The 72089-nt window shown below is 42.4% G+C and overlaps 2 protein-coding genes across 11 annotated transcripts in view; both read left to right on the top strand.

Annotated features, from left to right (window-relative positions):
- LOC118658726 (zinc finger protein 709-like) overlaps window positions 1-20604 on the top strand; it is a 21533-nt gene extending 929 nt beyond the window's left edge. Inside the window, exons 1-6 of one of the 10 annotated variants that reach the window (XM_036314329.1) lie at window positions 3943-4066; window positions 15581-15707; window positions 16344-16416; window positions 17282-19167; window positions 19535-19739; window positions 20462-20604. In XM_036314329.1, coding sequence (XP_036170222.1) covers window positions 4064-4066; window positions 15581-15707; window positions 16344-16416; window positions 17282-19167; window positions 19535-19739; window positions 20462-20573 — 2406 coding nt within the window. In that variant the 5' untranslated portion in view covers window positions 3943-4063 and the 3' untranslated portion in view covers window positions 20574-20604. Of the gene's footprint in view, window positions 1-3942; window positions 4067-15571; window positions 15708-16343; window positions 16417-17281 lie in introns of those variants that run through there. The other 9 variants (XM_036314332.1, XM_036314330.1, XM_036314331.1 and 6 more) reach the window with 9 other exon arrangements.
- A 27187-nt stretch (window positions 20605-47791) lies between these two features.
- Window positions 47792-69890, top strand: LOC118658771 (zinc finger protein 14-like). Its single transcript, XM_036314413.1, has 4 exons — window positions 47792-47898; window positions 64495-64621; window positions 65041-65113; window positions 66508-69890. The coding sequence occupies exons 1-4, from the start codon at window positions 47896-47898 to the stop codon at window positions 68612-68614; spliced, it is 2310 nt and encodes a 769-aa protein (XP_036170306.1). The 5' UTR covers window positions 47792-47895; the 3' UTR covers window positions 68615-69890.
- The last annotated feature ends 2199 nt before the right edge of the window (window positions 69891-72089 follow it).

The raw sequence follows: 72089 nt of genomic DNA, 5'->3' as shown, positions 1-72089 counted from the left end.
CAAAGTTTCTGTTGAGAAATCAGCTGAGAGTCGTATGGGTACTCCCTTGTAGGTAACTGAGTTTCTTTCTCTTGCTGTTTTTAAGATTCTCTCTTTGTCTTTTTCTCTTGGCATTTTAATTATGATGTGCCTTGGTGTGGTCCTTTTTGGATTCCTTTTATTTAGTGTTCTCTGCGCTTCCTGGACTTGTAAGTCTATTTCTTTCACCAGGTAGGGGAAGTTTTCTGTCATTAATTCTTCAAATAGGTTTTCAATATCTTGCTCTCTCTCATCTTCTGGCACCCCTATAATTCGGATGTTGGTATGCTTGAGGCTGTCCCAGAGGCTCCTTACACTATCTTCGTATTTTTGGATTCTTTTTTCATTTTGCTTTTCTGGTTGGGTGTTTTTTGCTTCTTCATATTTCAAATCTTTGACTTGATTCTTGCGATCCTCTAGTCTGCTGTTGGAACTCTGCATAATCTCCTTTATTTCAGTCATTGTATGCTTAATTTCTAGTTGGTCCTTTTTCGTAACCTCGAGGGTCTCACTAGATTTCTTGAGGGTCTCACTATATTATCGGTGGTCTCACCTGTCTTTTAGAGGGTCTTACTAAATTTGTCGGCGGTTCTAGAAGGTTCTTGAAAAACCTTAAAAGTGTGGTTTTGAACTCTATATCCAGTAGTTTGCTTTCCTCCATTTCTGTCATTTGTGACCTGTTTCTTTGTCTCCACATTTTTTATGCTTCCCTGTGTTGATAGAGTGGCTTTCTGTGCTAGGTGTCCTATAGGGCCCAGTGGCTCAGCCTCCCCAATTACCTGAGGTGGACTCTCTTGGTACACCCCCTTGTGGGCTTTGTGCACAGTCTTGTTGTAGTTTAGCCTTGATTGTTGTAGGTATCACTGGGAGGAATTTACCTCCAGGTCAATTGACTGTGAGAATCAGCTGTGTCTGCAGTGGGAGAACTGTGCTGGAAACACCCCTCTATGGTATAGCCTAATTTGGACCTTAGCCGCGTTCCTGGAGCTTCATTGGTCCATTCAGGTGGGGGTTGGGTAGGTTAGGACATTCCTGCGGTCTGGTTGGGGACCCAGCTTTACAAGATGAGGATAGTCAGTTCTCCTTTGTTCTTTCACCCTTGACCATAATCGAATTGGGACCCTTCAGTCTGCAGGCCAATGGTCTATGCACTGAGCCAAACCAGTTAGGGCGATGTATTGCCTTCTTAACTAGATAGAAAAATGTCACTGATTCTTCCCCTACTGCTTCGAAAACCATGTGTATATTTCAGTCAGACAATAAGGAAAAATATTTGTAGGTACAAACAAATATCTGTTCTTCTGCCACTTAAATGTATTTCATGCTTTCTACCACAAAAAGGATCCATTGCTTCCTTGTTTTCATTCTGATATAAGAGGCTGGAGTGCAACTTGGGAGTTCTCCAGTGAACACTGAAACTGGCCCAGCACATGAAGGAAAAGGAAAGACCAAAGAAAGAGACAGACCAGTCCAGATTTTTAAGTGGCAGTTCTAATACGAAAAGGAACTTGCATACCAGGGTGGTCTTGGGTGGCTATTAGAGCAGTAGACCTCCACACTGCCCACCAGAATCTTAAGTTTACCTAGAAGCCTTCACTGGGTCACCCGGTCAGATGGGGTCAGCAAGGCATTGTCCTCTCAAACCTCCGTCCTTGAAATGGCTTTAGCTCTCCATCCGTGGGCAGAACATATATCCCAAGGACGGGGATGGGAGGAAGGAATCTCATTGCCCAGCTCATTGGTTGACCAGCTGTGGCATCTTCTCAATGATCCTCCACCAGAGCGGCTACTTGAACCGTGTGTAACTCTGTCCATTAGGGCCATGTGCCAAGGCTACGGGGAAAATCTCTCTATACATACAAGGAACTTCTTGTGCCTTTTCAGTGGGGCTCTTTGGCTGAAAAGAGCACCTTGTCGGGTGAGTCTTGAGACCTCATGGTTTCCAAGGTGCAGGTGGATGCAGCAACACTGAGTCTATTCTGGCTCTTGTGTTTGCCGTGATGGAGACTACAGGAGCCACCACCTCTTACCCCCTAATGTATCACCAATGGATTTCATGTAATCCACTTTGTCTTCTCTTCAGATTGTAATATATAAAATTAGAGGTCCAATGCAGGAAATTCGTGCAAGAGTAGGCCTTACTTCCCCAGGCTTCTGGCACAAGCTTCCCTCTGGCCACCTGTAGGACCTAGGATCTGGGCTTCCCTCTCAGCCCCGGCTTCGCCCCGAAGGACATCTGGTCTAATTAGCATATTATGCTTTTATTATTATAGATAAGGCACAAAACTGCCATTCCCTGGAACAATATCTCAATCCATTGACATTTTGCTTCCTGACAATAAACTCACAAAAATTCTCGTGAGGTTTGAATGATTCTTACATTGACAGATGGAACCCAGTTTTGTGATAAACCTCATTATTGCTGGATTCAACAGTGTAACTGTGGTGGCAACAGGAATGGCACCAGATGTATGACTGGGCTCAGACCAAACATGGGTTCAGCAGCCTGGGTACTTGGGTTCTGGCTAGGACAGTGATGGCGAACCTATGACACGCGTGTCAGAGGTGATACGCGAACTCATTTTTTTGGTTTATTTTTCGTTGTTAAATGGCATTTAAATATATAAAATAAATATAAAAAATATATATCTTTGTTATACTATGGTTGCAAAGATCAAAAAATTTCTATATGTGACAGGGCACCAGAGTTAAGTTAGGGTTTTTCAAAATGCTGACATGCTGAGCTCAAAAGGTTTGCCATCACTGGGCTGGGAAAGAAGTAAGAGCAAGACCGAAACTGTAAGAGAACATTTACTGGGTAAATTACAGAGGTAGGAGAAGTAATTTTTAGAAGAAGTGGGCTTAGGAAAGGAGTTAGGGAGGTAAGGGAAGGGCCCTTGGCGCTTGGGAGCACAAGCTAATGGTAAACTGCCTGGGGCAGGAGGAGATGAAGGGGAACGGAAAGGTGCAGGTGTGCTCCAGGGAGAGCGCACTGGGTTCTCCTTCCTAAAGGTTTTAAGGGTGGAGATTTCAGGGGAGGTCCCAGGGGAAGAGCTGAATGGACTATTCTGTAGCTTTCCAGGTGTGTCCATTCAGGGATGTAGCCTCCACTGATGGATTGGCTGGCACCAGGCCAGGGGTCATTATTCAACGCAGCTGGTCCTGATGTCAGCCCTGGCATTTTGCTGCTTATCTGGGCCTGGAGTTAGAGGGGGAAAGGTCACCCTCTGGACAAGGCTCCCACCCTACAATTGGTTGCCCATAGCTACACACCTGGGCTTCCCACCCTGGTGACCTCTGTACCTGGCCTGTCTCCTTGCTCTGGGTAGGTCTGTGGAATTGCCCACACGATAACCACAAGTAAGGGGTGGCTCATGACCTCAGAGGAGTGTGACTGAATCACCAGTGGGAACACATGTTTTCATGTGAAAAACATTTTCTAAAGTTAACCATTCTAAATGTACAGAAGTCACTTTTCCCGCTGGAAATGATGGCTTGTTTCTGGTTTCAATGCTCTTTATGGGAATCTGACTGTGGTTCTGGAAGGTACCACCCTAAGGCATCCCTGGTCCCTGAGCCTGTGCACCTTTTCTGCAAATGCACACGTCAGACTCCAGGTGTCAACAAAGATGAAAATGAAGCCAGGTTCATTAGGTGCCTTTTCAGTGTGTGTGTTTGCAAGGAAGGACCACTGTTCCCTGGGGACTCTCAGCGCTGCCTCTCAGTGCAAATGTCCTTGGACAGGAGATCTGGCTGCTTTGGGCTCAGGCCTGTGCACCTCAGGCGCTAGGGGGCGATGATGTGCGAAGTGTCTGTCATCTGAGCTGGGCGCCAGGTGGGTGGAGTTGCTCTTGAGGCCGATGGGTGGGGTTTCTGTGGGGGCGGGTGGTTGGGGCTATTGGGGGGCAGGTGGGTGGGGCTACGCTCTGCAACTACGCGGAAGTTCAGTCAATCGCATCTCCCTTGTTCTGTCCTCGTCTGTCCATCTGCGACCTGTAAGGCGTTGGGAGCTGCAGGCGGGACTCGGGGGGCCCAGGAACCAGAAATGGTGAGTGTGCGGCCGGGCGCGGGGACGGGGAGGAGGCGCGGGTGGAGCCGCCGTGGCGGGACCGTCTCTCCACGGTCAGGTCCGGAGCCTGCGGACCCGAGGCGCCGGGGGCTCCGCTGAAACTGCAGGCCCCTCGGGCTCGCAGGGTGGGGCCCAGCCGGGACCCGGGCGTCCAGTGTGTCCCCGCGGCAGGGCCTTGGGCTGCGGAGCGCGTCTGGGCAGCTCTGCACCCTCATCCCCGCGGCTCCGCAGTCGGTGCGGTGACCACGGGGAGGGTCATGGGGACAATGGGGACTCGGTCCCCGCGGTTCGTGCATGGGAGGAGGTGTGGTCTGTGGGGCCCCCTGTCCCTCCTTTCCCCCCAGAAGGACCCCGTTTTCTCCGGAGTTTTGATGTTTGTGGAGCAGGCTCTCAAGTCCACCCCCTGTCCCCCAGGCCTAGCTCTGCAGCAAATGCCTGCACTTCCAGTCTCTCCCCGGAATCCTAACCGCCATCTTCCCTTCTCTGAGTCACAGCATCTTATCAGCTATTTGTTTTGTGCTGCTTTTCAAACAGTTAAAAACAAAATTCAACTGAATAAACTGGAAGGTTAACTGGCTGGATTTCCCATTCCCCATCCCGTCCAGTAAATATAATCTCAGAGCAGCTGTTCACAATGGAAGGCGTTTACAACAGGCAGAAAGGAAGTGGCTTTGAGAGGTTATTAGTGAAAGAAAAGAGGGGATTGCTTCAGGCAGGGTCACCCTTCCTTAGGGGAAGGAACAGCAGGAGTCTTTAGGCAGATTAGTGTGGAACAGCAAGTTGCAGAGTGACTGGGTTAAAACTTGACTCCTGGGAGAGGTGAAACTGCAGTTACCTACAGTCCTGCACCCCTGAACCTGGGGGGGACATCTTGAGGCAGTTTTGTTTTCAGTTCTCTTACAAACCTGCATGGTGTAGCCTGCTACACACCTAGGCCATATGGTGTAGCCTCTGGGTCCTAGGCAACAAACCTGTGCAACATGCTACTGTACTGAATACTGTAGGCAATTGTGATGCAATGGTAGGAAGCATTTATGAAAAGGTGCAGTAAAAATGTGGTGTGCAATGTAGAAAATGGTACATCCGTGTGGTGCACTGACCCTGAGTGGGCTGCAGGATTGGAGGCTGCTCTGCAGGAGTCAGTGATTGGTGAGTGAATATGAAGGCCTAGGCTGTTAGTGTGCACGACTCTAGACTTTGTGACACTGTACACTTAGACCAGGAAATTTACAAAAAACAGCCCAGGGTGCAATGATGCAATCAAAAGGCACAGTCAACACAAGACCTGTGAGGCTACTGCCCGCATGAAACAGCATACTGCTTCACAGCAAAGTTTTCTGTCACTAAGTAGAAAGCACACAAAGATAAAGAGGATAGTATAGCAAATGCATAAACCAGTTTCTCATCATCAAGTATTCTATGTAGTGACCATAACTGTGTGTGCTGGACTTTCATAGGACTGGCTGCACAGGAAGCTTGTTTACACCAGCGTCATCATAAACATCTGAGTAATGCATTTCCCTATGACATTGTGATGGGTGTGACATCACTAGGTGATTACAGTTTTTCAAATCCACTGTAATCTTTTTTTTATAGAAGGGATTTTATTTTCTATTAAGTTACAATTGACATATAACATATTAGTTTAAGGTGTACAGCATAAAGATTTGATATTTGTATGTATTGTGAAGTGATCACAATAAGTCTAGTTAGCATCTGTCATCATACATAGTTACAGAATATTTTTTCTTGTAAAGAGAACTTTTAAGATTTACTGTTAGCAAATTTCAAATCTGAAATATAGTATTAATAACTGCAGATACCATGCTGTAAGCTGCATTTCCATGACTTATTTTATAACTGGAAGTTTGTACCTTTTGACACCCGTCATCCATTTGACCCTCAGCGCACCCTGTACACCACTCCTGGAACCTCTAGCAACCATCAGTCTGTGCGCTGTATCTATGGAGGTGCTTTTTTAAAGGTTCCACAGACAAGTGAGAGCACATGGCATTTCTCTTTTTCTGACTTATTTCACAAAGCATCCTGCCCTCAAGATCCAGGTTGTTACAAGTGGCAGAATTTCTTTTTCTAATGGCTGAATAATACAATAATAATCCTCTGTGTGTGTGTGTGCACCATTTTCTTTCTTTTTTTTATTGTTTAACATACTCCATATATCTTTTTTTTTAATATATATATTTTATTGATTTTTTACAGAGAGGAAGGGAGAGAGATAGAGAGATAGAAATATCGATCAGCTGCCTCCTGCACATCTACTGGGGATGTGCCCGCAACCCAGGTTCATGCCCTTGACCGGAATTGAACCTGGGACCTTTCAGTCCGCAGGCCAAGGCTCTATCCACTGAGCCAAACCAGTTTCGACTCCTATTGACACCCCACCCTGCCCCCAGGACAAGCCCCCACCACCCCAGTGTCACTATGCTTTAATTATGTTCAGTTTGTAACAATGAAAATACATCTTGCATATCAGATACGTATATTATGATTCATAACAGTAGCAAAATTAGTTATGAAGTAGCTTGAAAATAATTTTATGGTTGGGCGTTACCACAACATGAGGAACTGTATTAAAGAGTCTCAGCATTAGGAAGGTTGAGAAGCACTGCTTTAGGGTTTTCTGTGTACAGTATCATGTCTTCTGTGAGTAATGAGAGTTATACTTCCTCCTTTGTAACTTGGATGCTTTTTATTTCTTCTGCTTGTCTGAACGCTATGACTAGGACTTCCAGTACTCTGTTGAATAAGAGTAGTGGAAGCGGACATCCCTGTCTTTTTCCAGGTCAGTTTGAACCAAGCTTTGATCGTAAAACAATTTATTTTTGTTCATTGACTATGATGTTGGCTATAGGTTTGTCATATATGGCCTTTATCATGTTGATATGCTCTCTATATTCCCATTTTGCTGAGACTTTTTATCAAAACTGGATGTTGGATTTTGTCAATTGCCGTTTCTGTGTCTGTTAATATGATCATGTGAGTTTTGTCTTTCAATTTGTTGTGAAGTCAGATGTATCACATTTATTGATTTGGGAATATTGTACCAGCCTGGAATAAATCCCAGTTGGTCATGGTGTATGATCTTTTTAAGATATTGCTGGATGCGATTTGGTAATATTTTCTGGAAGATTTTAGCATCTATGTTCATGAAGGATATTGGCCTGTAATTCTCTTTCTTTGTAGTGTCTCTATCTGCTTTTGGAATTAGAATAATGCTGGCCTCATAAAAAGAGTTCCTTCCTCTTGAATTTTCTGACAGGCTTTGAGGAGTATAGGTGTTAGTTTTTCTTTGAATGTTAGGAGAAACTCCCCTGTGTAGTTGTCCGGACCTGGGCTTTTGTTTGGTGGGAGATTTTTTGGTGTTTTTTTTTAATATGTTTTATTGATTTTTTGCAGAGAGGAAGGGAGAGGGATAGAGAGTTAGAAACATTGATGAGAGAAACATCAATCCACTGCCTTATGCACACCCCCTACTGGGGATCTGCCCGAAATCATGGTACCTGCCCTTGACTGGAATTGAACCTTGAATCCTTCAGTCCGCAGGCCAATGCTCTATCCAAGGAGCCAAACCGGTTAGGGCTGTTGTGAGTTTTTTATTACTGCGTCTATTTCGTCAGTTGTTATTGGCCTCTTCAGGTTTTCCGATTCCTTCTAATTTAGTTTTAGGAGATTGTATTTTTCTAGGAATTTGTCCATTTCATTGTCCAGCTTGTTGGCATATAGTTAGTTGTTCATAGTATTTTCTTACAATCCTTTGTATTTCTGTGGTGTCGTTGGTTACTTCTCCACTTTTCTGGTTTTACTTATTTTGGTCCTCTCTCTTTGTTTCTTTTTTTTTTAAACTTTAAATTTTTATTGTTCATATTATTACAGATGTTCCTCTTTTTTCCCCCCATAGCTCTCCTCCACCTGGTTCCCACCCCACTCCAGGCCTTCCCCCTGACCCCACACTGGCTTCATCTATAGGTCTAAGCTCTTTGTCCAGTCTCTTCCTGCAACCCACACAACTCCTTCCTTCCGAAATTGTCAGTCTGCTCCCTTTCCATGCCCATGATTCTATTATATTCACCAGTTTGTTCTGTTCATCAGGGTTTTTTTATTCATTATATTTTTAGCTTCACTTGTTGATAGATATGTATTTGTTGTCACTTTGTTGTTCATAATTTTTTATCTTTACCTTTTTTTTCTTCTTCCTCTTCTTAGAGAATACCCTCAGTATTTCATATAATGCTGGTTTGGTGGTGATGAACTCTTTTAGCTTTTTCTTATCTGTGAAGCTCTTTATCTGACCTTCAATTCTAAATGATAGCTTTGCTGGGTAGAGTAATCTTGGTTGTAGGTTCTTGGTATTCATCACTTTGAATATTTCTTGCCACTCCCTTTTGGCTTGCTTAGTTTCTCCTGAGAAATCAGCTGACAGTCGTATGGGTACTCCCTTGTAGGTAACTGACTGTCTTTTTCTTGCTATTTTTAAGATTCTCTCTTTGTCTTTTTCTCTTGGCATTTTAATTATGATGTGTCTTGGTGTGGTCCTCTTTGGATTCCTTTTGTTTGGGGTTCTCTGCGCTTCCTGGACTTGTAAGTCTATTTCTTTCACCAGGTAGGGGAAGTTTTCTGTCATTAATTCTTCAAATAGGTTTTCACTATCTTGCTCTCTCTTCTTCTGGAACCCCATAATTCAGATGTTGGTACGCTTGAAGCTGTCCCAGAGGCTCCTTACACTATCTTCATATTTTTGGATTCCTTTTTCTTTTTGCTTTTCCTGTTTGGCATTTTTTGCTTCTTCATATTTCAAATCTTTGACTTGATTCTTGGGATCCTCTAGTCTGCTGTTGAATCTCTGTATATTATTCTTTATCAGTCAGTGTATGCTTAATTTCTGATTGGTCCCTTTGCATATCCTTGAAGGTGTCACTAAATTTCTCAGATGTTTCTAGAAGATTCTTGAGTAACCTTATAACTGTGGTTTTGAACTCTATATCCAGAATTTTTCTTTCATCCAGTTCTTTCGTTTGTGACTTGTTTCTTTTTCTCTGCATTTTGGCTGCTTCCCTGTGTTTGTTTCTATGTACTGGGTAGCTGCTAAGCCCCCTTGATTTGATAGAGTGGCCTTGTATGGTAAGTGTCCTATAGGCCCCAGTGGCTCAACCTCCCCAGTCACCTGAGTTGGACACTCTTGGTGCACCCCTTTGTAGGCTGTATGCACAATCTTATTGTAGTTAACCCTTGATTGCTGTTGGTATCACTGGGATGAATTGACCTCCAGGCCAATTGGCTATGAGGACCAGCTGTGTCTACACCGGAAGATCTGTTGTGCAGGAGACACCCTTATGGGGCAGGACTTGCTTCAGTTGGGGTTTGGTCCTCACTCAGTCTGCCCCTGAGTGTGTCTCTTATGGATGTGAAAAGTTGTAATCTGGCATGTCTCACACTGACCACTGGGTACACTGGCTCTTGAATCTCCAAGGAGGTGCAAGGTCAGCCACTGTCTGGGGCCGCCCAGCAGAAGCTACAGAGACATCTGCAGATTCCTCTTCGTTGTATGGGGTTTGGAAGTGCCCAGATGAGGCCCAGCGGTGAAGCAAGGCAGTCTGCTGCTGCTGCTGGGCCTTGGGCCTTCTTTTGGAAACTCTCGGGCTCTCTGACCCAGCTGCAGTTTGATAGGTTTTAGGAGGAGAAAGGACAGGTCATTCATATGCAAAAGCTGATGCTCACAGCTTGGGTGGGGTTATAAATTGGGTGGGGCAGTGTTTATGGGAATCACCAGGGCAGAGGTAACAGCAATGGCTGCCAGTCAGCCCTGCACCAGAGACGTCCAGGGCCTCCGTGTCCTGTGCCCCCCGTGCAGGAACAATGATTGCTGTGAGGACCTCTGAGAGAAAACTGCCCTCACGTTCCTGTTCCAATGACAGACAGTCCAGTTTCTCTCCATATGTGTCTGGGTCCCCTAGAGTCTCATCCAGAACTGGAGATCAGAGCAAGCAGGAGCTTGTGTCTCTCTCCTGATGAAAAGAGCAGCACATCCAGGTGCCAGCACTTTCTGCGCCTCTGCACCTCTTACCAGTCTCAGTAGGCTTTCTTCACCTCTCTAGTTGTGGAACTTCAACTCAGCCAGCTTTCCCGTGGTTCTGGGTAGTAGTTCTGCCTTTTAGTTGTAATTTTGATGTGGTTGTGAGGGGCAGCAAGTATAGGTGTTTACCTATGCCGCTATTATTTCCTTCCTTCTACTTACTCTGGACTTCTCTTATTATACTCTTTCTAGTTCTTTAACTTGTAGGGTTAAATAATTTATTGTTGATTTTTCTTGTTTTCTTGAGGTATGCCTGTAGTGCTATGGACTTCCCTCTCAGGACTACTTTGCTGTGTTCCAGAGATTTGGGGTTGTTGTGTGTTCATTTTCATTTGTCTCCAGGAAGTTTTTGATTTCTTTCTTTCTTTATCTCATTGATAACACATTCCTTGTTTAATATTATGCTGTTTAGCATCCATGTGTTTGAATGCTTTTGGGTGTTTTTACTGTAGTTCTGGAGAATTCTCTTGTTGTTTCATTTGGGGGTTGTTTCGTTGTCTCCTCCTTTTGGCTATCTGTTTGGGTTTGGGACTATATGCTAGGTAGATCCTCTACACTCCTGCACACCCCCTACTGGGAATGTGCCTGCAACCAAGGTACATGCCCTTGACAGGAATCGAACCTGGGACCCTTGAGTCCGCAGGCCGACGCTCTATCCACTGAGCCAAACCAGTCAGGGCACCCCTATGCCTTTTGATTGGAGCACTTAATCAATTTATATTAGGATTATTATTGATAGGTACTTATTTATTGCCATTTTAATTCTGTATGCCTAGGTTTCTCTCTGGTTCTTGTTCTCATTACAGCAGTCCCTTTTGCATTTCTTTGTGTGTTTTTTTTAATTTAAATTCTTTATTGTTTAAAGTATTATATATATCTCCATTTTCCCCCATTGACCTCTCCCAGCTACTACCACCCCCAGGACATGCCCTCACCCCGCTCTGTCTGTGTCCATTGGTTATGCCTCCATGCATGCATACAAGGCCTTTGGTTGATCTGATGAGAAATCAGGTGTCAGCCTTATGGGAACTCCTTTATAGTTAAAAGTTTGCTTTTCTCTTGCTGCCTTTAAGATTCTCTCCTTGTCTTTGGTTTTTGGCATTTTAATTATGATGTGTCTGGGTCTTGGGTCTGTTTGGGTTCTTCTTGCTTGGGGTTCTCTGTGCCTCCTGAACTTGTATGACTTTTTCCTTTACCAGATTATGGAAGTTTTCTTCCATTATTTCTTCAATAAGTTCACTTCTCCCTTTCTGGCTCTCCTGGCCCACCTGCTATTCTAATATTGCTACATTTCATGTTGTTTCACAGCTCTGTTAAGCTATTCTTATGTTTTTTTAATTGGCTTTTCTTCTTGGTTCTCTGATTGAGTGATATTTTCAATTCTGTCTTGTAATTCACTGATTTGATCCTCAGTTTCCCCTAATCTGCAGTGTACTCCTTCCCATTGTTATTAGTGTTGTATTGTTCTTTATTTCCAACTCTTCTTTTTTTTATAGTTATTATATCATTTTTCATAGTGTTGAGCATCTTTAACATCATACTCTGAACTCCGTTATAGATAAATTTCTTATCTCTGCTTCAGTTATTTCTTTTTCTGGAGAATTCTCTTGTTGTTTCATTTGGGGGTTGTTTTGTTGTCTCCTCATTTTGGCTATCTGTTTGGATTTCGGACTTTATGCTAGGTAAATCCTCTACACTTCTCAAACTTCAGTACAGGATAGTTGTCAAATGCTGTTTCTGACTAATTAGGCCAGGCAAAGACTCAGTCTCCAGAGACCGCCTCTACCTACACACTGATAGGTTTCAGGCTTGAATTGTCCCTCCAGGCAGTGGTCCTGAGTTATGGTGAGTTTTTCTCAACAGGGTGGGGCAGTTGCTTCTGCCTGGAGGCTAATTGTAATTTTTAGTTTCCTATGTGGCCTCAGGACAAGGTGATTTCCAATAGTGTGTGTCAACTGCCTTCCCTCCAGACAAGGTAAATGTCTATGTGGGAAAGATGTCCTCTCCTGTGTGAGGGAATGAAACTGGGGATGTCTGCCCAGGAATCTGGGGGTGTCTGTTTTCTGATCTCTACCCTCCGAGTTCCCAATCCTGGCTTCGGCTTATACAGCTCCTGTCTGCTCTGCCCTCCCTCTGCTGAAGCACAAGGTGGTTGGCTGGAAGGGAATTTTGTGCATTGGCCCTTTAAGATGGTGGCTGAATTTGCAGCTATCACTCCTTGAGAAACAGCAACTACATTGCTTTTCACATCCAGATGTTACGTGGGTATGCTTCTCAGTTGTGCTCTCTGCTGGGGTGCCCAGCTTAGGGATTACATCCCAGAGTTCTCTATGGCAATCCTCCACAGCTGAGATATCTCTCTGGAGCTTCAACTGCTGTCTTTGGATGCAGATGCCAGCCCTTCCCGCCTCTGCCCCGCCTACCAGTCTCTTTGGGGTCTCCACTTTCAGTCCTCGGGTATCAGGGTTCTCTGCAGCAAATCTTCCGTTGATTATTCAGGATGTTTTTGTGTATATTAGTTGTACTTGCAGTTTGTTCCTGTGAGCATGTCTGTGCAAATATAGCAGGCTAGTTTTTAGCACATTGTATGTGGGAAACGTATTAATACGTTTTACGTATTTATACGTTCTACCAGTGTAGTAGAGCACGGGACACATATTAATACGTTTTTTATAGACTAGCGGTAGAATGCGGGTAACATTTAAATACGTAAACTAAAGTTATTGTAATCTTAGTGAACGTTGCCATTTGCGCAAAAAATTATCAAAAATGGCCCGCGCCACCTGTTATCGCGCGATAAAAACTACCCTCAAACAATGTGTTAAGTTGATGATGTTATATGCCCATGAATGTTGTTATAACTATCCAGATGGCCCTTGGCAGAAAAAAGGTTCCCAGTCCCTGCTCTATCTATCTATATCATAGAGGAATATGCTAATTAGCCAGGACGCCATAACATCACTACAGGGCATCTGGCCACAGATCCACAGCTTCACAGAGACTGACTCTACTAGGCCGCGCAGAGGCCACATGCCTGGGCTCCAGGATGCCTGAACCCAGTGCCCATTCAAGACATGAAACAGAAAGGAGGTGGGAGAGGAAATCCAGAGAATGAGATGTGGGGGTTCAAGACTCACTTCCTTTGGGCTTTGTCCTTCTTGGCCTTGGTCCTTTTCTTTCATGCCCGGAGCACAATCCCAGCAGGAGAGAGGAATGGATGAAGGGCGAATGTGGAAGAAAGGTGACCTAGGTGAGGGTGGAGACCTAGCAGCTGCAAGATGCCCCGCTGCGGGGCCGCCTCAGAAGCGGCTCCCGGGCAAGCGCCACGGCTTCGGCAAAGTGGATGGCCAGGAGGCAGGAGACCCAAGGGGCGCAGTGTGGCACCGAGGCAGGGTGTACTGGAGGGGGCTCACGCCGGGGCAGGGGGAAGGTGGGTGGGGATCCACATAATTAAAGATGACAAAAGCACTTGTTTTCTCTGGGCCTGATTTCTCTTTAAATTCCTACCTACTTGTTCCTAGAGATTAAGGTCTAACGTTCTAGCATCAGGGAAGCAAGGGTTAGAAGTTATAACAGTCTCCAAAAGGCCCTTAAATTATTTCCTTATAACTGAGGCATCATTTGCTTTTCACAACTGTTTAAGCACTGTTATATATTGTTGCCATCTGTGCTGCAACCAGTGGGGCCATCAGGGGCCCTGCTCCCACCCACATTGGCCTGGTGCTGCCCGCTCTCCGGCACTGCTGCCCACCATTAGCGCCCATCTCCATCTCTGGGGTGACTGGGGGGGTTTTCAGGACACCCAGGAACATCCACCTTGGCCAGGCGCCGACCGCTCACCTACTGCACCATCCTGTAGCAGTCCCACTCTCATCAGAGCTTATCAGGGCCAGTACCACCTCCACTGCCACCTGCTACTAGTGCGGTGTCGCTGACACCCGCCATGTTTTGTGCCACCCCCTGGTGGTCAGCACACATCATAGCGAGCTGTGGAACTCCCGGTCAGTCAAACTCTTGGAGACAATTTACATATTAGCCTTTTATAATACAGCATACTACCTTTACTTTATTGTGTGTTCTTGCCTTCCTTGTCAAGAATTCCATGACCATAAAGGCATAGGTTTAATATCTAGGCTCTCTGTTCCATTCCACTGCTTTATATGCTTTTTTAGGCCAGAACCATGCTTTTTGATTACTATGGTAATGTGATTCACCTGCATTTGTCCTTCTTTCTCAAGATTACTGTTGCTACTCACGGTGTTTTGTGGTCTGTGTAAAATTTTTGAATATTTGTTCCAGTTATGTGAGATTCGTCATGGGTATCTTGATAGGAAGATGGGTATCTTGCATTGAAGCTATAGATTGCTTTGAGTAGTATGCACATTTTATTTATATTAATTTTTCCTCTCCACAAACACCATATAATTTACATTCCCATTACAGTTTACATTTAATTTTATTTTGTATTAGTTTCAGGTGAAACTAATTTCAACATGAAAATATTGCAGATTTCAATAAAGGTCCTTGGACATGCCAAGTCTTAAATTGTTCCTCAAGGTCTAGGCTGCGGTTATAGTGTCACAATTCTGCCAGAAATACTTCTTTTGAGTGTGATCTTATGATTTCAATATATGTGTTTATGTGTCTGAAAAACCAGTATGAAGTAACCCTCAGGCTCATGAGTAGAGGACTTTTGTAGTGAGCTAAGTTGTCCTGTCTTGCTCATGACTGAGCTCTAACTCTAACATCCTATCTACATAAAATGAGAGAGGCAAAAGAAGGTCAAACTGAGTTACTAACAAATAATACAAAAACAAATGATCATTCATACTCCTCCACAAGAATATTTTCATTCATTCAGGTGTATCTAACGACTTCTCATAATCTGGAGTACTTCCGGACAATATGGCCAAGTACATTTTGTTCCAAGTTGTATTTTCACACACCTCCTGGTCTCTCCTGTTTGGTGATAAGTATAGAAGAGCAAGCTATGAGGCCTTTATTGTATTCACAGTCACTAAAACTTTATGCAGACATGACAGTATGTTCCATGGACAGCTGCATCAAATGATGGTTGTAATGGAGATGAGTTTTCTCACAAGAAATCGATGGGCTTAAAATAGAAGTATTTTAATGTATTAACATAGAAGTTGTTCAAGGTGCTCTTTACCCTGACATTAGAGAGCAATGAAGACTTGAAGTGATCACGGTAAAATCATATCCATAAATTCCATGTGTTCTTGAGGCTGTGAATGTGGCAAATTAATAATAATCTTACAATCAAGTGATACACTAAATGTTGGGGACCATGTGTTCTATGTGAACTTGCTATGAATTATGTATAGGTCCCCAGTGTTGTCTATCTCATCCATTCTCCTCTATGTATCTGTGAGATGTTTTAGGACTCAGTGGCCTTTGAAGATGTTAATGTGGAGTTCACCATGGAGGAGTGGGCTTTCCTGGATCCGACCCAGAAGAAACTGTACACAGATGTGATGCTGGAAACCTTCTGGAACCTGGCATCAGTAGGTAGGTATCATAAATTCTTCTTCTTTCTTTAATATATTTTTATTGATTTTAGAGAGAAAATGGAGAGAACGGGAGAAAAGTCAATGATGAGACAGAATCACTGATTGGGTACCTTGTGCGTGCCTCACACTGGGGATCTACCCTGCAAACTGGTCCTACTGGGAATTGATCTGTGATCTCCCGGTTCATACCAGTTCATAGGTTGACCATCAACCACAGAGCAACTCTGGCCTGCAACAACTTGGTACTTATTTATTCAATTAGAAAACTAGCCATAACTCATTTGGCTCAATGGATAGAGCATCATCGGCCTGTGGACCGAAAGGTCTCAGGTTCAATTACGGTCAAGGGCATGTACCTTGGTTGTGGGCACATCTCCAGTAGGAGGGGTGCAGGAAGGAGCTCATCAATGTTTCTAACTCTCTATCTCTATCTCTTCCTCTCTGTAAAAAGTCAATAAAATATATTTTTTTAAAAAAAGAAAACTAGTGTTGCTTGCTCATCAATGCTGTTTCAAGAATTGAAATATGGAAAGGGAATACATTGGCACTCAAACTAGGAATGATCACAGCTCATTGTGTACTTAAAATCTAACCAGTTTTTATATTCTTTAATAGTTTATAATGGTTTTTTTAGCATGTGATTTAGAAGAACCGTGTGACAACCATGACAGTGAAGATCAATATGAAAATCATGGGATGAATTTTAGGTGAGTTGCATTGACATGAAGAAGCATTAAGAGCATCTTTGTGTGTGTGTGTGTGTGTGTGTGTGTGTGTGTGTGTGTGTGTGTTTAATATATTTTTATATATTTATTTTATTTATCTGTATGTTTAATTTTTTAAAATTTACTTCAGAGAGGTAGGAAGAGGGAGAAAGACAAAGAAGCATCAATGATGAGAGAGAATTATTGATGGCTTCCTCCTGCATGCCCCACATTCAGAATCAAGAACCAGGGCATGTGCCCTGACCAGAAATTGAACTATGACCACCTGGTTCAGAGGTCACTGAGCCTCTCTGGTGGTGCAAAAGTATGTTTTCATTGATTTTAGGGTATGGAAGTGAGAGGGAGAGATATAAAAATCAGTTGACTGCTTCCTGCATGCCCCGTACTGGGTTTAATAAGTCTGCAGTCTGGCCATGTTCACTTTTAGGGAAATGAACCAGCAAGCCCCTGGTGCATGCCTCTATCCTGAACCACTGAGACAAATGGGCCCAGTCCACAAAATAATCTTAAAAACAGGTAATCCAATGGTAACAGCCCAGTTTTAAATATATTGGTTCTTAGAATTGTCTCATCCAAATGCTTTTTCTGAAATATGGCCTAGATGTTTAATGCATGAAAATAATTGCACTTGGAAAAAATATACATCAGTAGCATTAATCAATATACGTGTTTTCATAATATCTGTGATCCAGCCTATTTCAGAGGTTTTAGGATATCCACTTTCAAAAATTGGAATGTTCAGAAACCCCACACTTTCTTTGAAAATGGTTAAAAATGCCATTGTCATGCTAATAATAAATATTAAATCGTTAACATAGTATTAATAATATGCTTCTGATTTTTACAGCATTCATATGGTAGCAAGACTCTGTACAAGGACGGATGGTAGTCAATGGAGAGAAAACTTCAGCCAGATTCCAAATCATAATGAAAAGAAGGAAACTCTTCCTGAAATGAAACAAACTAAACCCAGGTTGTGTAGGCAAATGTTTTTGCATTATTTATCATTGAATAACCACCTGAGCTCTCACATTGGACCCACACTGTACCTGAGTCAGGAATATGAAGAAAACCCTTATAAGTGTAAGAAACCTGAGAAAACTTTTAAGCATCATCAACGTATTAGAAGCCATGAGGGCAGCCCCAGTGGGAAAGCTCTCCACTATTCAACTTCCCTTAGAAATTATGAAAGAGCAAATATTGCTGGGAATCCGTATGAGTGTGTGCAATGTGGGAAAGGTTTTAGTCGTCTCATTTCCTTTAAACTTCACAAAAACACCCATACCAGAGAGAAACCACATCAAAGTAAGCAATGTGGCAAAGCTTTCAGTTCTCCCATGTACTCCGGAGATAATGAAAGAACACACACTGAAGAAAAGGACTATCAATGTCAGAAATCTGGAAAAGCTTTAAGTTCCACTTCTCTTAGAAATCAGGAAAGAACACACACCAGTGAGAAACCTTATGAATGTGGGAACGTCTTCAGCTGGCTCAGCTCTCTTGAAAAATATAAAAGAAGTTATGCTGGAAAGAAGCCTCATGAATGTAAGGAATGTGGTAAAACATTCCGTCGTCGCTATGCCCTTATAATTCATCAAAGAATGCATACCGGGGAAAAGCCATATGAATGTAAGCTTTGTGGTAAAGTTTTCTCTTATCCAACTTCCCTCCAAAATCATAAAAGAACTCATACGGGGGAAAAACCCTATGGTTGTAAGCAATGTGGAAAAGCCTTCAGTTGTCCAAAGTCTTATCGAGAGCATCAACGGACACAATGTGGAGAAAAGCCCTATGAATGTAAGCAATGTGGGAAAGCTTTCATATTTTCCACTTCTCTTCGAAATCATGAAAGAATGCATACTGAGGAGAAACCCTATAAATGTAAGCAATGTGGGAAAATCTTTAGTTTGTACAGCTCCCTTGGATATCATAAAAGAATTCATGATGGAAAGAAGCCTCATGAATGTAAAGAATGTGGTAAAACATTCCATCATCCTTCTTCCCTTAGAAATCATGAAAGAACTCATACTGGGGAAAAACCCTATGAATGTAAGCATTGTGGCAAAGCTTTCTATTTTCTATCTGCCCTCCAACGTCATGAAAGAACTCATACTCGGGAAAATCGCTATGAATGTAAGCATTGTGGAAAAGGTTTTTATTATCAGTCTTCTCTCCAAGATCATGAAAGATCTCATACTGGGGAAAAACCCTATAAATGTAAGGTTTGTGGTAAAGTTTTCTCTTATTCAACTTCCCTTCAATATCACGAAAGAATGCATAGCGGGGAAAAACCCTATCAATGTAAGGAATGTGGGAAAGCCTTCATTTCTCCCAGCTCTCTTGGAAAACATAAAAGAAGTCATGATGGGAAGAAGCCTCATGAATGTAAGGAATGTGGTAAAACATTCTATGATCGATATTTCCTCCGATTTCATGAAAGTATTCATACTGGGGAAAAACGTTATGAATGTAAACATTGTGGTAAAGCTTTCTCTTATCCATCTTCCCTCCGAATTCATGAAAGGACTCATAATAAGGAAAAACCCTATGCATGTAAGCAATGTGGGAAAGCTTTCTTTGCTCTAGATGCCTTCCAACATCATGAAAGAATGCATACTGGAGAAAAACCCTATAAATGTAAGCAGTGTTGCAAAACTTTCTCTAATTTAACTTCCCTCCAACGTCATGAAAGAACTCATACTGGGGAAAAACCATATGAATGTCAGCAATGTGGTAAGACTTTTAGTTTTTCCAAATCGCTTAGAACTCATGAAAAAATACATATTGTGGAGAAATCCTATGAATGTAAGCAATGTGGGAAAGCGTTCAGATGTTACAAATATCTTAGAATACATGAAAAAATTCATACTGTAGAGAAACCCTATGAATGTAAGCAATGTGGGAAAGCTTTCAGATGTTCCAAATATCTTAGAAATCATGAAAGAATGCATACTGGGGAGAAATCATATGAATGTAAGCAATGTGGGAAAGCTTTCAGTTCTCCCAGTTCTCTTGCAACGCATAAAAGAAATCATGATGGAAAGAAGCCTCATGAATGTAACCAATGTGGTAAAACTTTTCTTTATCCTTCTTTCCTTAGAATTCATGAAAGAATGCATACTGGGGAAAAACCCTATGAATGTAACCATTGTGGTAAAGCTTTCTCTTATCCAACTTCCCTCCAATGTCATGAAAGAACTCATAATAAGGAAAAACCCTATGAATGTAAGCAATGTGGGAAAGCCTTCAGTTCTGTCAGCTCTCTTGGAAAACATAAAAGAAGTCATGATGGAAAGAACCCTCATGTATGTAAGGAATGTGGTAACACATTCCATGATTTATATCACCTCCAACTTTATGAAAGTATTCATACTGGTGAAAAACCTTATGAATGTAATCGTTGTGGTAAAGCTTTCTCTTATACAGCTACCCTCCAATGTCATGAAAGAATTCATAATGAGGAAAAACCCTATGAATATAAGCAATGTGCAAAGCCTTTATTCACCCAGTTTCCTGAAATATACCTAAATACTCATAATGGAGACATTCATAATGAATGAAAGAACGCCCACTGAAAATAACCCCTATCCTGTAAAGATTGTAGAAAAGCCTTTAATATTCTTTATATATATATATATATATATATATATATATATATATATATATATATATATACTCACCTTGGGATATTTTTCCATCTATACAGTGGAAGTCCGAGAGAAAGATAAAGAGCAATATTGATGTGAGAGAGAAACATCAGTCGGTTGGCTCCTGCTCATGCCCAGACATGAAAGCACAGACAGTGGAGAAAAGCTCTATGGATGTAAGGAATGTGGTGAAGGTTTCAGTTTCTCCAAGTCTCTTCAAAAGCATGGAAGTACACATACTGGGGGAAAATCTTAGGAATGTAAGCAATGTGGGAAAACATTCCATTGTGTCACACATTTTGGAAGACATAAGTCATGATTGAAAGCAGCCTCATGAATAAGGAATGAGTTAAACCTTTTTGTCACTTCTTTTCTCTTAGATATGAAATGTATACTGGGAAGAAACCCTATGAATGCAAGCAATGTGGGAGACCCTATAGCAGCCGTGGGCAAACTACGGCCCACGGGCCGGATCCGGCCCATTTGAAATGAATAAAACTAAAAAAAAAAAAAAAAAAAAAGACTGTACCATTTTATGTAATGATGTTTACTTTGAATTTATATTAGTTCACACAAACACTCCATCCATGCTTTTGTTCCAGCCTTCTGGTCCAGTTTAAGAACCCATTGTGGCCCTCGAGTCTAAAAATTTGCCCACCCCTGGCCTATAGTCATCCCAGATCCTTTCAAATTTACAAAAATTCACATAGTGGAGAGAACCATATGAATGAAAGGAAAATGGTAAACCTTTCAGGTTCCAACTAGTTTTTGCAGACATGTGAAAACAAAATGGGTTGATAAACACTCTTAATGTAAAGAATAGCAAAGAACCTTCTGTTATCGCTCAGCTGTGCCATATAATCCATTCATATTGAGGATGGACCCTAGAAATGAAAGTATTCATTTCTTCCATTTAATGTAAAGGATGAAGGAAGTCACTGAAGAGAAGGCCTGTCATGTAAAGATTATAGAAGAGCGCTTGGTATTCTAGTTCTTTACAAACTCATGAAGGGACTCACACCCAAGACTAAGTGTGTGAAGATAAGGAATGTGGCAGAGCCTTTCTTGGACATGTGAGAATACACCTGAGAAATAGTGTATTCATATAGAGAAGATGGGAAAGCCTTCAGCTGTCCATTTTCCTTGAAAGGTCATGAAAAAAAAGTGGTGGAATTTATTGAATGTAAAAATGTAGGAAAACTTACATGTTGCCTCATCCTATATAATAAAGAGCTAATATGCAATTGGCTGTCACATGCTCATACTGGAAAACCTGAGGCTGGGACAGGGGACCTGAGTTCGTGCCCCCCCTCCTTGGGGCTGGGGAGCCTGTGGCTGCACCCCCCGCCTGGCAGGTCTTGATGGGAGATCTGGGGGTGCACTTCCTCCCCTCTGGGGCTTGACAGGGGTGCAGCCGGCCGGGTCTGGGTCTCTTGCAATTTCAAGCTTTGTGCAAGTGGGCGGAGACTTGACTCTGGGTCCCACAGCCCAACACAGACTCTGACAGGAAGGAGATTTTCGTACACTTTTTACTAATTTTCTTTCATCTCTGACACTTCTATTATAGAGAAGGGGCAAATAGCACTCCTATGTATTGAAAGAGTAATATGCAAATTGACCATCACTCTAATACATAAGATGGCTGCCCCACGTGGACACAAGATGGCCTGCAGGGGAAGGCACTTGTGGGCAATCAGGCCAGGAGGGGAGGGCAGTTAGGAGGGACCATGCCTGAAGGGGAGGCCAGTTGGGGGCAACCAGGCCTGCAGTGGAGGGCAGTTAGGGTTGACTGGACAGCACTGGAGGAAAATTAGGGCCAATTTGGCCGCCAGGGGAGCAGTTAGGCATTGATCAGGCTGGCAGGGAATTTGTTAGGTGGTGATCAGGCTGGCAGGCAGAAGCGGTTAGGGGCAATCCGGAAGGCAGGCAGGCGAGCGGTTGGGGTTCAGTCCTGGATTATGAGAGTGATGTCTGACTGCCCTTGAGGGGTCCCAGATTGGAGAGGGTGCAGACTGGGCTGAGGGACCCCCACCCCAGTGCACGAATTTCATGCACCAGGCCTCTAGTATTAAAATATTTCCTCTAATTTTCTTTTAATGTGCACGAATTTCATTCACCGGGCCACTAGTATCCTTATAATACCATGCGAGAATATACACTGTATATTTCACAATGAAAACAAACTTTAAAATTTTAACAAATAATTCAAAGTAACTTGAAAATTGCACTTAAAAGAAATCCTATTAGTGTAACTGACTGCTGCATATAATTAAGACTGTTACAAATAAAGTCATATACTTCCCAAAACTCACAGCATTAAAAAGATTCTATAGCCGAAACCGGTTAGGCTCAGTGGATAGAGCGTCGGTCTGCGGACTGAAAGGTCCCAGGTTCGATTCCGGTCAAGGGCATGTACCTGGGTTGCAGGCACATCCCCAGTAGGAGATGTGCAGGAGGCAGCTGATCGATGTTTCTCTCTCATCGATGTTTCTAACTCTCTATCTCTCTCCCTTCCTCTCTGTAAAAAATCAATAAAATATATTTAAAAAAAAAAGAAAAAGTCCCTTTTAAAAAAAAAATTCTATAAACTTTGACATATTCATTATCAATACTCATTATTTGTTTGTTAGTTTTTTTAAAAATTGCTTTTTTGGAGTGAGGAAGGGAGAGAGAGTAGTAGAGAGAAACAACGATGTGAGAGAGAAACATCTTCCCATGTGCCTGACCAAGGATTGATCCAGCTACCCAGTAATGTGACCTGACAGGTTTTGAATGAATAGGCCCTACACACATATGTATTCTTTTTTAATTTTTCAATTGCACTTGAAATTTACTATTTTAGGTAATAAGTATTCACCATATATTTGTGCTTACAGTTCACTATAGAGTCCCATGTGAATTATTTTCATGGTTGGCTTTTGTGTTGCTTTTGGCTGGGAATTGTGCCATGGGGTTCACAATAGGAAGAGAATATTTTAGTTTGTTTTTCTCACTCTTTACTCTACCAGCCAGGAATATCCTCAGAACTGCCAGCCACTGCTTTACTTCCTTTGATGTCTGGTGTAAGCTTTACAGTTGTTCAGAATTCAACATTAACGATCCAGCATAGGTTGGCTTTTCCTGCAAGGCCATAGGTGTCCACCAGACAACAAATGTAGACTGTCATGGTTGAGCCTGTATTCTGAAGGGTACGCACTGTTCTCCAGATTACATTTGCTTGAGGTCTAATTTGACTAGTAATCATATCGTCCTATTGATACTACTACTAATGGGATTCAGATGCCACTGTGACAGCTGCAATGGTGCAGTGCCAAGGAGCCCCATGACAGTTTGTTCTTGTACCACCCTCTGCAGTGAGGGCTCTGAGCCAGTCCTTCCATGTGAGAATCGGCTCTTTCCTCATTTCAGGCAGACTCTGATGTGTGCTGTCACTCAGAGCTGAGCCTAATCTCAATGTTTTCAGTTATGTTGTGTTGTATATGATTAAAATTTCTTGTATTTTTTTTCTCTCTAATCAATGCTTCTGTACTTTTTAAGGAAATATGAACTGTTTGCCAATCACTTTTATGCTAATAGCTGTTCCATTTTATTGTTTCCTGAAGATATCTTTAACTATCCCATTGTAATTATGTATTTTCAGATCAACATGTTATCTTTTCCATTTAATCATATAATCTGAATTACAATTATGTGTGTATAAATTCAGACATGTTTTCTCAGGGAAATTAAAACTCTTTTATATTTATTTGGCACAGACTGCTTTCTTATTCGTTCAAAATATTAAAAACTTCAATCATGTTTTTTCTGTCCCTTCCAGCCAAATACCAACAAAATCGCATCTGTGCTAAAAGAGACATGGAATGGGATGAATACGAATAATAACAATGACCCAATGACCACAAACCATAAATAGCTGTCGGGTGTCACAGTAACAGCACACTGAAAGGGTTTGTTATTGTATTTTGCCTTGTGATAGATCATTTATTTGCTATTGAGGGAAGCCAGACATTTTTCTGCATTGGATTCTGTGAGGAAATGAACTTAGTTCTACATTGGGGGGTGATGCTAATTTTTATTTTAAAGGCAGGAAAAAATAAAGTCATGCTAACTTTGAATTGTAGGGAAAAAAATATTAGTGAAGAAAGGGGAGTTTTGTTATTTTTATTCTTTGGAAACCTGTTCTCTTTCATCAGGTATTCAGACATGAATGCCTTTGCTTCTGTATTGATTCATCATGGTCATGGAGTAGCTCTGTGATGATGGTCTAATCCCATTAGTAGAGATACATTTTCCACAACGTATCTCTAGGCCTGGCAGGGAGTGCAAGGCCTTTAACCAAGTGTCTGGAATAGCTTTTGCCTTTCTTGTTATCTAAATACTGAAATATTTCCTAGAGGATACTGGTGCATTTCCAAAAAGTGATATGTCTATGATTTCTAATCATTTACTCCTTGAATAGTTATCTCCTTTATGAATCAACTGAAGTTCATAAATTTAGAAATATGTTCAAGGAATACAAACCAAGCAGGAAAACAAAGTCAGACTCTCTTTTCCAAAGAAATTGTTCTTAGTGATAGAGTATGACTTTCTTTTACTTTTTTTTTTTTAATATATTTTTATTGATTTCAGAGAGGAAGGGAGATTGTGAGAGAGAGAGAGAAACATGAATGATGAGAGAGAATCATTGATCGACTGCCTCTTGCACGCCCCCTACTGGGGATCAAGCCTGCAACCCAGGCATGTGCCCTTAAACCCAATCGAACCTGGGACCCTTCAATGCACAGGCCTACTCGCTAAACACTGAGCCAAACCAGCTAGGGCAGGGGTTCTCACCCTGTGTCTCACAATCCCTTTGGGGGTCGAACGACCCTATCACAGGGGTTGCCTAAGACCAACAGAAAACACATATAATTACATATTATTTTTGTGGTTAATCACTATGCTTTAATTATGTTCAATTTTTAACAATGAAATTGGGGGTCACAACATGAGGAACTGTATTAAAGTGTTGCAGCATTAGGAAGATTGAGAACCACTGAGCTAGAGCGTTCTTTTATGTTTTGTTTTGTTTTGTTTTGTTTTTTTAATAATTGGTAGAGAGAGGGAGAAACAGTACTCTGTTCTATTTATTTCTACATGGGTTGATTTTTGTGTGACCTTGGATTTATCCTGCTACCTTGTCATGTTGGACGATGCTGTAACCAACTGAGCTACCTGGCCAGGGTGAAGACAACATGGTGATCCACTACATCTCATTCTGGAAAAGGTAAAGGTTGGGCCTGGGTGGTATGGCTGTGTGGTTTGAGTGTTGATCTAAGAACCAGTAGGTCATGGTTTGATCTCCAGTCAGGACACAAGCCTGGTCTGCAGATTTGATCCTCAGTAGGGGGTGTGTAGGAGTCAGCCAATCAGTGATTGTCTCTAGTCATTGAAGTTTCGATTTCTCCTTTTCGCTCTGAAATCAATAAAAAAAACCAACCACATTTAAATAAAAGAAAAAGGTTAAAGGTTTAGAGGAACCTCTAACAAATCCATATAAACAGCCTCCACGAATGTGTTCTTTTGAATTGATGGAATGTTTTCCATTGTCTTGGTGGTGTTAACTGCATTCGTAAAAACTCATAATTGCTCTAGAAACAGTATGTGCAATATTAAAAACAACGAAAAATAACAAAGTGGTCCTAGCTGTTTTGCCTCAGTGGCAAGAACATCGTCCTGCAACTGAGGTGACCGGGGTCCAATTCTAGTCAAGGGCACATGCCCGAGTTGTAGGCTCCATCCTCAGGAGGCAGTTGATGAATGATTCTCTGATCATGAATATTTCTATCTCTCCCTCTTCCATCTTCTCTGAAATCAATAAAAGTCCTATATAATAAAGAGGTAATATGCAAATTAATGCTCACAAGATGGCTGTCTTTGACCAGCCCAGCAGGGGGTTAGTGTGGGATTATAAAACAACTGATCAGCAGACTGCGTGGGGCGATCAGGCTGGTGGTTGGTGGTGGGAGTGAGGGGTAACCAGGCTGGTGGGGGGGCAGTGAGGGGAGACTAGGCCAACAGAGCAGGGGGCAATTGGGAGCAACCAGGCCAGCAGAGGGGGGCAGTTGGGAGTGACCAGGCCAGCAGTTAGGAGGGATTAGGCTTGCACGCAGAGGCAGTGAGAGGCTATCAGGCTGCAGGGTGGCAGGTAAGGAAGGGCAGTTAGGGGTGACCAGGCAGGCAGGTGAACGATTAGGAGCCAGCAGTCCAGGGTTGTGAGAGTGATGTCTGACTGCCTGTTTAGGCCCGATCCCTGGCAGTAGGACATTCCCCCGAGGGGTCCCGGATTGGAGAGAGCCCGGGCTGGGCTGAGGGTACCATTCCCCTGCACAAATTTCGTGCACTGGGCCTCTACTATATCTATAAATAAATAAATAAAATGGCAAAAGTATATCCTCTTGCTGGGAGGATGTTAAACTGTCCTGAACTTGGAGCGCTACATGTATAACACTTCCTTCCCCCCCCTTGGGGTTCTTATAAAGAACAGAGGTCTGGGGGAGGACACAACAGGATTGAATTTCAGGAATCACCCTCTCGGGCAACCTCTGCCCTCATTCACACAACTGCTGAGACAGCGATAGGCTCCTGGCCCCCACCTTTGAGGTGATTCCAGGATTCTGGAGTCCTATTCAGGAAATGCTATGATCTGAAATGGGGAAACCAACTGGTCAGCACAGGTGAGATCAGCCTGGGAATGTCCTAATCTAATCCTTGGTCATCAGCAGGTCTTGAGCCTGTTTCCAGCTTTTAAGTTTCCCATCTCAAGCTGACTCTGCCTGCTCTCTGGGTAACGTGTTTAAAGGTAACATCAGTCCAACTCTGGAAATTTTGTTGCCACCTCAGGTGACTGTGGTGAAACAGTGACAGAACCCAGAGTCCATGTCACGAGGAGCAGGCCCCTCACACACAGAGATCCCCACTGTTGCGTGACCATCACTCCTGTGCCAAGAAGCACGTTGCACAGGAATCTCAAACCCCTCAGCAATGTGAAAAGGAGATGCCCTGCCTGTCCTAGCTCTACGAGTCCCTCAGGAGCCGGGCCGTCCCTAGAGCGCCTTCCCTGATCCTGCGGGCCAGTCCACCCTGTAGTTTCAGAAGGAAAGAGGCTGACCACACCCGGCCCCCTCTCCTCAGAGGTGCCTCCAGCGTGAGTGCGGAGCCCACCCACCAAGTCTGGTGCCTACTCTTCTGGAACAGGACTCCCCCTGCAGAATGTCAGCCCCATGGGCTGTGGGAAATAACATCCCAGACAGGAAATCAGCATCCCAGTGGGATCCCCCCTCACCTCTCTTGGCTCCCGGAATGCGGTGCAGCACCACTCCTAATAAGGGGCTGAGAATGCCAAGTATTTTGCCTCTTCCCTGAAGTGAGCAGGCACAGGAGGTGGCTCCCGGTCCCTTTGTTTGAACCACGCCCCTGTTCTTGCAGGAAGAGTGAGAAATGAGCCCAAACTCCTCCATGGTCTTACAACAGCTTCCCGTGTTTTCCTGGGTCCCCAAGGTCAGCTGTCTATGGTTCAAGGCCCCCAGGCTACCACCCATCCCCATCAGGGCACATTCAGTGAGAGGCAGAGATGAATAGCTGGGTGAGGACAGGCTCAGGGGGGCTGACCCAGGGAGACCAGTGCACAGGGGAAACCTCAGGGAGGTGGTGGACACCTTGCCCATGAACCTGCAGCTGAGGACTTGGCAGCTGAGTGAGGACACGCAACCCTTTGTTGTCCCTGCTGAGCTTCCAGTGGGGAAGCAAAGTGTGGGAAGGGCCCGTGCTTTGTATCTATGGAGATGATCTTGCAGTTTTGGAGGTTTATTCTATTAACGGTATGTTACATTAATTCATTTCCAGATGCAAAACCAACCCTCTCTCCTGGGTTAAATCTCACTTGGTCATGGTGTAGAGGTCATGTTGTATATTGCTCAGTTCAGTTTGTTTGTATTTTGTTAAGACTTTTGCATCTATATTAAAAACTAGTCTGTGACCCTAGCCAGTTTGGCTCAGTAGACAGAGCATCAGCCTGTGGACTGAGGAGTCCTGGGTTGCATTCTGGTCAAGGGCACATGCCTGGGTTGTGGGCTCGGTTCCCAGTGGGGGACATGCAGGAGGCAGCTGATCAATGATTCTCTCTCATCATTGATGTTTCTATCTCTCTCTCTCTCTCCCCCTCTCCCTTCCTCTCTGAAATCAATTTAAAAAATTTTAAGTGGTCCCTATGTAATGTATTATAATGTATTATATAATGTAAAATTATTACATATAGTGTGTATCTATGTGTATCTGAGTATCTGTACTAATAATAGCGTAGGGTCATCATGACCTAAATGACCAGACGATTGGACACTAGGAAGTGCATGGAGCACCTCTCGGTCCCTCCCCCACGACCCACAGGCTCCTATCACAGCAAGGCTGGGGGCAGGCTAGCAGGCAGGGCGGTGGGGGGTAAAGGGGGACGGGGGACTGGGAGGGCGGTGCAAAGCAAGTGTGGCAGCTGCAGAACAGGCCCAGAAGAGGCCTGGAGAGAGAGGCAAGGCCTGACCCGCAGTCGCTGTAGAGGCTGTGGATCAGGCCCAGAGATAGTCGGGGAGAGAGACACAGCTGTCAGCTGGGGTTCTGGGTTTCCCAGAAGAGCCAAAGACTGCCTAAGAGGCAGAGCTTTTGACACTGACTGGCATAGGTACCGACCAATCAGAACCTAATATGGGTGAACTGCAAAGACAGAACCTAAGGTGGGGACTGAGGAGGGGTTTTAAGGGCAACAGCTGTTTGGTGTAAGGTGTAAGAAAGCTGTTCTATTTTTTAATAACCTGTTTGGCAGTATAGTGCATATGGCTGGCTATCAGTCCAGATATAGGGATTATGTATTTTTGTCTGCAAAGAGCATCTCCTCCTTCTGAAAAAGGCTCCCTGCCCCCCACCCATTTAAGCAATCCTATCCTATATAATCAATCTATACAAATAAAAGGGTAATATGCTAATTAGACCTGGTCGACCAGCCATGTTCTGGATGTCTGACTTCCTTCTGGACAAAGCCATGGTGGTGGGGGCCAAGGCAGAGGCAGTTAGGGGCTATTAGTCCAGCAGGAGAGGGCAGTTGGGAGCGATCAGGCTGGCAGGGGAGCAATTAGGGGTGATCAGGCAGGTATACAGAGGTGGTTAGGGGCGATCAGGCAGGCAGGCAGGCAGAAAGGTTAGGGGCGATCATGCAGGCAAGCAGAGGGGTTAGGGGCAATCAGGCAGGCAGGCAGGTGAGCAGTTAGGAGTCAGCGGTCCCAGATTGAGAGAAGGATGTCTGACTGCCAGTTTAGGCCCCATCCCACAGGGGCCTAATCCAGCAGTCAGACATCCGTCAAGGGGTCCCCAATTGGAGAGGGTGTAGGCTGGCCTGAGGGAACCCCTCCGTGCATGAAATTTGTGCACCAGGCCTCTCGTATATATATAATGTAGAATTAGTATATGTAGTGTATGCAGTATATTTATATAGTATTGGTAGTATATAGCACAGTAGTGTATCTTAGCATATGTTTTGGATAATTAGAATATATTATATAATTAACATATAATTTATTTTACAGGGTGGCATATAGCATAATTTTACAGAATAGTATTGCAGTCTTCTCAGCCTACAGGGTAGCAGGGGTCATTTCCATGTCTGTGCACAGAAGTATTAACAACCCTATTACATCCTCCCATGAAGCACAGGGACACCTCACTGTCTTGATACTACAACTTCAGGTTCCCTCACCCCTGTTTTTCTCTCTGCTTCTGAGTGCACCTGAAGTGTCAGTATGTTTCAGAAACTTTCACCAATTTATGCGGCTGTGATTGAAATGAAGCCCTGTGGTTTCATTTGTCCCATATTCAGAGATGTGTGACATTCTCTTCTTTATGAGTAATATGAGCAGGGTTATTCCAGAGCGCTAAAGCCCTAAGGGTGATCTTCAATTAGGAGTTCTTGCTCTTGGTGCCAGAGAGCCAGACCATTGGCAATGGCCTAAAAGTTGTAAAAATGTCCAGATGGGGTCAACTATTAGCCAGGGCATTGTGTTTCATGATTGTCGGGAGGTGACTAATCTTGCTGTTCATTGGGTCCCATTTCAGAGCAGGGATGGCTGGGTTAGGGTCAGTCGCAGCAGCTCTCCAGGGATCTCTTCTCCATTACGTGTGCTGGTGGCACAGCACCATGGACATGAAAATTAGAGCAGGATTTATTTTTAAATGAATGAGAGAGGAAAAGCATATTTCAAAACATCTCGTGTGCATATCAAAGTGGAGAGATGCTGCAATATTTTACGGCTAGGGTTCAGGATCTGAACCCTAATCTATCACCAATGGATTTCATGTAACCCACTTGGGTCTTCTCTTTTGATTGCAATGTATAAAATAACGCACCAAACTGCCATTTTTCTGGAACAATATCTCAATCCATTGACATTTTGCTTCCTGACATGAACTCATAAAAATTCTCTATCGGTTTGAATGATTCTTACATTGCTGGGATTCAGTTTTCAGTTAAATCTCATTATTTCTGGATTAAACAACGTAACTGTGGTAGCAGCAGAAATGGCACCAAGTGTCTCTGACTGGGCTCAGAACAAATGTGGGTTCAGCAACCTGGGTACTTGGGTTCTGGCTAGAAAAGAATTCAGAGCAAGACCCAAAGTGTAAGAGAACATTTACTGGGTAAATTACAGAGGTAGGAGAAGTAATTCTTAGAAGAAATGGACTTAGGAAAGGCATTAAGGAGGTAATAGAAGGGTCCTTGGAGCTTAGGAGTGCAAGCTAATGGTAACCTGCCTGAGGTAGGGGTCAAAGGGGGGGGGCAGAGATGGAGGGGAAAGAAAAAGGTACAGGTGTGCCCCAGGGAGGGAGATCTCACTGGGTCCTTCTTTCTAAAGGTTTTAAGGGTGGAGATTTCAGGGGAGGTCCCAGGGGAAGATCTGAATGGAAAAACTGCCCTCTCCTGCCAGCCTGGTCACCCCCAACAGCCCTCCCCTGCAGGTCTGGTCTCCCCCAACTGCCCTCCCCTGCAGGCCTGGTCATCCCCCAACTGTCATCCCTGCAGGCCTAGTCATCCCCAACTGCCCTCCCTTACCAGCCCGGTCATCCCCAATTACCCTCCACTGCCGGCCCAGGCACCCCTAACTCCCCCCACTGCAGGCCATCTTGTGGTGACCATCTTGTGGCCACATGGGCTCTCACCCATGCTCCAGTATAGTGTTCTACCCCAGTGTACTGCGCTGGCTTCCCAGAACTGGGGGAAAGAATAAAATGGACCCTCAGGAAGTTTAAGCTTGCTTCCTCATCGCCTCTGTGGAGACTGACAGCAGGGAGGAGGAAGTCCTCCGCCCCCTGCAGAGTCAACTGCTGAGAGAGGCGCCCCCCCCCATGGTGGCAGAGCAGGAACGCCCCGGCGACCGGAGCAAGCCAGCGCCCCATACACTCTGGGCGCCTCTGGGCCTATCTCAGCGACAGCAGAGGCAGAGGGAGGGGGAGCCCGCGGGGTGCCTCCAGGCCACATCCTCCATCTTTGTGGCTATGGGCACCGCCATCTTTGTGGCTATGGGCACCGCCATTTGTCATGGAGTGACAGTCAATTAGCATACAATGCTTTTATTAGTATAGATATAGGGTAGGATATTTCCTGTGCTGTACCTTACATCCCCCTGACTATTTTGTAATTACCAATTTGTACTTCCTTTTTAAAAAATACATTTTTATTGATTTCAGAGAGGAAGAGTGAGATAGGAACATCAATGATGACAGAGAATCATTGATTGGCTGCCTCCTGCATGCCTCCTACTGGGGATCGAGCCTGCAACCCTGGGCATGTGCTTTTGACCAGAATCGAACCTGGAACCCTCTGGTCTGCAGGATGACGCTCTATCCACTGAGCCAAACCAGCTAGGGTTATACTTCCTTTTTTTTTTTTAAATATATTTTTATTGATTTTTTACAGAGGGGAAGGGAGAGAGATAGAGAGTTAGAAACATCGATGAGAGAGAAACATCGATCAGCTGCCTCCTGCACATCTCCTACTGGGGATGTGCCCGCAACCAAGGTACATGCCCTTGACCGGAATTGAACCTGGGACCTTTCAGTCCGCAGGCCAACGCTCTATCCACTGAGCCAAACCGGTTTCGGCTATACTTCCTTTTTAAAATATATTTTTATTGACTTCAGAGAGGGAGACAGGGAGAGAGAGATAGAAACATCAATGACGACAGAGAATCATTGATTGGCTGTCTTCTGCACGCCCCCTACTGGGGATCGAGCCCACACCTGGGTATGTAACCTTGACTGGAATTGAACCTTGAACCCTTCAGTCCACAGGCCGATGGCGATGCTCTATCCACTGAGCCAAACCAGCTAGGGCTGTACTTCCTTTTTTTAAAAAAAAAATTAATTCTTTATTGTTAAAAGTATTACATATGTCGCCTTTTCCACCCCATTAACCCCATCCAGCTGTCTCCTGGCCTCCTCCACTCTACCCCCCACCCTAGGTGTTCAGCACCCTATTGTCTGTGTCCATGGGTTATGCATATATGCATGCAAGGTCTTTGGTTGATTACCTCCCACCCACCCACTCTCCCCCTCCTTTCCCCTGAGATTCCGCACTCTCTTCCATGCTTCCATGTCTCTGGATCTGCTCATTTTATCAATTCTGAATGATAGCTTTGCTGGGTAAAGTAATCTTGGTTGTAGGTTCTTGCTATTCATCACTTTGAATATTTCTTGCCACTCCCTTCTGGCCTGCATAGTTTCTGTTGAGAAATCAGCTGACAGTCGTATGGGTACTCCCTTGTAGGTAATTGACTTTTTTTCTCTTGCTGCTTTTAAGATTCTCTCTTTATCTTTTGCTCTTGGCATTTTAAGTATGATGTGTCTTGGTGTGGTCCTCTTTAGATTCCTTTTGTTTGGGGTTCTCTGTGCTTCCTCGACTTGTAAATCTATTTCTTTCACCAGGTGGGGGAAGTTTTCTGTCATTATTTCTTCAAATAGGTTTTCAATATCTTTCTCTCTCTTCTTCTGGCACCCCCATAATTCGGATGTTGGTATGTTTGAAGTTGTCCCAGAGGCTCCTTACACTATCTTCATATTTTTGGATTCTTTTTTCTTTTTGTTTTTCCGGTTGGGTGTTTTTTTGCTTCTTCGTATTTCAAATCGTTGACTTGATTCTTGTGATCTTCTAGTCTGCTGTTGGAACTCTGTATAATATTCTTTATTTCAGTCAGTGTATGCTTAATTTCTAGTTGGTCTTTTTTCATAACCTGGAGGGTCTCACTATATTTCTTGAGGGTCTCACTAAGTTTATCGGCAGTTTCTAGAGAATTCTTGAAAGACCTTAAAATTGTGGTTTTGAACTCTATATCGAGTAGTTTGCTTTCCTCCATTTCTCTCATTTGTGACCTGTTTCTTTGTCTCCACATTTTTTTTTTAAATATATTTTATTGATTTTTTACAGAGAGGAAGGGAGAGAGATAGAGAGTCAGAAACATCGATGAGAGAGAAACATCGATCAGCCGCCTCCTGCACATCTCCCACTGGGGATATGCCCGCAACCCAGGCACATGCCCCTGACCGGAATCGAACCCGGGACCCCTCAGTCTGCAGGCCGACGCTCCATCCACTGAGCCAAACCGGTTTTGGCTGTCTCCACATTTTTTATGCTTCCCTGTGTTGATAGAGTGGCTTTCTGTGCTAGGTATCCTATAGGGCCCAGTGGCTCAGCCTTCCCAATTACCTGAGGTGGACACTCTTGGTGCACCCCTTTGTGGGCTTTGTGCACAGCCTTGTTGTAGTTAAGCCTTGATTGTTGTAGGTATCATTGGGAGAAATTGACCTCGAGGCCAATTGGCTGTGAGAGTCAGCTGTGTCTGCAGTGGGAGAAATTCTGTGCTGGAGACGCCCCCCGGGGGCAAGACTTGCTTCAGTGGGGCTTTGGTGCTCACTGAGTCTGCCCCCTGAGTGTGTCCCTTATGGATCTGAGGAGTTGTAATCTGGATGGTCCCACTCTGACCACTGGGTACACTGGTTCTTGGATCTCTAAAGAGGTGCTAATTTAGACTCTGCCTGAGGCTACCCAGCCGAATCCCAGCTGTGAAGCAATGCAAACTGCTGTGGGGCCTTGGGCCTTCTTTTGGAAGTTCTGGGTTTCTTTGATCCAGCTGCAGTTTGTTAGGTAATTTTCAGATTGCAAAGGGCCAGGCCTTTCATATGCAAAACCCTCTGTGCACAGCTTGGGTGGGGCGGGATCTCTGGGGATCAACAGGGAGGAGCAAGCAGCTATAGCTGCTCCTCAGTCCTACCCTAAGATGCCCCGCTTCTCAGTGTCCCAGTAATCACTGCAAGTACCCCTGAGGGAAAGCCGCCCTCGAGTTCCGAGCGATGCCAGACAGTCCAGTTTCTCCTGTATGAGCCTGGGTCCCCAGAGACTCACCCAGAACTGGAGTTCAGAGCAGTCTGGAGCTTGAGACACCCTCCTGATTGAAAAAGACAACTGTGTCCTCAGTTGCCAGCCCTTTCCGAGTGCACCTCCGTACCTCTGCACTTTACTTCTTCACCTCATCTGAGTCTCAGTGTGCTTTTCTCTTTCCTTCTAGTTGTAGAATTTTTTCTCAGCCAGCCTTGCTGTAGTTCTGGATGATGTCTGTTTCGTCTTTTAGTTGTATTTTTGAAGTGGTTGTGTGAGCCAGCAATTTCCAGTGTTGACCTATGCCGCCATCTTGGTTTCTCTCTAGGTTTCATTTTTTTGCACACATTTTTCAATTTTCCCAACAGCATTTATTGAATACACTGTTTTTACTCCATTGTGTGTACTTGTCTCCTTTGTCATATATTAATTTACCATAGAAGTGTGGACTTATTTGTGGGCTCTCTGTTCTCTTCCATTGTTCTATATGTCTGTTTTTATGCTGGTACCATTCTGGTTTGATTACTATAGCTTTGTAGTATAGTTTGATATCAGTTAATGTGGTATCTCTGACTGTAATGGGGCGACCTGCGGAGACGACCATCAGGGACTCAGATCAAGATTTAGGAGCCTTTATTAAGCTGGCCAGCGACTACAGTTACAGCACCCTGCCGAAACAAAGGCTGAACTGCAGTGCCAACTACAGGAGTTACAGCATTTTTATTTGCAAAAACCACAAAGTTAGTTACAAAGTCTTGTTTACACAATTTGTTCCCGACACAGTACAGCATCAGTACAGTGTCCACCTTCCTATCTATGTGTTCTAGGAACAGAGAGCACAGCATGCCACTCCTGGCCGAAGCACCAGATATGCAGCCCAGCACCTCCGGGCCTTCTGAGAAAGAAGGCCTGTGTGCTGGGAAGGGGCCATGAGACCACATCCCAAGGCCTGGCCTGGTGTCAGCACTGACAACTCTGTCTGGGGCATAGTTTACGGCCTCTCTGGAATAGGAGTAGTCCTATTTTCCTTATTATTTAAGACAGAAGCCAGAATAGCAGGGTTAAAATTTCAAACAGCAGTTTTTATATAAGATGGATACTTCAGACTTTGTTATTCTTCTTCAAGATAGCTATGGTTATTTGGGGTCTTTTGTGGTTCCATATAAAATTTTGAATTACTAATATCTTTTTAAATACATTTTTATTGATCTCAGAATGGAAGGGAGAGGGAGAGAGACAGAAACATCAATGATAAGAGAGAATCATCAATCGGCTTCCTCCTGCATGCCCCGCATTGCAGATCGAGCCTGCAATCCGGGCATGTACCCCTGACCGGAACCAAACCCAGGACCCTTCAGTCTGCAGGCTGACACTCTATCCACTGAACCAAACCAGCTAGGGACACATTTTGAATTATTCCAGTCCTGTGGAAAACATCATTGGTATTTTGATAGGAATTGCACTGATTCTAAAGATCACCTTGGGTAGTGTGGATATTTTGATGTTAATTCTTCTTATCCATGAGTATAGTATTTACTTCCATTTATTTGTATCTTCTTCAATTCCTTTCTTTAGTGTATTATAATTTTCTGAGTACAGGTCTTTTACCTTCTTGGTTAAATTTATTCCTAGGGATTTTATATTTTTATTCCAAATCCATTTTAATCTTATGGGTCTACCATCCTATATGGGGTGTGTTGTTGAGCATATGTTGTTATGTGGCTCATGACTGTATTAAGTTTTGCTTTTGGTGATGTGACTTTACACAAGGGATTTATTGTGTGCCCATTGACACTTTTTTTTTTAATAGAACAGACACAAATTTTTAAAAATATATATTTTATTGATTTTTTACAGAGAGGAAGGGAGAGGGATAGAGAGTTAGAAACATCGATGAGAGAGAAACATCGATCAGCTGCCTCCTGCACACCCCTACTGGGGATGTGCCTGCAACCAAGATACATGCCCTTGACTGGAATCGAACCTGGGACCCTTGAGTCCCCAGCCTGATGCTCTATCCAGTGAGCCAAACCGGCCTGGGCCAGACACAAATTTTAATTGTTTATTTTCCCAGAGTCAATGAATGGCTGTTTTTAAAAGGTGTATTGTGTGTGTGTGTGTGTGTGTGTGTGTGTGTGTGTGTGTATTTACAGGTAGCTAATAACCACCTGGGTGTAATTTGCATAAACGTTTTGTGTCTCTCTTTCCAGGATCTTTTCTGGGGAACAGAAATCCTATGAGAAGTCCTTTGGTGGTTCCTCTTGGGTATCTTTCTGGATGCAGCACTTCCTCTCCCCAAGTTTGTCACCTTTAAATATTTATTCACTTTATTTTAGTCTCAGGTTTTTAATGAATAAAAATGTATGCAATCATTGCAACTTAAAGTATAAGATAATTTCAAGGCCTTAACCGGTTTGGCTCAGTGGATAGAGCATCGGCCTGTGGACTCAAGGGTCCCAGGTTCGATTCCGGTCAAGGGCATGTACCTTGGTTACGGGCACATCCCCAGTAGGGAGTGTGCAGGAGGCAGCTGATCAATGTTTCTCTCTCATCGATGTTTCTAACTCTCTATCCCTCTTCCTTCCTCTCTGTACAAAATCAATAAAATATATTTTTTAAAAAAAGGTATTTTCACGTATTCTGGACACAAGTGCCTCTCAGAGAAATAACATTTTATCGTTACATTGCATGTATTAAATTATTGTTTGGCTTGTTACTTCCGAGTGTTGGTAGGAATATTACAAGATCTATTATTTCGAGTGAGTCAAATAGATTTTTAGAGCTTAGACTGGAGGTGTTGAAGTATGATTAATAATTTATAAAATAAATTCTTGTTATGGGAACAATAATTAATTAACATTTTATTATTCATATTTTTAATATTTTCTTTTGTTTTTAAGTAAGGCCCTTTAACTTTTCTTGTAAAACTGGTTTAATGGCACTGAACATCTTTACCTTTTTCTTGTCTGGGAAAGTCTTTATCTGTTTTTTGTTTTTAATTCTGAATTTTAGTCTCACTGGGTAGGATAATCTAGGTTGTAGGTCTTTTCATTACTAGGAATATGCCATGCCGGCCCTAGCCAGTGTGGCTAAGTTGGTTGGACATTGCCTGAGCACAGAAAGGTTGCCAGTTTGAGTCCTTGTCAGGGCACATACCCATGTTGCTGGTTCCATCCCTGGTTGTGAAGGTATGGGAGGCAACCAATTCATGTTTTCCTCCCACATTGATGTGTCTCTCTCACTCTCTTTCTCTCTCTCTCTCTCTCTCTCTCTCTCTCTCTCTCTCTCTCTCTCTCTCTCTCATCAATAAAAATATCCAGGCTTGCCCTAACAGGTTTGACTCAGTGGGTAGAGTGTCAGCCTGCGGACTGAGAGGTCCTAGGTTTGATTCAGGCCAAGGTCGTGCACCTTGGTTGTGGGCACATCCCTGTAAAGTTGCTATTAAGAATCCAGCTGACACTTTCATGGGATTTCCCTTGTATGTAACCAGCTGGTTTTCTCTTACTGCTTCTAGGATCGTCTTTGTCTTTGATCTTTGGCAATTTAATTATGATGGGTCTTAAAATAGGCCTTTGGTTCATCTTGCTTGGGACTGTCTGTACTTCCTGGACTTCTGTCTATTTTCTTTTGCCAGATTATGGAAATTTTCAGTAATTATTTTTTAAAAAGGTTCCAATTCTTTGCTTTCTTTCGTCTCTTCTGCTATCTCTATAACACAAATGTTGTTATGCCTGATGTCATCTCAGAGCTCCCTTAAACTATTTTCAATTTTCAAAAACTGATTTTGGAGAGAAAAAGAAAACATTGATCTGTTATTTCACTCATCTATGCATTCATTGATTGCCTCTTACTTGTGTCCTGACTGGGAATCTCACCTGCAACCTTGGGGTAGCGCGACAACTCTCTAACTACCTGAGCTACTTGATAAGGGCTGCATGTACATTTTTCTAATAAAGGAATGCATTTCCTGTTTTATAAAAATATTTTATTGCCCTACCTGGTTTGTCTCGGAGGATAGAGCATCGGCCTGCAGACTGAAGGGTCCCGGTTTTTATTCCGGTCAAGGGCACATGCATGGGTTGTGGGCTCAATCTTTCATGTGGGGTGTGCAGGAGGCAGCTGATCAATGATTCCTTCTCATCATTGATGTTTCTATCTCTCTCCCTCTCCCTTCATTTCTGAAATCAATAAAAATGTATTAAAAAGAATATTTTATTAACTTTTACTAAGCCATCTAATGCTAACTGATATTGTGTTTTCACATATGGAGACGATATAGAAAATATTCCATTCTAATATGGCCTTTCAGGTAAACATTGTTGTTACCTTTATTTAATTACTAGAGGCCTGGTGCACAAAATTTGTGCACTGGAGTGGGGGGGTCCCTCAGCCTGGCCTGCACCCTCTAGCAGTCTGGGAGCCCTTGGGGGCTGTCTGACTGATGCCTTAGGCAGTTAGATATCCTTAGCGCTGCTGCAGACATTGGAGAAGCTCCCGCCACCACCGTTTTGATCGCCATCCATGAGTCTGGCTTAGGGCTTCCGGCTGAGTGGTGCTCCCCCTGTCGGAGTGCACTGACCACCAAAGGGCAGCTCTGGCATTGAGCATCTGCCCCCTGATGGTCAGTGCCCATCATAGCAACTGGTCATTCTGCCATTCAATAGATTTGCATATTAGCCTTTTATTTTATAGGATATATTATGAATTATTATTATCATGAACATACAATATTTGGTATCTTTTTCTTCAACCAAATTTTATTTTTTATCATTTTTCTAGATTATTTTTTAAATTATAGCCCTAACTGGTTTAGCTCAGTGGATAGAGCATCGGCCTGTGGACTCAAGGGTCCCAGGTTCGATTCTAGTCAAGGGCATGTACCTTGGTTGCGGGCACATCCCCAGTGGGGAGTGTGCAGGAGGCAGCTGATCGATGTTTCTCTCTCATCGATGTTTCTAACTCTCTATCCCTTTCCCTTCCTCTCTGTAAAAAATCAATAAAATATATAAAAAATAAAAATAAATAAATTATATATGAGTGTGTATTCCAATAATGCCAGCAGTATGGGAGAGCAGCAGGTCATCCACAAAAATCTCCTCTGCAGCCCCTCATAAACCAGCTGCTTTTGTAGGGTAAGATATAGATTACACAGGGAAATATGGATTATATGTATGATATGGGGAAGCAGGGATTACAAGCATGGGGAAGTAGGAGGCTGGGGTGGACTCCATTGTTTGGGCAATAAGGTTGTTAATCTTTCCATGGGAATGGACCACATTCCATGGTTGACTCCCAGGTCCAAGGTTGACTCCCAGGTCCCAGGGGCATACAACTCCCAGCCAGGTCAGAATGACCTTTCTTGAACCAACACAAGGCAACCCTGGTTAACAGAGCATGATTAATGTTTTGCATAAGCATAGCTCGTCCCAATATTCTATTCCTGCCCCTAACATTTCCCCACTGCTATTTCTATCATTTCACATCTATGACGTTACTTTTAGATGAAAAGTCTCATCCTGCTGGACTGCATCTGCTTCTGCCTTGAAAGCAGTTCCCAGTGATGGAATACACAAAATGCAGGATCTTGGCTATGTTTTCTATTTACTGAGAATTGTCAGAAACATTCCTTTAAAGCCCTCATAACCATGTTTATGCTGCAACGGCAAGTAATCTATTGCTGCCCGATTTTCTAGAACTGCCTCCCTGACCTGGCTGAGCTCTGGATTTATCCCAGGTAAAGCCCTGGAGGTGGCATTCACGGCTTTTACCGTGCTACAAGCCAGTCAGGTCACTTCTACACTGAGGGAGCCTACCATGACCGGCATAACAAAAATGGTCAAAGCAATGTATGCAGCAGGGTCTAGATCAGTGGTTCTCAACCTTGGCTGCACATTAGAATCATCTGGGACTCTTTTTAAAATCCTGATTTCAGGGCCTCATCCCCGGAAATTCTGTTTCTTTGTTATGGGGTAAGGCCACAACATTAGTAACAAAGAAACAGAATTTCCGGAGGATGAGGCCCAGAAATCAGGATGTTAAAAAGATAATTCCCAGGTGATTCTAATGTGAAGCCAAGATTGAAAACCACTGGTCTAGATGATTTGGAGGGCAAATTAAATTAAAGCTGGGGACAGTGAAACAAGGAAGGGACTAGGATAGAAGAAGCAGTAGGAGAGAGCCTGGGCAGGGCTGCGTTGGCTCACTGGAAAGTCAGACAAAAGGGGCCCTTGGCATGGGATCAGGGGGTGAGCCTTGGATGACCAGATGCTGCCAATAGCTCCCCTGGTTGCAAGTCTCATGGGAACCTTAGAATTTAGGAGATGCTTGTGTGCGGGGAAAGAACAGGAGGGAGTGAAAGGCAGATGCATGCACCCGGAAGGGGGAGGGCGCTACCACATCTTCTTTATTTACTCATCCATGGGTGCACCATTAGAGTGTTTCCATATCTTGGTGATTGTAAATAATGCTGCAGTGAACATGGGGGTGCATATATCTTCTCAAGACACGGTTTTCTTTTCTTTTTGTCAAATAAATACACAGAAGTGGAATTGTTGAATCATATGGTATCTCTATTTAAAATTTTTTAAATAACATCCATAGTTTTTTTCAGTGGCTTCACCAATTAACATTCCCCCCAACAGTGCACAAGGATTCTGTTATCTCAGCGTTCTCACCAACACTTGTCATTTCACAGTTGTGGATCTTTATTAAAATTTTAATAATGTTTGGCACTTTTATGAGTATTTTTTTCTACTTTTATTAAATTTATTCCCATTTGTTTCATTTGATTCTATTGCAAATAGGTTTCTTTTGTTAATTTTGTGATCAGATTGTTCATTGCAGTGTATAGAAACACAGTTTATTTTTATATACTGATCTTGTTTCATACCAATTTGCTGTACTAAATCATCAGCTCTAATAGCTATTTTCAGTGGGTTCCTTAGAGTTTTCTGTACACACGGTCAGTCATAGCAAGTGAAGGTAGTTTTACTGCTTTCTATTCAATCTGGATACATTTTATTTTCTTTATTGTCTAAATTGTTCTGGCTAAAATCAATAGTAAATTGCCAAATAGAAGTGGAAAGCGCTGGCATCCTGGCTTTATTCCTCATTTTCTGGAGAAAACATCCAGACTTTAGCATTAAAGGTAGAAGTACCTGTGGATGTCCCATATTCGCTCATTCTCAGGTTCAGGAAAATCTCGAGTCCTGATTTGCTGAGCATTTCTCTCATGAAAGGACGTTGGATTTTCTCAAGAATTTCCTCTGAGTCTCTTACGAATGATCCTGATATTTTTGCGTTTTACTCTATTAATCTGATGTATTACATTAGTTGATTTTGAGATGTAACCCACCCTCACATATCTACCTGGTCATGCTGCATACTTCTTTTCAGATGTTGTTGGATTAGGTGCTACTATTGCAGGGGTGGGCAAACTTTTTGACTCGAGGGCCACAATGAGTTCTTAAACTGGACCGGAGGGCCGGAACAAAAGCATGGATGGAGTGTTTGTGTGAACTAATATAAATTCAAAGTAAACATCATTACATAAAAGGGTACGGTCTTTTTTTTTTTTTTAGTTTTATTCATTTCAAACGGGCCGGATTCGGCCCGCGGGCCGTAGTTTGCCCACGGCTGTACTATTGGTTAAAGCAATGGTTGGCAAACCCGTTAGTCAACAGAGCCAAATATCAACAGTACAACGATTGAAATTTCTTTTGAGAGCCACATTTTTTAAAGTTGAACTATATAGGTAGGTACATTGTTATTAACTTAATTAGGGTACTCCTAAGGCTTAGGAAGAGCCACACTCAAGGGGCCAAAGAGCCGCATGTGGCTTGAGAGCCGCAGTTTGCTGACCACTGGGTTAAGATATTTTCTTTTTCTTTTTTTTTTAACATATTTTATTGATTTTTTACAGAGAGGAAGGGAGAGAGATAGAGAGTTAGAAACATCGATGAGAGAGAAACATTGATCAGCTGCCTCCTGCACACCTCCCACTGGGGATATGCCCGCAACCCAGGCACATGCCCCTGACCGGAATCGAACCCGGGACCTTTCAGTCCGCAGGCCGACACTCTATCCACTGAGCCAAACCGGTTTTGGCAAGATATTTTCTTTTTTATAATCTATATTCACAGGAGAAATATGTCTGCAGTTTGTTTGTTTTTGTGGTGATGAGCCTGAGCTGCCCTACTGACTGCCTATGTAAGTGAGGCAAGTCATTTAGCTCCCAAAGTCTCAGTTGCCTCTCTAACCAAAGGTGATCAGATTAGTGCTTCCATGTTTAGGAATCTCTGAGGATGTAAAGTACTGAGCCAATCCTCTCATGGTGCTGAGTGTCTTACACTTGGTAAGCCTCTACCAGTGCATTTATTTTAAGTATTCATTTTCATGTATTGGTTTGGTTGTACCGTTCAGTGGTTAGATTTTAGATGGTCATATACTATACAAGTGCGTGTGTCGTAAAGTGTCTTTATTATTAGTGTTAGCATTCCTGTTCCTATTCTCATTGTCATTGTTGTCATTATCTTATAAACACTAAAACAGTTGCTCAGAGAGTGTTGCTCAGTGGTTGAACATCAACCCTTGCACCAAGAGACTGCTGGTTTGATTCCTGGTCAGGGCACATGTCTGAGTTATAAAGTCAGTCCTCAGTGCAAGAGATAGCCTACCTATGTTTCTTTTTCATTGATGTTTATATCTCTCTCTCCCTCTCCTATCTTTTCTGAAATAAATAAAATATATAGACATACATATACAGTGGGGCCTTAACTTACGAGTGTCCCAACTAACGAGGTTTTTGAAATACCAGCTGTCTCTTGGCCGATGTTTTGCATTGAGTTGATAGAGTAATTTGAGTTTACGAGCTCCTGAACAAGCTCGGTCTCAGAACAAATTAAACTCGTAAGTCAAGGCCCCACTGTATATCATTTTTAAAACGTCAAATCTAAACTGACAGGTAAAATAACTATGAAGTAATGCTTTTAATATAATTCTGTGATGACTGTTTTGATTTCATCTATGGGTGGTTATATTTCCTCTGAAACCTTCAAAATATATGCTGTGATTATGATGTATTGCCTTCTTAACTAGATTAAAAAAAAAATGTCATTGATTCTTCCATTACTGCTTCAAACACCATGTCTATATTTCAGTCAGACCACAAGGAAAAATATTTGTAGGTACAAACAAATATCTGTTCTTCTGCCATTTAAAGGTACTTCATGCTTTCTACCACAAAAAGGATCCATTGCTTCCTTGTTTTCACTCAGATATAAGAGGCTGGAGTGCAACTTGGGAGTTCTCCAGTGAACACTGAAACTGGCCCAGCACATGAAGGAAAAGGAAAGACCAAAGAAAGAGACAGACCAGTCCAGATTTTTAAGTGGCAGTTCTAATACGCAAAGGAACTTGCATACCAAGGTGGTCTTGGGTGGCCATTAGAGCAGTAGACCTCCACACTGCCCACCAGAATCTTCAAAGTTTACCTAGAAGCCTTCACTGGGTCACCCGGTCAGATGGGGTCAGCAGCATTGTCCTCTCAAACCTCCGTCCTTGAAATGGCTTTAGTTCTCCATCAGTGGGCAGAATCTATATCCCAAGGACAGGGATGGGAGGAAGGAATCTCATTGCCTAGCTCAGTGGTCGGCAAACTGTGGCTTGCAAGCCACATGTGGGTCTTTGGCCCCTTGGGTGTGGCTCTTCCACAAAATACCATGTGCGGGCGCGCGCGTATAGTGCGATTGAAACTTCGTGGCCCATGTGCAGAAGTCGGTTTTCAGAAAGGAGATAGACGAAACAAGTATACAAGAGAAGTGTGGATGGGAGAGTTGGAAGGGGTCGACCCCAGCGAACGTACCTCAATCAGATTGAGGACGTTTTTAGCAAAGGCCAGCTTAGGAGTACCCTAATTAAGTTAATAACAATGTACCTACCTATACAGTTTAAGTTTAAAAAATTTGGCTCTCAAAAGAAATTTCAATCGTTGTACTGATGATATTTGGCTCTGTTGACTAATGAGTAACTTTGGTAAACTTTGAAGATTCTGGTGGGCAGTGTGGAGGTCTACTGCTCTAATGGCCCCCCAAGAACACCCTGGTATGCAAGTTCCTGTGCTTATTAGAACTGCCACTTAAAAATCTGGGCAACCGACCACTGGCCTAGCTCATTGGTTGACCAGCTGTCACGTTATCTCAGTGACCCTCCCACAGAGCAGCTGCTTGAACCTTGTGTGACTCTTTCCATTAGAGCCATATGCCAAGGCTACGGGGAAAATCTCTCTGTACATACAAGGAACTCCTTGTGCCTTTTCAGTGGAGCTCTTTGGCTGAAAGGACCATCTTGTAGAGTGAGTCTTGAGACCTCATGGTTTCCATGGTGCAGGTGGATGCAGCAGCACTAAGTCTATTCTGGCCCTTGTGTTTGCCATGATGGAGACTACAGGAACCACCTCCTCTTACCCCCTACTGTATCACCAATGGATTTGTAACCCGCTTGGATCTTGTCTTCTGATTGTAATATATAAAACTAGAGGCCCAATGCATGAAATTCGTGCAAGAGTAAGCCTTCCTTCCCCCGGCTCTGGCACTGGCTTCCCTCTGGCCGCCTGTGGAACCTAGGACCCAGGCCTCCCTCTCAGCCCCGGCTTTGTCTGGAAGGACAGGTGGTCTAATTAGCATATTACGCTTTTATTATTCTATCTAATAAAGAGGGAATACATGCCCTAACAGTCAAGATAGCTGCACTAACAGTGGAGGCAGGGATTCTATAACACAAGATGGCTGTGTCCACCGCGGAGTTCCAGTAAGGAGCCTTAAGGAGCAATCAGCAGGGACCTGAGGCTGTGCCCCCCGCCTGTTGAGGCTTGACAGGGGACCTCAGGCCATGTCCCCTGCCCTGGTGTCAGGCTGGAGGACCTCAAGCTGTGCCACCCCTGCCTGGCAGGGCTTGACAGGGGACCTCAGGCCACACCCCCAACCCCAGCGCCAGGCGGGGGGACCTCAGGCTGTGCCCCCCAACCAGGCCCTGAGCCAGGGGACCTGAGGCTGCACCCCATGCCCCAGCGCTGGTCTGTGGGACCTGAGGCCGTGCCCCCCACCGAGCGGGGCTTGACAAGGACCTCAGGCGGTGTCCCCCTGCCCAGCGGGGCTTGACAGGAAACCTCAAGTCATGCCCACCACCCCAGCCCGGGCTGGGGGACCTCTGCACCAGGCCAGGTGACTTTAGGCTATGCCCCCTTTCTCCCCCACCCCCCACCCAGTGGGGGTTGTAAGAGGTGGGGCTGGCCAGGTCTGGATATAGCCAAATGGGGGTGGGGCAGTCCAGGTCTGGGTCTCACTGGATTTTGAGGCGCACATGGGTGGGCAGGGACTTGACACTGGTTCCTGTGGCGTGCCCCAGACTCTGACAGGAAGAAGATTTTCAAATATATTTTACTAATTTTCTTCCATCTCTGACTCTTCTATTACAGAGAAATGGCGAATAGCAATATTAAAATATATCCTCTAATTAATTCCCTTTTAATGTGCGCAAATTTCATGCACAGGGTTACTAGTTATAGATAAGGTAGAAAACTGCCATTCCCAGGAACAATATCTCAATCCATTGACATTTTGCTTCCTGACAATAAACTCAAAAATTCTCGTGAATGATTCTTACATTGACAGATGGAACCCAGTATTCTGATGAATCTCATTATTGCTGGATTAAACAGTGTAACTGTGGTGGCAACAGGAATGGCCCCAGGTGTCTGACTGGGCTCAGACCAAATATGGGTTCAGCAACCTGGGTACTTGTGTTCTGGCTAGGAAAGGATTCACAGCAAGACCCAAACTATAAGACAACATTTACTATTGAATTACAGAGGTAGGAGAAGTAATTCTTAGAAGAAATGAGCTTCAGAAAGGTGTTAAGGAGGTAACGTAAGTGCCCTTGGAGCTTGGGAGCACAAGCTAATGGTAACCTGCCTGGGGCAGGAGGAGAAGGGGGGGAAGGGGAAGGTACAGGTGTGCTCCAAGGAGGGAGAGCGCACTGGGTCCTCCTTCCTAAAGGTTTTAAGGGTGGAGATTTTAGGGGAGGTCCCAGGGGAAGAGCTGAATGGAATATTCTGTAGCTTTCCAGGTGTGTCCATTCAGGGATGTGGCCTCCACTGATGGATTGGCCGGCACCAGGGCAGGGGTCATTATTCAGTGCAGCTGGTCCTGATGTCAGCTCTGGCATTTTGTTGCTTATCTGGGCCTGGAGGTAGAGGAGGAAAAGTCACCCTGGGGACAAGACTCCACCCTACAATTGGTTGCCCATTGCTGGACACCTGGGCTTCCCACCCTGGTGACCTCTGTGCCTGGCCCATCTCCTTGCTCTGGGTAGGTCTGTGGAACTGCCCACAAGACAACCACAAGTAAGGGGTGGCTCATGACCTCAGAGGAGCGTGACTGAATCACCTGTGGGAACACATGATTTCATGTGAAAAACATTTTCTAAAGTTAACCATTCTGAATACACAGAAGTCACTTTTCACGCTGGAAATGATGGCTTGTTTCTGGATTCAATGCTCTTTTTGGGAATCTGCCTGTAATCTGGAAGGATAACACCCTAAGGCAGCGGTTCTCAACCTGTGGGTCGCGACCCCTCTGGGGCTCAAACGACCCGTTCACAGGGGTCACCTAAGACCATCCTGCATATCAGATATTTACATTATGATTCATAACAGTAGCAAAATTACAGTTATGAAGTAGCAACGAAAATAATTTTATGGTTGGGCGTCACAAGATGAGGAACTGTATTTAAAGGGCCAGAAGGTTAAGAACCACTGTCCTAAGGCATCCTTGGTCCCTGAGCCTGTGCACCTTTTTGGCAAATCCACACGTCACACTCCAGGTGTCAACAAAGATGAAAATGGAGCCAGATTCCTTAGGTGCCTTTTCAGTGTGTGTGTTTGCAAGGAAGGACCACTGTTCCCTGGGGACTCTCAGCGCTGCCTCTGTAAGCTGCATTTCCATGACTTATTTTATAACTGGAAGTTTGTACCTTTTGACACCCTTCATCCATTTGACCCCACTCCACCCCCATAGCAGCAAATGTCCCTGGACAGGAGATCTGGCTGCTTTGGGCTCAGGCCTGTGCACTTCAGGCGCTAGGGGGCGATGTCCAGAGAAGTGTCTGTCACGGGCGCTGGGCGACAGGTGGGTAGGGTTACGGTTCCGGCACATGGGTGGGGCTATTGGGGGGCAGGTGGGTGGGGCTACGCTCTGCTACCACGTGGAAGTTCACTCATATCGCATCTGCCCGTTCTTCCGCCATTCGTCCATCTGCGATCTGTAAGGCGGTGGGAGCTGCAGGCGGACTCGGGGGGCCCAGGAACCAGAAATGGTGAGTGTGCGGCCGGGCGCGGGGACGGGGAGGAGGCGCGGGTGGAGCCGCCGTGGCGGGACCGTCTCTCCACGGTCAGGTCCGGAGCCTGCGGACCCGAGGCGCCGGGGGCTCCGCTGAAACTGCAGGCCCCTCGGGCTCGCAGGGTGGGGCCCAGCCGGCACCCGGGCGTCCAGTGTGTCCCCGCGGCAGGGCCTTGGGCTGCGGAGCGCGTCTGGGCAGCTCTGCACCCTCATCCCCGCGGCTTCGCAGTCGGTGCGGGGACCACGGGGAGGGTCATGGGGACAATGGTGACTCGGTCCCCGCGGTTCGTGCACGGGAGGAGCTGTGGTCTGTGGGGCCCCCTGTCCCTGCTTTCTCCCCAGAAGGACCCCGTTTTCTCCTGAGTTTAGATGTTTGTGGAGCAGGCTCTCAAGTCCACCCCCTGTCCCCCAGGCCTAGCTCTGCAGCAAATGCCTGCACTTCCAGTCTCTCCCCCGAATCCTAACCGCCATCTTCCTTCTCTGAGTCACAGCATCTTTATCAGCTATTTGTTTTGTGGTGCTTTTCAAACAAAATTCAGCTGAGTAAGTTGGAAGGTCTAACTGGCTTGATTCCCCTTTCACGAATCGGGCCGCATCTCCTCTAGTAAATAGAATCTGAGGGTCTGTACAACAGGCAGAAAGGAAGTGGCTTTGAGAGGTTATTAGTAAAAGAAAAGATGGGATTGCTTCAGGCAGGGTCACCCTTCCTTAGGGGAAGGAACAGCAGGAGTCTTTAGGCAGATTAGTGTTGAGCAGCGAGTTGCAGTGACTGGGTTAAAATTTTAGTCCTGGGAGAGGTGAAACTGCAGTTACCTACAGTCCTGCACCCCTGAACCTGGGGAGGACATCTGGAGGCAGTTTTGTTGTTTTCAGTTCTCTTACAAACCTGCATGGTGTAGCCTGCTACACACCTAGGCCATATGGTGTAGCCTGTGGGTCCTAGGCAACAAACCTGTCAACATGCTACTGTACTGAATGCTGTAGGCAATTGTGATGCAGTGGTAGGAAGCAGTTATGAAAAGGTGCAGTAAAAATGTGGTGTGCAAGGTAGGAAATGGTACATCCGTGTGGGGCACTGACCCTGAATGGGCTGCAGGACTGGAGGCTGCTCTGCAGGAGTCAGTGATTGGTGAGTGAATATTTAGGCCTAGGACGTTACTGTGCACGACTGTAGACTTTATAACAATGTACACTTAGGCCAGGAAATTTAGGAAAAACAGATTCAATCAAGCCCAGGAGGCAATGATGCAATCAAAAGGCGCAGTCAACACCAGACCTCTGAGGCTGCTGCTCGCATGAAACAGCATACTGCTTCACAGCAAAGTTTTCTGTCACTAAGTACAAGGCTCACAAAGATAAAAAGGTTAGTATAGCAAATACATAAAGTAGTGAACATAACTGTGTGTGCTGGACTTTCATAGGACTGGCTGCATAGGGAGCTTGTTTACACCAGCGTCATTATAAACATCTGAGTAATGCATTTCCCTATGACATCGTGGTGGGTATGACACCACTAGGTGATTGCAGTTTTTCAAATCCACTGTGATCTTTTTGTTTTATAGAAGGGATTTTATTTTTCATTAAGTTACAATTGACAACATTCTATTAGTTTAAGGTGTACAGCATAATGATTTGATATTTGTGTGTATTGTGAAGTGATCATTACAATAAGTCTAGTTAGCATCAGTCTTCATACATACTTACAGAATTTTTTTTTCTTGAGAAGAGAACTTTTAAGATTTACTCTTAGCAACTTTCACATCTGAAATATAGTATTACTAACTGCAGTCATCATGCTGTAAGCTGCATTTCCATGACTTATTTTATAACTGGAAGTTTGTGCCTTTTGACACCCTTCATCCATTTGACCCCACTGCACCCCCATACACCACTCTCGCAACCTCTAGCAACCATCAGTCAGTCTGTGCTCTGTATCTATGGACTTGCTTTTTTAAAGGTTCTGCAGATAAGTGAGCACGCGTGGTAATTCCCTTTTTCTGACTTATCTCACAAAGCATCCTGCCCTCAAGGTCCATGAATGTGTTATTACAAGTGACAGAATTTTTTTTTTAATGGCTGAATAATATAATAATATTCCACTGTGTATGTGTGCACCATTTTCTTTTCTTTTTTTATTATTTATATTTTCTTTTTTTATACTACATATATCTATTTTTCCCCTATTGACCCCCCCCCCCGCCTGCCCCCAGGACAAGCCCCCATTGCCCCAGTGTCCATGTCCATTGGTTATGCTAATATGCATGCCTACAAGTCCTCTGGTTGACCTCTTACCCCCTCTCCTCCCTTCTTTCTGAGGTTGGACTGTCCTGTCTGTTCAGTGTTTCTTAGTCTCTGGATCTATTTTTGTTCATAGGTTTATGTTCATTATATCCCACATATGAGTGAGATCATGTGATATTTATCTTTCTCTGACTGGCTTATTTCGCTTAGCACAGGGGTCCTCAAACTACGGCCCGCGGGCCACATGCAAATACAAATACTGTATTCCCGTTTTGTTTTTTTACTTCAAAATAAGATATGTGCAGTGTTCATAGGAATTTGTTCTTAGTTTTTTTTTTAAACTATAGTCCGGCCCTCCAACGGTCTGAGGGACAGTGAACTGGTCCCCTGTTTAAAAAGTTTGACGACCCCTGGCTTAGCATAATGCTCTCCAGGTCCATCCATGCTGTTGCAAATGGTAAAAGTTCCTTCTTTTTTACATCAGTGTAGTATTCCATTGTGTAGATGTACCACAGTTGTTTAATCCACTTATCTACTGATGGCCACTAAGGCTGTTTCCAAATCATGCACCATTTTCTTTTAAACATTTTTTTTTAAACTCTCACCAGAAGATATTTTTCCATTGATTTTTGGAAAGTGGGGAAGAGAAAGGGAAAGACAGAGAAAAATATTGATGTGAAAGAAACGCATCTACTAGTTGCCTCCTGCATGCACCCCTACCAGGGCCCAGGCCAGGAAGGGTGCGTGCATCCAAGGTGTGCCCTTGGCCAGAATCAAACCCGGGACCCTTCAGTCCACAGGCGGATAGCGCTCTATTCACTGAGTGATACTGGCTAGGGCTTAAACTTTTTTTTTTCAATAAGTTGACACAATACATTAGTTTCAGGTGTCAACATAGTGATTAGACATGACATAAGTTACAAAGTCTAACACCCATCAGATAGCACACATGGTTAATAGAATATTATTGACTGTGTTTCTTATGCTCTACTTTACATCCCCCTGATTACTTTGTATCTACCAATTTGTGCTTCCTTTCTGCTGTTGTTTTTGTTTGTTAATCCTCACTTGAGAATATTTTCCCCTTGATTGTTTTAGGGAGACTGGAAGAGAGAGAGAAAGACTGAGAGAAACATTGATGTGAGAGAGAAACACATTGGTTGGTTGCCTCCTGCACGAGCCCTGACCAGAGCTGGCCGGGGAGGAGCTTGCAACCAAGGTACATGCCCTTGACTGGAATTGAACCTGGGACCTTTTGGTCTGCATACTGATGTTCTATCCACTGAGCCAAACCAGGCAGGGTATGTACTTCCTTAAAAAAATTAATAATTCCTTATTGTTGAAAGTATTACATATACAGGCAGACCTTGGGTTACTTCGGACTCGACATACATTGTTTCATGGTTATGTCGCTATTTCCCTTTTATTTATTAAAAAAAAAAAGTTCCGTCATTTCTACATATGTACTATACATATGTGCTTTATGTTTTTTATTATTTCCTGTATTTACAAGTAAAGGTCAGGAATTGTTATCTTTCTTTTAAATTTTTTTTACTGTTTCACTTCATTACTGCTATGTAGGTGGGTTCTGACTTACGGTCGTGTTAGGTTGTGTTACGTTGTGCCATAGGAACAGAGGAGGACCTACTCTATCACCTTTTTTCTCCAATTGCCCCCTCCCCCCGCATCCTGCCCCCTACCCTAGGTGTTCAGCACCTTTTTGTCTTTGTCCATGGGTTATGCTTATATGCATGCAAGGCCTTTAGTTGATGAGCTCCCATCCTCCCATCCTCCCCCGCCTTCCCTCTGAGATTCTGCACTCTCTTCCAGGCTTTCATGTGTCTGGATCCACTCCTTTTATTAGTTTATTTTTTGTTACTTAGATTCCACAGAAGAGAGAGATCATATGATACTTGTCCTTTTCTGACTGATTTATTTTACTTAGCATGATATTGTCCAGGTCCCTTCATGTTGTCTCAAATGGTAAGAGATTGTTCTTTTTTGCTGTTGCATAGTATTCCATGGTATAAATGTACCACAGCTTTTTTATCCACTCATCTACTGATGGGCACTTGGGCTGTTTGCAGATCTTAGCTATTGTAAATTGTGCTGCTGTGAACGCAGTGGTGCATATATTGTTTCTGATTGGTGTTTCAGGTTTCCTTAGGATATATTCTTAGAGGTAGGATCACTGAGTCAAATGGCAGATCCATGTTTAATTTTTTAGGAAACTATACTGTTTTCCATAATGGTTGCACCAGTCTGTATTCCCACATGCAGTGTACTAGGGTTCCCTTTTCTCCCCATGCTCACCAGCACTTGTCATTTGTTGATTTGTTGATGGCAGCTATTCTGACAAGGTGTCCTGTTGATTTGCATCTCTTGGATGATTAGTGACTTTCAGCATTTTTTTTTATATGTCTCTTGGCCATCTTTTTATATTGGATTGTTTGTATTCCTTCTGTTAAGTTGTATGAGTTCCTTATATACTTTGGATACTAACCCTTTTTTAGATGTATTATTGCTAAATATGTTCTCCCATACTGTGGGCTCCCTTTTCGTTTCATTGATGGTTTCTTTTGCTGTGCAGATTTATATTTTGAGGAAGTCCCACTTGTATATTTTTCCTTAGTTTCCTTTGCTTTAGGAGATGTGTCTATAAACATATTGGTAGGAGAGATGTCTCAGATTTTGCTGCCTATGGTTTCTTCTAGGATTTTTATGGTTTCACGACTTACATTTAAGTCTTTTATCCATTTTGAGTTTATTCTTGTGTATGGTGTAAGTTGGTGGTCTAGTTTCATTTCTTTTGCATGTATCTGTCCAGTTTTCCCAACAACATTTATTGTAAAGACTCTCTTGACTCCATTGTATGCTCTTGCCTCCTTTGTCAAATATTAATGGAGCATAATGGATTGGTTCAATTTCTGGGTTCTCTGTTCTGTTCCATTATCTATATGCCCGTTCTTGTGCCAGTACCAGGCTGCTTTCATTTTGGTGGCTTTGTAGTATAACTTGAAATCTGGTGTTGTGATTCCTCTGACTTTGGTTTTCTTTCTCAAAATTGCTGCAACTATTCAGGGTGTGTTTTGATTCCATATACATTTCTGGAGTATTTGTTCTAGCTCCGTGAAATATGACATTGGTATTTTAATGGATTTCATTGACTCTATAGATCGCCTTGGATAGTATGGACATTTTAATGATGTTGATTCTACCAATCCATGAACAGAATATATTCTTCCAGTTGGTTATATCTTCTTCTACCTTTTTATTCCATGTCCTGTAGTTTTCCGAGTACAGGTCTTTTGCCTGCTTGGTTAAGTTTATACCTAAGTATCTTAATTTCTTTTGTTGCCAATGTAAATGGGATTGTTTGTTTAGTTTCATTTTCTGATAATTCATTGTTGGTATATAAACAAACTATCGATTTTTGGGTATTAGTTTTGTATCCTGCTACATTGCTAAATTCATTGATTAAATTTAGCAGTGTTTTGGTGGAGTCTTTAGGGTTTTCTGTGTACAGTAAATAATGAGAGTATACTTCCTCCTTCTGTGAATAATGAGAGTATACTTCCTCCTTCGCAACTTGGGTGCTTTTTATTTCTTCTACTTGTCTGAACCCTGTGACTAAGACTTCTAGTACTATGTTGAATAAGAGTAGTGGAAGCGGACATCCCTGTCTTGTTCCAGATCAATTTGAACCACGCTTTGATCGTAAAACAATTATTTTTGCCCATTGAATATGATGTTGCCTGTAGGTTTGTCCTATATGTCCTTTATCATGTTGAGATATGCTCTCTATAATCCCACTTTAATGAGAGTCTTTATCAAAACTGGGTGTTGGATTTTGTCAAATGCCTTTTCTTCATCTATTGATATGATCATGTGAGTTTTGTCTTTCAATTTGTTTATGTGATGTATCACGTTTATTGATTTAGGAATATTGTACCAGCCTGGAATAAATCCTACTTGGTCATGGTGCATACAATATCTTTTTAAGATATTACTGGATGCGATTTGCTAATATTTTGTTGAGGATTTTAACATCTATGTTCATGAGGAATATTGGCTTGTAATTCTCTTTCTTTGTAGTGTCTCTATCTGCTTTTGGAATTAGAATAATGCTGGCCTCATAAAAAGAGTTCCTTCCTCTTGAATTTTCTGACATGCTTTGAGGAGTATAGGTGTTAGTTCTTCTTTGAATGAAGAAGAACTCCCCTGTGAAGCCATTGAACCTGGGCTTTTGTTAGCTGGGAGTTTTTTAATTACTGCTTCTATTTCATCAGTTGTTATTGGCCTATTCAGGTTTTCTGATTCCTTCTGATTCAGTTTTAGGAGATTGCATTTTTCTAGGAATTTGTCCATTTCATCGACATTGTCCAGCTTGTTGGCATATAGTTGTTCATAGTATTTTCTTACAATCCTTTGCGTTTCTGTGGTGTAGTTGGTTACTTCTCCACTTTCGTTTCTTGTTTTAGTTATTTAGATTCTCTCTCTTTGTTTCTTGATAAGTCTGGCTAACAGTTTATCAGTTTTGTTTATCCTTTCAAAGAACCAGCTTTTAGTTTCATTCGATTTTTTTGTATTGTTTTTGTTTGTTAGTTTTTGTTTCAATGTAATTTATTTGTTCTGTAATCTTTATTATTTCCTTCCTTCTGCTTACTCTGGACTTTTCTTATTGTACTCTTTCTAGTTCTTTAAGGTGTAGTGTTAAATAATATATTGTTGATTTTTCTTGTTTTTTGAGGTATACCTGTAGTGCTATGAACTTCCCTCTCAGGACTGCTTTTGTTGTGTCCCAGAGATTATGGGCTGTTGTGTGTTCATTTTCATTTGTTTCCAGGAAGATTTTGATTTCTTTCTTGATCTCATTGGTAACCCATTCATTGTTTAATATTATGCTCTTTAGCCTCCATGTGTTTGAATGTTTTTGGGTGTTTTTACTGTAGTTGATTTCTAATTTCATTCCACTGTGATCTGAGAAGATGCTTGATTTGATTTCAATCTTCTTGACATTCTAGAGCAGCAGTTCTCAACCTGTGGGTCGCGACCCCTTTGGGGGTCAAACGACCCTTTCAGAGGGGTCGCCTGAGACCATCAGAAAAAACATATATAATTACATATTGTTTTTGTGGTTAATCACTATGCTTTAGTTATGTTCAATTTGTAACAATGAAAATACATCCTGCATATCAGATATTTACATTACAATTCATAACAGTAGCAAAATTACAGTTATGAAGTAGCAACGAAAATAATTTTATGGTTGAGGGTCACCACAACATGAGGAACTGTATTAAAGGGTCACGGCATTAGGAAGGTTGAGAACCACTGTTCTAGAGACATGTTTTGTGTCCTAATGTGGTCTTTCTTTGTGAATGATCCTTGCGCACTTGAGAAGAATGTATATTTTGCTCTTTGGGGTGAAATGTTCTATAAATGTCAGTTAAATCATCCTGATCCACTGTTTCTTTTAGAATTACTGTCTTCTTTTAAGTTTTTGTCTGGAAGATCTATCTAGTAAAGTCAGTGGGGTGTTGAAGTCTCGTACTATGACTGTATTGTTGTCGATCTCTCTGTTAAAGTTCACTAGAAGTTATGTACTAGGTGTACCAGTTTATAATGCGGATTTTTTTCAATCGATGGAGTTGCACATATATTGATATATATGCGATTTGATATGTATGCTATTTTGTTGTATTGACAACAAGCTTCAAAACTTCATATGTCAAATTTTCTGCAGGTGTTAACATCATAGATATTTTTAGGTTTAAAAATGTCGAATTTCGTGCCAAGAAAATAGCATTTGCGGCAAGTTTTAATTCATTACTTTATTTTGAAGAAAAGTGCTGCTGAAAGTTATCATATACTTTGGGAAGCTTATGGTGAACATATTCCACCTCAAGATACTTGTGAATACTGGTTTAAACGCTTTAAAAGTGATGATTTCTATGTGAAAGAACGTGCAGGTCAATTGTAAAAGTTTGAAGACCAACAATTACAAGCATTATTGGATAAAGATGCGTTTCAAACTCAGCTAGTTTGCAAGCAATGGGAAAGATTTTAAAGGCAGGAAAATGGGTTCCACATCAACTTAACGAAAGACAAATGGAAAACCGAAAAGTCATCTGTAAAATGTTGCTTCAGCCCTAACCGGTTTTGCTTAGTGGATAGAGCGTCAGACTGCGGACTGACGGGTCCCAGGGTTGATTCAGGTCAAGGGCATATACCTTGGTTGTGGGCACATACTCAGTAGGGAGTGTGCAGGAGGCAGCTGACATTTCTCTCTCATCAATGTTTCTAGCTCTCTATCCCTCTCCCTTCCTCTCTGTAAAAAAATCAATAAAATATGTTTTTAAAAATGTTGCTTCAATGGAACAAAAGAGAATCTACTTTGTATTGAATTGTGACTGGCAATGAAAAGTGGATTTATTTTTTGAGTCCCAAAGGCACAAAATCATGGGTTGATCCAGGTCAACCATCAACATTGACTGCAAGGCCAAATCCCTTAGGAAAGAAGACAATGCTCTGCATTTGGTGGGATCAAATGTGGCGTATTATGCACTTCTAAAACCAGGTGAAATCGTTAATACTGATCATTACTGACAACAGTTAATCAATTTGAACCACGCTTTGATTGTAAAACGACCAGAATGGGCCAGAAGACACAGCAAAGTAATTTTGCTTCATGATAACACACCATCACACACGTCAAGACCAGAAAAGACACGATAAAAGATCTTGCCTTGGAAGTATTAATCCACCTGCCGTATTCACCAGACCTTGCTCCTACAAATTGCCACTTGTTCCACACTGTCTGAGCAGCACCTCAAAACGTATTAAGAAGTGGAAAATTGGGTCTCTCAATGGTTTGCCTCAAAACAAGAAAAGTTCTATTGGGACAGTGTCCACAAATTACCTGAAAGATGGGGAAATGTGTAGTTGCGATGGACGTTACTTTGAATAAAGCACTTTTTATGTTTCTCTTGGAATTATTGTGTTTTCTTTGATTACAAAACCCACATTATTAACCAGTACACCTGATAGGTGCTACTATATTGGGTGCATACATGTTAACCAAGGTTATGTCCCCGGTTGGATCGATCCCTTTGTTTCTGTTGTGATGGCCTTCATTTTAAAGTCTATTTTGTTGGATATGAGTATTGCTTCTCCAGCTTTCATTTCTTTTCCATTTGCATGGAAAAATTGATTCCATCCCTTCACTTTCATCCTGTGTGTGTCTTTTGTTCTGAGGTCGGTCTCTTGTAGACAACGTATAGTTGGGTCATGTTTTGTATCCCTTCAGCTACCCTATGCCTTTTGATTAGAGCATTTAATCAATTTACATTTAGGATTATTATTGTTAGGTACTTATTTATTGCCATTTTAATTGTGTATGCCTAGGTTTCTCTCTGGTTCTTGTTCTCATTACAGCAGTCCCTTTAGCATTTCTTCTTTTTTAAAAAACTTAAAGTCTTTATTGTTTAAAGTATTACATATATCTCCATTTTCCCCCATTGACCTCTCCCCAGCTACTCCCCACCCCCGGCACATGCCCTCACCTCATTCCTGTCTGTGTCCATTGATTATGCCTCTATGCATGCTTACAAGTCCTTTGGTTGATCTTTTATCCCACACCCCTCCCCTGCCTTCCCTCTGAGGTTTCACGGTTTGTTTGATGCTTCGATGTCTATAGATCTATATTTGTTGATCAGTTTATGTTGTTCATTATACAGTATTCCACAGATGAGTGAGATCATGTGATATTTATCTTTCTCCAACTGGCTTATTTCACTTAGCATCATGCTCTCCAGGTCCATCCATGCTGATGCAAATGGTAAGAATTCTTTCTTTTTTACAGCAGCATAGTATTCCATTGTGTAGATGTACCACAGGTTGGTTTGTTTTAATCCACTCATCTGCTGATGGGCACTTAGGCTGTTTCCAACTCTTAGCTATTGCAAAGTGTGCTGCTATGAACATAGAGGTGCATATATCCTTTCTGATTGATGTTTCTGATTTCTTGGGATATATTTCTAGAAGTGGGATTACTGGGTCAAATGGGTGTCCCATTTTTAATTTTTTGAGGAAACTCTATGCTGTTTTCAACAGTGGCTGCACCAGTCTGCATTCCCAGCAGCAGTGCACCAGGGTTCCTTTTTTCCACATCCTCACCAGCACTTGTCATTTGTTGATTTGTTGATAGCCATTCTGACAGGTGTGAGGTGGCACTTTATTGTCATTATGATTTGCATCTCTCAGAAGATTAGTGACTTTGAGCATGTTTTCCTATGTCTCTTGGCCTTCTGTATGTCCACTCTGCAAAAGTGTCTATTTAGGTCCTTTGCCCCCTTTAGCATTTGGTGGTGATGTAAACCTTTAGCCTTTTTTTTTTTTTAATCTGGGAAGCTCTTTATTTGACCGTTGATTTTGAATGATAGCCTTGCTGGATACAGTAATCTTGGTTTCAGACCCTTGCTTCCCATTACCTTGAGTACTTCATGCCATTCCCTTCTGGCCTGTAGAGTTTCTGATGAGAAATCAGGTGTCAGCCTTATGGGAACTCCTTTTTAGGTAACAGTTTGCTTTTCTCTTGCTGCCTTGAAGATTCTCTCTTTGTCTTTAATTTTTGGCATTTTAATTATGATGTGTCTGGGTCTTGGGTCTGTTTGGGTTCTTCTTGCTTGGGGTTCATTGTGACCCCTGAACTTGTGAGACTTTTTCCTTTACCAGATTATGGAAGTATTCTTCCATTATTTCTTCAAACAAGGTCACTTCTCCCTTTCTGCCTATCTGGCCCACATGCTAGTCTACTATTGTTACATTTCTTGTTCTTTCATAGCTTCGTTAAGCTATTTTCATGTTTTTTAATTGATTTTTCTTCTTGGTTCTCTGATTGAGTGATATTTTCAATTCTGTCTTGTAATTCATTGATTTGATCCTCAGTTTCCCCTAATCTGCAGTGTATTCCTTCCAGTGTGTTATTAGTGTTATATCATTCTTTATATCCAACTCTTCTTTTTCCATAGTTACTATATCATTTTTCATACTGTTGAGCATCTTTAACATCATACTCTGAACTTCGTTATAGATAAATTTCTTATCTCTGCTTCATGTATTTCTTTTTCTGGAGAATTCTCTTGTTCTTTCATTGGAGGGTTGTTTCATTGCCTCATTTTGGCTATCTGTTTGGGTTTGGGACTATATGTTAGGTAAATCCTCTACGCCTCTCAAACTCTAGTTCAGGATAGTGTCAAATGCTATTTCTGACTAAATAGGCCAGGCAAAGACTCAGTCTCCAGAGACCACCTCTACCTACACACTGATGAGATTCAGACTTGAATTGTCCCCCCAGGCAATAGTCCTGAGTTATGGCGAGAGGTTTTTTCAGCAGGATGGAGCAGTTGCTTCTGCCTGGAGGCTAATTATAATTTTTAGTCTACGTGGCCTCAAGGCAAGGTGTTTTTCTAGTCGGGTGTGTCAACCGCCTTCCTCCATACAAGGCAAATGTCTGTGTGGGAAAGATGTCCTCTGCTGTGTGAGGGAATGAAACAGGGGATGTCTGCCCAGGAATCTGGGGATGTCTGTCTTCTGATCTCTACCCTCCGAGTTCCCAACCCTGGCTTCTGCTCACACAGCTCCAGTCTGCTCCATTTACTAGATGGCTCTAAATCGCTGTTTAACCATCTCAGTTTCACTGTTCCCCTTGTCCTGGCTTACTGGCCTGTGTCATTTATACAATTTCCTTTCAACATTTCTCATCACAAAATCCCACAGCTTCCACAGACTTTCTACCACTTTCACAAATCTTTCTTCAGATACCTTACAACTCAGAATTAGCCAGCTTTAGATTCCACTTTCTTTTTCCTTCAAAATGCATCTGCGTGCCTCATGCCTTCCATTACACCAAAGCCATGCTTTCTTTCCAATTGGTTAGAATTCTTAACCCTTAAAAATCTTAATTTTTAGGTAGCATGTAAGTAATTAACATTCCTCAGATGAGCAATACATTCATATTTTAAGAGTTGCTTCAAATAAAATTCAAGACTTACTTATTAACAGATTCAAATTTACCCTTTAGATTCTCCATATGAGGCAAATTCAGATTAATATTTCAGTATCATGTTATTTCAAAATGCCTAGATATTTAATAATTTACTATTTAATCCAGCAAACTTCAAAGTTTTAAGTTACCAAAGACTTTGGAAAACTGTTCAGGCATATATAATTACCCCGGATAAAGCTTTATCATATACCCTTCATTTTATTTATTTTGCCTTAACAATGTAGTGAGATTTTAAAGCCAATTATTATTACCCGAGGCATTTTCTTGGCAAATTTTGTAATAGGGACAACTCACTGACCTTTAGTGGCTTTAATGTTTTGTTTTTCTTTTTACAAAAGTGGGAGTGGCCCTCCACTGCTATTTCTGCAGCCTGCTCTAAGGCACTTCTACGGGTCTAATCCTCCTGTGAAAAAGACTTGAGGGTTTAAATAACTATTTCCCATATTTTTTCTTTCTGAGTAGTCTTACAACATGAAATCTTACCTATAAGAAGAGATCTTGTCCTAGCCAGTTTGGCTCAGTGGATGGAGTGTCAGCCTATGGACCGAAGAGTCCCAGGTTTGATTCCGGTCAAGGGCACAGGCCTGAGTTGTGGGCACAGTCCAACGTGCAGGAGGCAGCCAAGCAACAATTCCCTCTTGTCAATGATGTTTCTATCTCTCTCTCCTTTCCTCTCTGAAATAAATAAAAAGGTATTTTAAAAAAAGAGAAGAGATGTTAAAAACAGAAACAGAAAAAATCCTACAGTAAATAAATGGGTACTCATAAAAGTGTGGACTGGCAGATTAGTGTTAGAATCTTACCTCACACTCACCCATCACAGCAAATGGGTTCTGAGTGGCACAAAGGCCAAACAGTAGAGACAGAGGATTCCCTGTGTTCATAAAACAGCAAAGTCCCCCAAAGATAAGAAAACAAGCACAGAACCTCAATAACCAAGTTACATTAGAGCAGTGGTTCTCAACCTTCCTAATGCTGTGACCCTTTAATACAGTTCCTCATGTTGTGGTGACCCCCAATTTCAGTGTTACAAATTGAACATAATTAAAGCATAGTGATTAATCACAAAAACAATATGTAATTATATATGTGTTTTCCGATGGTCTTAGGTGACCCCTGTGAAAGGGTCGTTTGACCCCCAAAGGGGTCGCGACCCACAGGTTGAGAACCACTGCATTAGAGACAGGGAATAACTTTCACTAGATAATGACTTTCTTTTTTTTTGAAATATATTTTACTGATTTTTTACAGAGAGGAAGGCAGAGGGATAGAGAGTTAGAAACATCGATGAGAGAGAAACATCGATCAGCTGCCTCCTGCACACCCCTTACTGAGGATGTGCCCACAACCAAGGTACATGCCCTTGACTGGAATTGAACCTGGGACCCATCAGTCCGCAGGCTGACGCTCTATCCACTGAGCCAAACCGGTTAGAGCACTAGATAATGACTTTCACTAGATAATGGCTGATGACTTGAGAGGGAGCGCGGAAGAGTCCCCAAGATAAGAATTCTTGGCCCCTGCTGGGAAGTTCCTGTAATTTCTGCCACATGTTCAGCCTAACACAGATAGCTGGGGCCTCTAGCAAAGTGAAATATGCCCTATCCTTAAACAAATTAAACCAAACAACAAAGACAAAAAACAATAATCAACAGAGACACTCTATGGACAATTTTTACAGGCGCGTATAACCCACAGCCAAGACTTAATGAATCAGTCCTTTTCTGGGATCTTTCTGATGTGTTACAGTGCCCGGGGCTTGTAGCCGGAATGCAGCCCAGAGGACTCCCAGGTAGGATTGCCAGTAAACACCTACAAACAGCCTGTTGTTCACAGATCTCATCATATTCTGCTCTCAGAATTATATATTGACTGGAGTCTAGTGTTCTTTTGCCCCAAATCTGCCAGTCCCAAGGCATCTTATGGTAATTTTCAGACAAGGCATGAAGGAGTCCTTTTGTAAATGGCCCATTTTCTCTCATACTTTTCCTTATTTCATTAAAGGCATTAAAGGAGACTGGTTCATGTATCCAGTTACCTTGCATCTTGCATAAATGGGCAAGCCAAAAGCTCTCCTAACATAGCTTGCCTGACACATGATCCCATTACTGAGGATTTGTTTGATGAGCTTCCCACACTGGAGGCAGAGGATCAGGGGCCTTCAGTGTTACCAGCTTTACAGGCTCTACTTCAGGAGGAGGGATGGTGATAAATCTTCCTGGTGTTCTGTAGGCTTTTGATTCTCAATATGAAGTGGGCACAGTGCAGCTTCCACAAGAACCCACATAATGAACGATGACAAAGGCACTTGTTTTCCCTGGGCCTGATTTCTCTTTCAATTCCTACCTTCTTGTTCCTAGAGATCAAGGTCTAATGTTCTAGCATCAGGGAAGCAAGGGTTATAAGTTATAATAGTCTCCAAAAGGCCCTTTAAGTGTTTCCTTGTAACCAAGGCACCATTTGCTTTTCACAACTGTTTAACCACTGTTGTATTTTGTTGCCATTTGTGGTGCACACAGTGGGGCCATCAGCCCTGCTCCCACCCACATTGGCCTGGTGCTGCCCGCTCGTTGGCACCGCCCCCCACCGTATTGGCCTGTCTCCATCTCTGGGGTGACAGGAGGGGTTTTCGGGAGCCCCACTCGCATCCACCTTGGCCTGGCACCGACCACTCATCTACTGCACAATCCCGTAGCAGTCCCAGTCTGATCAGGGCCCATCGGGGCCAGCACCGCCTCCACTGCCGCCCGCTACTAGTACCACGTCGCGGAAACCTGCCATGTTTTGTGCCACCCCCTGGTGGTCAGTGCACATCATAGCGAGCCGTGGAAATCCTGGTTGGTCAAACTCCCAGTGATAATTTCCATATTAGCCTTTTATTATACAGGATACTACCTTTAGTTTAATGTATATTCTTGTTTCCTTTTTCTACTATTCTCTGACCATAAAGGCATGGGTTTATATCTAGGCTCTCTGTTCTGTTCCACTGATTTATATGCTGTTTTTAGGGCAGGACCATGCTGTTTTGAGTACTATAGCCTTGTAGTATGGTTAGATATTAGGTAGTGTGATTCATCCACATTTGTTCTTCTTTCTCAAGATTGCTGTTGCTATTATAGGTGTTTTGTGGTCTCTATAAAACTTTTGAATATTTGTTCTAGTTATGTGAGATCTATCCTGGGTATATTGATAGGAATTGCATTGAAGCACTAGATTGCTTTGGGTAGTATGGACATTTTAATTATATTAATTTTTCCTCTCCATAAACCCCATATATGCTTCCATTTATATTTTACAATCCAATTTGATTTTACATTTAATTTTCTTTTGTATAAGTTTCAGGTGAAATTAATTTCAACATGAAAATATTGCAGATTTCAATTAAGGCCCTTGTAATGCCAAGTATTAAATTGTTCCTCAAGGGCCAGGCCCTGGTTATAGTGTCACAATTCTGCCAGAAAGACTTCTTTTGAGTATGATCTTAGGATTTTAATACACGTGTTTATGTGTCCTAAAAATCAGTATGAAGTAACTGAGGCTCATGAGTAGAGGACTTTTGTGGTGGGCTAAGTTGCCCTATCTTGCTCATGCCTGAGCTCTAACTGAACATCCTATCTCTATTAAATGAGAGAGGCAAAAGAAGGTCAAACTGAGTTACTAACAAATAATATAAAAAGAAATGATTGTTCATACTCCTCTATAAGAATATTTTCATTCATTCAGGTGTATCTGACTATTTCTGATAATTTAGAGTACTTCAGGAAATATGGCCAGGCACATTTTGTTCTAGTTTGAATTTCCACACACCGCCTGGCCTCTCCTGTTTGGTGATGAGACTAGAAGAGAAAGCTACCAGGCCTTTATTGTATTCAAAGTCACTAAAACTTTATGCAGACATGACAATATGTTTCATGGACTGCTGCATCAAATGGTGGTTATAATGGAGATGAGTTTTCTCACAAGGACTCGATGGGCTTAAAACAGAAGTATCTTAACTTATTAATATAGAAGTTGTTCAAGGTGTTTTTTACCCTGACATTAGAGATCAATGAAGAGTTGAAGTGATCAAAGTAAAATCATATCAATAAATCCCACATGTTCTTGAGGAAATGAATTTGGCAAATTAATAATAGTCTTACAATCAAGTGATACACTAAATGTTGGGGACCACCTGTTCTATGTGAACTTTCTAAGAATTATTTGTAGGTCCCCAGTGTTGTCTGTCTCACCCATTCTCTTATATGTATATGTGGAATGTTTTAGGACTCAGTGGCCTTTGAGGATGTTAATGTGGAGTTCACCATGGAGGAGTGGGCTTTCCTGGATCCGACCCAGAAGAAACTCTACACAGATGTGATGCTGCAAACCTTCTGGAACCTGGCATCAGTAGGTAGTTATAGCAAATTCTTTTTTTTTTTTTTAGTATATTTTTACTGATTTTAGAGAGGAAGGAGAGGGAGAGAACGACAGCAAAGTCAATGATTAGAGAGAATCACTGACTGGGTACCTGGTGCGAGCATCACACTGGGGATCTAGCCTGCAAACCAGTCCTACTTTAAATTGACCTGTGACCTTTCGGTTCATACCAGTTCATACATTGATCGTCAACCACAGAGCAACTCTGGCTTGCAACAACTTGTTACTTAGGCAATTAGAAAACTAGTGTTGCTTGCTCATTAATCCTGTTTCAAGAAGTGAAATATGGAAAGGGAGTACATTGGTAATTAAACCAGGAATGATCACAGCTCATTGTATACCTAAAATCTAACCATTTTTAAATTCTATAATAGTTTATAATGATTTTTCTAGCATGTATTTTAGAAGAACAATGTGACGACCATGACAATGAAGATCAGTATGAAAATCATTGGATGCATCTTAGGTGAGTCGCATTGACCTATAAGTAATTCATAAAATTATTTATGACAAAGCATTAAGGGCATCTTTGTGTTTTTTTAAAATAGGTTTTTATATATTTTATTTACTTATTTATACATTTAATATTTTTAACATTTATTTCAGAGAGTTAGGAAGAAGGAGAAAGAGAAAGAAATATCAATGATGAGAGAGAATTATTGATGACTGCCTTCTGCATGTCCACATCCGGAATCATGTCTAGAACCTGGGAATATGCCCTGACCAGAAATTGGTTCAGAGGTCCGTGCTCAAGCACTGAGCCTCGCTGGTGGTACAAAAATATGTTTTTATTGATTTTAGACTATGGAGGTGAGAGTGAGAAATAGAAAAATCAATAGACTGCTTCCTGCATGCCCTGTACTGGGTTTAATAAATCTGCAGTCTGGCCATGTTCCCTTTCAGAGAATTAAACTGGTACGCCCCTGGTGCATGGGTCCATCCTGAACCACTGAGCCATATAGGCCCAGTCCACAAAAGAATCTTAAAAACAGATAATCCAGTTGTATCAGCCCAGTTTTAAATGTATTGATTTTCAGAATAATATCATCAAAATGTTTTTTTCAGAAATATGACCTACATGTTTAGTGTATAAAAAATAATTACATGCCCTAACCAGTTTGGCTCAGTGGATAGAATGTCAGCCTGCGGACTCAAGGGTCCCAGGTTCGATTCCGGCCAAGGCATGTACCTTGGTTGCAGGCACATCCCCAGTGGGGGGCGTGCAGGAGGCAGCTGATTGATGCTTCTCTCTCATCAATGTTTCTCACTCTCTATCCCTCTCGCTTCCTCTCTATAAAAACATCAATAAAATATATATTTATTTAAATATATATTTTTTTTATATATATATATATTTTTTAAAAAATATATTTTATTGATTTTTTACAGAGAGGAAGGGAGAGAGATAGAGAGTTAGAAACATCGATGAGAGAGAAACATCGATCAGCTGCCTCCTGCACATCTCCCACTGGGGATATGCCCGCAACCCAGGCACATGCCCTTGACCGGAATCGAACCTGGGACCCTTCAGTCTGCAGGCCGACGCTCTATCCACTGAGCCAAACTGGTTTAGGCAATAAAATATATTTTTAAAAAATAAAAATAAAAATCATCATTCTCTCCTTTAAAAAAAAAAATTACACTTGGAAACAATATAAAGAAGTACCATTAATGAATATAAATGTTTTCATAATATCAGTTATCCAGCCTATAACAGAAGTTTTAAGATATCCACTTTCAAAAATGGAATGTTCAGGAACCCTACCCTTTCTTTGAAAATGGTAAAAATGTCATTGTCATGCTATTATTAAATATTAAATCATTTACAGTGTATTAATAATATGTTTCTGATTTTTACAGCAGTCATATGGTAGAGAGACTCTGTACAAGGGAGGATGGTAGTCAATGCAGAGAAAACTTCAGCCAGATTCCAAATCATAATGAAAAGAAGGAAATTCATGAAATAAAACAACCTATATCCAGGTTGTGTAGGCAAATCTTTATACGTTATTTATCCTTGAATAACCACCTGAGCTCTCACATTGGACCCAAACTGTACCTGTGTCCGGAATATGAAGAAAAACATTATAAATATAAGGAAGCTGAGAAAGCTTTCAAGCCTCACCAACATATTCAGAGTCGTGAAGGCAGCCACTGTGAGAAAACTTTTCACTATTCAACTTCCCTTAGAAGTTATGAAAGAACACATATTCCTGGGATACCGTATGCCTGTGAGCAATATGGAAAAGGCTTTAGTCGTCTCACTTACTTTAAACTTCACAAAAATACTCATGGTGGAGAGAAACCATGTCAAAGTAAGCAATGTGGCAAAGCTTTCAGTTCTTCCAAGTACTCTGGAGAAAATGAAAGACACACTGCAGAAAAGCCCTATCAATGTAAGAAATCTGGAAAAGCTTTCAGTTCCACTTATCTTAGAAATCAGGAAAAAATACACTCTGGTGAGAAACCTTATGAATGTGGGAACATCTTCAGTTGGCTCAGCTCTCTTGGAAAACATAAAAGAAGTAATGCCAGGAAGAAGCGTCATGAATGTAAGGAATGTGGTAAAACATTCCATCACCCCTTTTTCCTTAGAAATCATGAAAGAACTCATACTTGGGTAAAACGCTTTAAATGTAAGCATTGTGGTAAAGGTTTCTATTATCAATATTCTCTTCGATATCATGAAAGAACTCATACTGGGGAAAAACCCTATGAATGTAAGCTATGTGGTAAAGTTTTCTCTTATTCAACTTCCCTCCAATATCATAAAAGAACTCATACTGGGGAAAAACCCTATGAATGTAAGCAATGTGGAAAAGCCTTCAGTTCCAGGAGTTCTCTTGCAAATCATAAAATAAGTCATGATGAAAAGAAGCCTCATGAATGTAAGAAATGTGGTAAAACATTCCATCATTACTATTCCCTTAGAAATCATGAAAATACTCATACTGGGACGAAACCCTATGAATGTAAGGTTTGTGGTAAAGTTTTCTCCCTTTCAGCTTCCCTTCAATATCATGAAAGAATGCATACTGGGGAAAAACCCTATCAATGTAAAGTATGTGGGAAAGCCTTCATTTTTCCCAGCTCTCTTGGAAATCATAAAAGAAGACATGACGGAAAGAAGAATCATGAATGTAAGGAATGCGGCAAAACATTCTATTATCAATATTACCTCCAACTTCATGAAGGTATTCATACTGGTGTAAAACGTTATGAATGTAAGCCTTGTGGTAAAGCTTTCTGTTATCCATCTTCCCTGCGAAGTCATGAAAGGACTCATCATAAGGAAGAACCCTATAAATGTAAGCATTGTAGCAAAGCTTTCTCTTATCCATCTTCCCTCCAATGTCATGAAAGAACTCATACTGGGGAAAGACCCTATAAATGTAAGCATTGTGGCAAAGGTTTCTCTTATCCCACTTACCTCCTATATCATCAAAGAATTCATACTGGGGAAAAACCCTATAAATGTAAGCATTGTGGCAAAGCTTTCTGTTTTCTATCTGCCCTCCAAAATCATGAAAGAGTTCATACTGGTGTAAAACGCTATGAATGTAAGCAGTGTGGTAAAGGTTACTATTATCAATCTTCTCTCCAAAGTCATGTTAGAACTCATACTGTTAGACCATCCTATGAATGTAAGCTATGTGGTAAAGTTTTGTCTTCTTCAACTTCCCTTCAATATCATGAAAGAATCCATTCTGGGGAAAAACCCTATCAATGTAAGGAATGTGGGAAAGCCTACATTTCTCCCAGCTCTCTTGGAAATCATAAAAGAAGCCATGATGGAAAGAAGCCTCATGAATGTAAAGAATGTGGTAAAACCTTTATTTATCCCTCTTTCCTTAAAAGACATGAAATAACTCATACTGGTGTAAAACCCTATAAATGTAAGCATTGTGGTAAAGCTGTATCTTCTTCAGCTTACCTGCGATATCATGAAAGAACACACACTGGATAAAAGCCCCACGTATGTTAGCAATGTGGTAAGGCTTTTAGTCTTTCTGCATCTCTTAGAGATCATGAAAAAAATACATACTGGAGAGAAACTATGACAGAAAGCAATGTGAGGAAGCCTTTTTTTCTGCCAAATGCCTTAGAGAACATAAAATAACTCATCATGGAAAGATGCCTCATGAATGTAAGGAATGTGATAAAACTTTCCTTTATCCCTCTTTGCTTAGAAATCATGAAAAAATTCATACTTGGGAAAAACCCTGTGAATGTAACCTATTGTGGTAAAACTTTCTCTTATCCAAGTTCCCTCTGACATCATGAAAGAACTCATAGTGAGGGAAAACCCTATGAATGAAAGCAGTCCAGTAAAACTTTCTATTATCCACTTTCCCTCTGATATCATGAAAGAACTCATAGTAAGGAAAAACCCTATGACTGTAAACCATGGGCCAAACCCTTTATTCATCCCAGTTCCCTTCAAAATCACAAAAGCACTAATAGTGGGGAGAAATCATAATAAATGAAAGAACTCACACTGAAAATAAGCCCTATTGTGTAAAGATTGTAGAAAAGCCTTTGACCATCCTAGTTCTTTCTTTTTAATCCTCACCTGAGAATCGTTTTCCATTGAGAGTGGAAGTCAAAGAGAAAGAGAACCATATTGATATGAGAGAAACAAATCAATTGGTTGCCCTCCTGCACATGCCCAGACATTTAACAACACACAGTGGAGAAAAGCTCTATGAATGGAAGGAATGTGGTAAAGCTTTCAGTTTCTCCAAGTCTCTTAGCATGGAAGGAAGAACACATACTGAGGAAAAACGTTATGAATGTAAGCGATGTGGGAAAACCTTCCGTTGTGTCACATCTTGGAAGACATAAAAGAAGACATGATGGAAATAAGCCTCAAGAACAGGCTTGGCCCGGAGTGTGGGGTTGCAGGAAGAGACTCCAGAGAGGCTCTGACGTATTAGCTTCAGCCTTATTTTCCTAGTTCCCTGCCAGGGTTGGCTGCTGGGCACAGCCCTCGTGCGTGCTGCATCTGCTCCAGGAACTGTGTGCTGCGCATGGCCTCACAGTCTAGGCTCCATGCGTGGCCTGGACTCGCCCGGCTGCTGGGCTTCACTCTGTCCCACTGGCGAATGCATGGCGAATCTCCCCTCCTTGTGGGTCTCCTGCCTTGGCTCTGAAGGGCTGTGGGACCTGGAGCAGCTGCAATAGGCAGACCATCCGCCAGACCTGTGGCTGTCATCATCAAGAAACCGACTTTGGAGAAAAACAATGGATATTTTGAATTTAGCCAGGCATGGTACGAATAAGGATTTTTGAGTCTCCTTTCTTAGATGGATCCAAAGCAGATTACTAGAATACAGTGCCCTATTTTACAGTATATGGAGTGATAGCATAATTGCAAAAAATCTTTTCTTAAGTATATTGTAACATTTTTAGGGAAAGCATAGTTGTACCTAGAATTAACTGAGTTCTACTGGCACAAAATAAAATGAGTGACCTTTTAAAAATACACAGCTGAGAGACATTAAAGCACTAATTTGGATTAATAAATTAATAGAAATATTATTGTGCTCTTATCACTGAATGAGGTCCATCAAGCAAGACATGAAACACAGTTCCAGTCCTATGAGAGCTTAGATGGTAAGTAGTTACTGTCATTTAATTAATCTAGTAAAAAATAACCAAACAGTTTTTAATAAGACTAAAAATTCCTCCTTTTTTACCTGGAAGTAGATTTGAGACTCATATTTAAAGACAATTTGGCCCTAGCAGGGTTGGCTCAGTGGATAGTGCATTGGGCTCAGTACTGAAGTATCCCTGGTTCAATTCCAGTCAAAGGCACATGCCCGGATTGCTAGCTCGATGCCTGGTAGGGGGTGAGCAGGAAGCAGCTGATCATTGATAATCTCTCATCATTGATGTTTCTATCTCTCCATCTCCCTTCCTCTCTGAAATCAATAAAAATATAGTTTTAAGAATATATATCTTATAGAGAATGAAATAAACTTTAAGGATAATTTGATTGAGTCTAAATTTTTAAGGGACTCATGAATTGACAATGTATGGAAATAAAATGAATAAATAAAATGCGAGACTTAGACAAATTCATGCAGCAAATGGCTCTCTCTCTCTCTCTCTCTCTCTCTCTCTCTCTCTTTCTCTCTCTCTCTCTCTCTCTGATAAATTCTTTTGCGTTGATGCTTAGCTAACCCAGAGTTCTGGCATCTGTAGCTTTTAGCTTTACAATGAGTACAATTCTAGAAATCTGTCTCAACAACAATTACATAGCTAAATCACTGTCTATTTGAGCAAGTTGCCTGTATTGGTATTTTGTGGACATGAATGCTACCATTCCGTAAAAAGTTAAAAATGATCTGCTATGTCATAGGCCCAGACACTTTAATGACTTCAAAAAGGTGAAGGCTTTTTAGTGGAGGTTAATGTTTGCTAGCAGTGAAAGGAACTCTGGTTAATTTAAGGAAGGCAGGCGTTTCTCTGAAACGGGGCAGATGAACACAGGCCTCTGAAAGGACTCAACAAGGGCAGCTCAAGTCTTGTCAGGGTCTGCCCTGGAATGGATCAGCGTTAACCAGATCCCTTGGCTTTCCCTTGGCTTTACTGCTCACAGAGTTGAATTGCCCAGATCCCTTTAGTTCCATGACCATCCCTAGGCCAGAGGAGGGGGAAGAGTGTTGAAAGCTGTTCCCATTGAGACTTAATGCAGAGGTAGATGGTTGTTCCCATCAAAAATAGAGTTATTGTCACAAAAGAAGAGAGAAGAGATACGGTGTGGGCAAAAACAAGAGAGATGTTCTACAGGTAGGAATGTAGTTATTAATGGTGAAAATGAAGAAATACTGGTATAGGGAGGCATCTTCCTTCCCCCTTTCACTTGGAGATGTGAATTAGAGAATGATGGGTGCTATTTGTACAGCTTTATTATAATTCCTGTGCGATCCATTGGACAGTGTCTTTGATATAGCCATGTATTTCTTGAACATCAAATGAGAGGCAGAGAAAAGACACTATTGTAGACCCAACCCCTTCAATGTAGTCTTGTAAAATTATACAAGGCAGCATGAGAAATATTGCAACTAAATATTAAGGGTAGTATGTTTCATAGGAGTTTTCAAGTAGAAAGAAGACACTTGTCTAGACAAGTTTTACAGAGAATAACTTTTTTGTTTGGCTGGGTTCTTGAAAGATGAGTTGGATTCTGAAAAGATAAAAGAGTGTATTGGTGGGGCACTCCAGAAAGCTTATTTAGGCTAGAGGAGGAGCATGAAAGCGAAGTCATGGAAGATAAATAAACAGGCATTCCACTTCCCTCAGCGCAGTGCACTCTACTACCTTACTTGGTAGATCTTTGGATGTGGAATTGTACTTTGGAAATGCAGTTATATTAGCTCCAAGTTTCTTTTCAGTAGTTTTTTCATCGGTTAATCTTGAAAGATCTGCTTCTTGCT

Source organism: Myotis myotis, unplaced genomic scaffold (genome assembly GCF_014108235.1).
Source record: "Myotis myotis isolate mMyoMyo1 unplaced genomic scaffold, mMyoMyo1.p scaffold_m19_p_6, whole genome shotgun sequence".
NCBI classification, from domain to species: domain Eukaryota; kingdom Metazoa; phylum Chordata; class Mammalia; order Chiroptera; family Vespertilionidae; genus Myotis; species Myotis myotis.
Note: the sequence above shows the minus strand (reverse complement) of the source record. Positions and strands in the feature narration are given on the sequence as shown.

Coding starts and splice junctions, on each gene's coding strand:
- LOC118658771 (XM_036314413.1), top strand. Junction 64,622..65,040: donor CTGGAACCTGGCATCAGTAG/GTAGTTATAGCA, acceptor TGATTTTTCTAG/CATGTATTTTAGAAGAACAA. Junction 65,114..66,507: donor AATCATTGGATGCATCTTAG/GTGAGTCGCATT, acceptor TGATTTTTACAG/CAGTCATATGGTAGAGAGAC.